Source organism: Haemaphysalis longicornis, unplaced genomic scaffold, assembly GCF_048455015.1.
Source record: "Haemaphysalis longicornis isolate Haplotype H1 unplaced genomic scaffold, Haemaphysalis longicornis Haplotype H1 scaffold_7, whole genome shotgun sequence".
NCBI classification, from domain to species: domain Eukaryota; kingdom Metazoa; phylum Arthropoda; class Arachnida; order Ixodida; family Ixodidae; genus Haemaphysalis; species Haemaphysalis longicornis.
Genome location: NW_027526422.1, coordinates 134,452,395 through 134,524,221, shown reverse-complemented (window position 1 = coordinate 134,524,221; position 71,827 = coordinate 134,452,395). Strand labels below are relative to the sequence as shown.

The 71,827-nt window shown below is 48.6% G+C and overlaps 1 protein-coding gene across 10 annotated transcripts; it reads right to left on the bottom strand.

The window, feature by feature from the left end:
• Window positions 1-34,480: 34,480 nt before the first annotated feature.
• LOC144147019 (uncharacterized) lies at window positions 34,481-61,880 on the bottom strand. Of its 10 annotated transcripts, none has more exons than XM_077679035.1 (7): window positions 61,538-61,880; window positions 60,532-60,672; window positions 50,100-50,282; window positions 46,918-46,965; window positions 46,715-46,826; window positions 38,016-38,186; window positions 34,481-35,432 (listed from the first exon to the last, which is right to left on the bottom strand). In XM_077679035.1, exons 3-7 carry the CDS (start codon window positions 50,168-50,170, stop codon window positions 35,376-35,378), a joined length of 459 nt encoding a protein of 152 aa, XP_077535161.1. In that variant the 5' UTR covers window positions 50,171-50,282; window positions 60,532-60,672; window positions 61,538-61,880; the 3' UTR covers window positions 34,481-35,375. The 10 variants fall into 10 exon arrangements, 4 of the variants coding, with proteins under 4 accessions (XP_077535161.1, XP_077535163.1, XP_077535164.1 ...); XM_077679037.1 differs by having other exon boundaries at window positions 34,481-35,278; window positions 60,596-60,672; XM_077679038.1 differs by having other exon boundaries at window positions 34,481-35,278; window positions 46,715-46,823; window positions 60,596-60,672.
• Window positions 61,881-71,827: the final 9,947 nt, after the last annotated feature.

Genomic DNA, 71,827 nt, shown 5'->3' with positions numbered 1-71,827 from the left:
GGCCTAAAGTGTCAATATACAGGTCATGCGAGGGAGTCCGGTGAGAACTGGCATTGCTTCTCTATTTGAAGTTTCAAAGCGATCCCAGGAACACAAGGTAAGGTGTAGAAACTAGGGTTGGCAAACGAGTCGAGGCTGGAAGATAGCACACAGTAGCGTACGCATGACTCGAGAGCAGGCACGTCTGACTTCTGGCCGATTCGGCGGAACAAGTGTGTCTTACTGGAGACCTTTTTCGAGTGGAGTGGACCCCTGAGGATGCCGACCCAGCTGCACTGATTTCCATCCCCAGTATAGGCATACCATTAATGGCAACGAGGGGTTCAGCATTCAAAAACAGGAACATCGGTGTCTGGGACAGCCGTTATTGCGCTTTACGATTTGCGATGTGCATGTAAGTTCTTTTTTGGTGGAGACAGCTTCAGGCCAACAAGTGAACACCACTGTGAGGGAATGTCCAGGGCAGCCTGTAGACGTCCTTGTTGATTAGACAGTTTGTCGTGCACTTACCACACACTGATACGGGCCGCATAGACGAGGAAGAACGTGTCCGGTATGCTATTCAGGTGCCACGCCAAGGGTAATAGGGCCACGTTAAACAGTACAGGAGACAATACGCAGCCCAAACAAAGTGCCCACGGGTTCCTTGCCTAGGCGTATAGGGAACGAGCGGTTGTGAAAGAAGGGCTTCACAAAGTGGCATACTGCTGATGGAAGGAGGAGAGAGAGACAGAAACTTTAATGAAGACCAGCGAGGTTTGCCGAGCCGTTGCGCTGGCTTGCTACAAGAAATGATAGAAAGAAAGCAAAGAGAAAGAGAAAAAGAAAAAAGTAAGAAAAAAATATAGGTAAAGAAAACAAAAATTAAAAAAATCTATCAAAATGAAAAGATGTCATTTGATGTGGTCAAAAGTTTCTATCACAAAACTCTATCCAGTTCTGTGCTCCGAAGTAGCTCCAAGAGAGCTTTGCTTGCACGTGCAGCCTAACCGAGTGCCCGACCAAGGTCCCAATACAGCCCTCAGTTCAAGTCCCGCACCAAGCTGCCTGCACAAAGGTAATATTAGTTTCTGTCTGTGCACGATGTACTTTGGGCAAACGCATTAAATATGGCGAATGTCTTCTCATGAGCCACATGTGGAACAAAAAGGGGAAGATGCCAGCTGGATATTGTACATGTAACGTCTCGTGTAGGCCACATTCAAGCGCAGCCTATGCAGAATAGCTTCCTCTCAATTTTGAGCCCAGGTGGCATTCTGAAGGTGCACTTAGGATCGATCGGTGAAGGGGAGCGTATTGCTGCCTTGCCTCAGTCTAGATAGACATCTGTGCTTTCCATGCGGTTGATGAGGTGAGGATTGCTGCATCCTTTCTCGTGGATTGGTTAGGCAGAGCTTGAGTGCAGAGACTGTAGGTAGATAAGGCGGCTTTGTCAGCTGCGTCGTTGCCCGCAATTCCGCAGCGGGCAGGAAGCCACTGCTGATCTACGCTGTGTCCCCTTTGTGTAGCTTGGAAGTGCAAAAGTTTGATTTCCCAGGCCAGCTGTTCTGTTGAAAGCACTTTTAAGCTCTCTAGTGCTGACCTGGAGTCTGTAAAAACAGCCCATTGATTCCGGCTGGGGAAGAAAATACTGAAAATTAACCCGCAATCCAGCCAGCTCAGTAGCTGTCGTAGAGGACTTGTGGGTAAGTATGTCGCAGATGGTAGTGAGAGATGAAAGAATCGAGGCCTACCGCTGACGATGTAACCATTACTGAGCCATCAGTGTACACTTGAGTGTGGCTTCTGTATTTGTTGTTAATGGGCTCCAAGGCGAAGAACTTTAGAGCTGGGGCTAGTATATCCGCCTTACGCTTAAATCCATATATTGTGGTGACAATTTTAATTGGAGGAAAGAGCCACGGGGGGTGAGGAGAAGAGGCTGATGGCCGATACTTGGAAGGTAGATAGTGCTCTACTTCAGAGACCCAGGCGGCAGCAACAGGATGCCCGTGTTGCCTTGCCACAATGCGCATGCGTGTCGGAATTTGTTCCATTACCTGCAAAGCAGTGGGCGGAACCGCCTGATCTTTCATGATTCCCACTGTGGAGGTAGTCTTTGGGAAACCAAGACATATCCTCAGTATCTGGGCCTGCAAACCCTCTAATATTTTAAAATTCCATTTGGAGAGACAAGTCAGGGTGGAGAGGCTATAACGAAGTAACTCTTCACAGGGGGTGTCGTATAGGCTTAAAACAGAGCTGATGCTGCATCTATCATTGCTGTTGGAAGGCCTACCGAAAATGTGCATGAATGACGGTAAATACTCTTTCAGGCTTTGGATGATCGGCGTCTATGTCGGATCGCGGTCGAAGGTAAAGCCCAAAAACCAGTGATAGGTAAAATAAGGAATCGGTATGCCTGCGACGGTTAACTGGTAGTTTGATACGCCCCGCTTTGAGAAGGTGATGGCGGCGCACTTGGCCGATATGTATATATCAAGGCCATGTGTGGCGAGAAATTTTTCAATCGCGCTGACTGCACGCTGGAGGCTCGAGTGCAGCTCACGCCTGTTGTAGCCCGAGCACCGGATACAAATGTCACCAGCATACAAGGAGATTTCAACCGAGTTCGGCAGACATCTCTCAGGCCAATCATCAAAATATTAAACAGATGTCCGCTAAAGACATATAATAAGATATCCAGTCGTACATTTGTCCCGCGATGCCAACATACCTCATTGCTGTCCGGAGAGATTCATGGATAACACAGTCATACGCTGATTTGATGTCAATAACGACTGCAATGGTAATGTTCCGTCGTATCTTAGCATGCTTCACATGTGTTGCAAGGGTGATGACGTTGTCAGTGCTGCTCTGTTTCTTGCGGAAGCCCGACATCTGTGACGGATATACACTTTTGTTAGTCAGATCCCCGTCTAAGCGTAGCAGTACCCTCTTCTCCATGAGCTTACCGATGCACTGTATAACCACAATGGTCCGATACGAAAAAATATTCTAGGGGTCTTTGGAAGGTTTCAGAACTGGCACGGTGCAAGCGTGCTTCCACCAAGGCTGAAGACGGCGGACTGCCAGGAGCGGTAGAATATTGTCACGAAGCCAAAGAGGACGCATTTGTCTTCAAGGAAAACAAGTTTAGTGGAGTGAACTTGTGCTCCACTAATAACTCAAAGAATACAAAGGCGGCAAAGCAGCAGTCAACAAAGTGATGTGCGCTAGCGAGCGTCAGCGATCCCAATACCGCGGCGTCTGCTTTGCACGCTTTTATCATTCACCACCAGTGTTTCTCGAATCGTCGATTTACATCCAGAAAATCGTAGATCAACGAAGATCATTATAGGCTGTTGACGTTAGTTGGAAACGCTCTCCCTATAAAAAGAGAAAGGGGTAACACGTGCGGCATACAAATAAGGAATGGAACACGCGCTTCCTTTGGGACACAGATAACAGAGACCAGCGCAGCCTGGCAGTAAAAGCAAAACATAAATGAACAAACCCTGTGCATGGTTTAAAAGTGCATCGACCCTTTAAAGTGCATCGACCCCTTTAAAGTACATCCACCCGATGCTATAATAAAGGGCAGTCTGAAGAAACAACACAAATATCCCTCGATCATCTTGCATGGTAAAGTTTCAGGCGAACCACGTGGACGACTTCGGGCTGCCTGCGTCGTCGGGATGTTGCGGAATCACCGTCGGGGATCATCGCGTAGGTAAGTTGGCCAAGCCGTCGTAGAATCCGGCAGGTTCCGAAATGCCGTCGCAGAAGATTTTCATGGAGTGCGGGTCGTCGAATGGGAGTCGAAACTCAAACACGATCCCCTAGGTGGTACTCGGCGTCTCGGCGTCGGCGATTGTAGCGTCCGGTATCCACTAGCTGCTGGATCATTGTGCGAACTCGAGCGAGCTGGCGGGCCTCCTCCGCACGCTGAAGGTATCTTTGGACGTCGGCGTTGAGGTCATCGTCTTTTACTCGCGGCAGCATGGCGTCAAGCATTGTAGTAGGCCGTCTTCCGTAGACAAACTTTAATGGTGTCTGCGTGGTTTCTTCCATAGCCGTGTTGTACGCAAACGTGACATACGGGAGAACTTCATACCAGGTGTGATGTTCAACGTCGACGTACGTGGACAGCATATCCGCAATCGTGTTGTTCAAACGTTGCGTTAGTCCGTTCATGTGGGGGTGGTACGCCATCGTTCTTCGGTTGTTCGTGTGTCTGTAGCGTAAGATTCCTTGCATCAGCTCCGCAGTACAGGGCGTTCCGCGGTCCGTGATTAGGACTTCAGGTGCTCCATGTCGCAGCACAACATGGCTTATGAAGAACGTTGTGACTTCTTGTGCATAGGTGATTACCTTTTCGGAACCGCTTTGCTTTTCGACGAGGACGGCACACAAGCGTCAGTGTGCATTTCTGTTTCGGCGTTTTCGTCGAAATTAGCGAGCACAGGTGGGCTTTGCAGGCATTGTTGTAGCTCGCAGAATGCTTCCTTTTGGGTGCTTTCCCAGCTGAAAGCAGGGCTATCTTTCGTCAAGCGCATGAGTGTCTCTGCAATGCGTGCGAAATTTGCGACGTAGCGCCATAGTACGCGCATAATCCGAGGAATATTCGCACGCCCTTCTTGTCTTTCAGTCTTGGGAATTTCGCTATCGCTGAAGTTTTCGCCTGGTCAGGCCGGACTCCCGCGGCGTTGACGACGGGGCCCAAAAACTTGAATTCCTCGTACGCGAAGCGGCACTTTTCAGGCTTCAGCTTTAACCCCAACGTAAGAATTGCCTCGAGTACAGACTCCAACCTTGGAAGGTGTTCGTCGAAATTCCGGGAGAATGCCACAACGTCGTCGTGGTATACGAGGCAGGTGTGCCACTTCAGGCCAGGTAGCACAGTGTCCATGACTTTTTGAAACGTTGCTGGTGCCGTGAACAGCCCAAAAGGCATCACCTTGAACTCGTACAGACCATCCGGGGTTATGAATCAGTCTTCTCTCGGTATTTCTCGTCCACTTCAATTTGATAGTAGCCCGTCTTCAAATCCATCAAAGACAAGTACTTTGCGTCGCATAGGTGGTCGAGGGCATCGTCGATTCGTGGCAGGAGGTGCAAGTCCTTTTTGGTGGCTTTTTTGAGTCGCCGGTAGTCAACGCAGAACCTTAATGTGTCGTCTTTTTTGTTTACGAGTACGACCGGCGCAGCCCAGGGGCTTTTCGATGGCTGTATAATGTCGTCGCTGAGCATCTCGTCGACTTGAGTCCGGATGGCTTCCCCCTCGTGTGAAGAGACGCGGTGCGGTGACTGTCGGTTCGGTCGGGCTCCATCTTCGGTTATAATTGGGTGCTTCGCCAGGTGTGTATGACGTAAGTTTGAACTTGACGAAAAACACTCGCTGTAGCTACGCAGCAAATCCAATAATTTGTCCTGGTTTTCTTGCGGCAGCGCCCTATTTACGTCAAAAGGATGCGGCAGCTTGAAAGCATCTGCGTGTGCGCGTTCAAAGTTGACGACCGCGATGACTTGACGTCTTTCGTGCGTTTCTTCGAGGAACGCAATTGCAGCTCCCTTGTTTAGATGCTAGTACTGCTCGGTGAAATTAGTGACCAAATCGTGGTATTTGCATTGCTTAAATCGAGCAATGCCTCTTGCGCCACAGACACCGCGGTCCAGTAGCAAACTTTGGTCACTCTCTACGATAGCGTCGATGTCAGGAGCGGCATCCTCACAGCAGACGGTGATCATCAAACTTGAGCGGGGTAGCACATTGATGGGATCGTCGGCGATCCTTACAGCAACACGGTGTTCGGAGTTCGGTACCGGCGTCGTGGAGTGATCAGAGGCGAAAGTTATCGACCTTGTCTGCAGATCAATTATTACACCGTTGTCCGTCCAAAAGTCACTTCAAAGAATTACATCGCGAGAGCAGCTAGGCAAAATGATGAACGCATCAGAGAACGCATCAGAGTACCTATGGTGACGCGCGATGTGCCTGTTCCACTTGGGGTCACGAGATGGCCTCCTGCTGTGCGTATGTGCCAACCGTCCCATCTTGTCGTAACTTTGTTAAGCTTTGACGCCAATGGATCGCTCATTACTTAATAGTCGGCTCCCGTGACGATGAGGGCGACTCTTCAAAGCCATCGATGAACAACTGGACGTCGGACGCCGCTTTCCTCGAGTTTCGGGTGGGTCAGCGCGTCGTATCTCGGTTTGTGCGTGTTGGCGATCCCGCACATTTCGTTACCATTGTCGTCGTCCTCTCAGCGGCAGGCTCTGTCATTTCGGGTATGCGTCGCGTCGTGTCGTTGTCGTGTTCGGTGGTCACGTCCGGGGTGGATAGGGTCGTCGGGCTGAGGGCATGTCGGGAATGACGGTCTTGGGCGAGTTGTTGCGTCGTTGGAGAGTTTTCATTTTTCCGACATCGTGCAACTTTACCTCCAGAAGTTGCTGCCTTTAGTTGCCCCTACGTCGGCTTGGGGATCTCCCCATGCGTGAAGTATGCGTTGCTTCGAGATTGAGGGGATCGGTATGGGTAGGGTGACGGCGAACGGTTGAAGCGCGCTGGACCTGGGTTGGTGTTAGACAGCTAATCTTCGATTTCAGAAGGGCGCTTGCCGGGTCGGGGGCGTGGAGCGTCGAAGGAGAACCCTCGCAAACCGAGCTTCTTGTAGGGCAGCGACGGTAGATGTGCTCGACCTCTCCGCAATCTTAGCGGAGCGGACGATTATCAGGAGTTCGCTACACGTCGGTCTTCCTCGGCGTTTGGTTTTCGGCTGCAGGGGGTCGGGCGGGCGACAGTGGATGGCGGTACGGTGGGATTTCATGACGGCGGGTTGAAGCAGGGCGAGGTAGAGGAACAACCGCGGAGTAGGTCACCGCTTGGTGCTCATCGGGTTCCTCGAATGGTGTAGAAGTCCCGAAAGCGTGTTGAACTTCTTCGCGGATCACGTCGGTCTCCCCATTTTCCAGCGACACCACAACTTGAGGTTGTTGCGTCGCTGGAAAACGTTTTCGAAGCTTCTCCCTTACCACTGCAAGGATGGTCTCACGTAGTGTGTCGGAGCTAATAGCCCCGGTACCAACAGTTTGTGAAACGAGAGCACTGATTGCGGGGCCGTATTGCCTTGTTCGTATTTCAAGCGTCTTTTCCAGCGCGGCCGCTTGAGACGCGAATTTGGCCACAGCCTTCGGAGGGTTGCGGACAAGGCATGCGAAGAGCTCTTGCTTTACCCCTCGCATCAGAAACCTTAGTTTCGTTTGTTCGTTCATTTCTGGGTCCGCGCGGCGAAAAAGTCGCTTCAACTCCTCAACGAACACAACCACGCTTTCATTACGACGCTGCGTGCGTATCTGCAGCAGCTGCGTGCGTATCTGCAGTATCTGCAGTACCAGAGTCGTAAACGTTTTCGAAGGTTTGGTGTTGAATAATCCGGTCGTCAGTGTACGTTCGGGGTTCTCGAACCAAATGCTTGCGGAGTCTTCAAGGTAGAAAAACACCAGTCCGAGTGTTTCGTCATCATCCCATCGGTTAAACGTTCGGACCCTCTCGAGATGCTCCAGACATTCTTCAGGATCTTTCGTAGGTGACCCGTGAAATTATGGTGGCTCCCGGAGTTGCTGCAGAACTACAGGAGAGCTAGCTGCATTGGTCATCGTGGATGCGTTGTTCATGGCCCCAGTTGTCACGTCTTCCGCCTTTAATTTATCCGGCAATAGTCCAAACTCCGGCTTTAGGCCTTGCTGTCGGCGGCTGGCACGAGTTGGGCTTGGGTGAAGACTTGAAGAGGGTTTACGGTGCACGTACCCAGCACCTCTACCAGATGTCACGTAGTCAAGGACGACGCAGTCGTATTCACGGAAAGCAAGTTTACTTGAGCAAATTGTGCTCCCCTAACAACTCAAAGAATACAGAGGCGGTGAAGCAGCACTCAACAAAGTGACGTGCGCTACCGAGCGTCGGCGATCCGAACACCGCGGCGTCTGATCGGCACGCTTTTATCATTCGAGGCGCCAGTCTTTCTCGAACCATCAATTTACATCCAGAACATCGTACATCAAAGATTATTCTAGACTGTTGTCGTTAGTTGGAAATGCTCTCCCTATCAAAAGAAAAAGAGGTAACACGTGTGGCATACAAATAAAGTATTGAGCACGCGCTTCCCTTGGTACACAGATAACACAGACCGGCGCAGGCGGGCGGTAAAAGCAAAACGCAAATAAACAAACCCAATGCATGGTTCTCGGTAATATTGACAAGACCCACCGCTTTGCATTGTTTCCGAGACGACAGAAAACTGTGTAACTTCTCCTAAAAGGGCCCGGAGAAAAGCCCTTCTTAAGCGAGCACAGAGCAGCTTCAAGGTCTGCCACTGAGAATGGTTCGTCAAGGTAGGCTTTGTTCGGTGATGGGTTTGTTGCCGTAGAAATGGTAGTTGGTAAAGACCCAGATGCGGCAGTAGTTTTAGAACAAAATGCTTCAGCGACCTCTAAACCACTTACCTTCATTGTCAAAGAAATGGGGTTAAAAGGATACAGCTGAGCTCGCGGTGCAAGGGGACCGCGTACTAATCTTTATATCCTTGCGAGCGGCTTCCTAGGATCTAGCTTTGAACAAAAGGACACTCATTCACGTTTGTCAACCGTCTTAAGACGTCTCTGAATGAGCTTTTGCGTGCGTCTGGCTGCTCGAATGTTTTTGACTGCGGAAGTCTTTATATTGCGCCTTTTCGCCCTTCTTCAGATCGCCCTGAGATTTTCACACTCAACGTCAGTCAGTGTATACTCCTTGGGCAGTGTCGCGGTTTTGCTGCACAACCTCCGGGTCTTTGTGATGCTGTTAATAGCATCGTCGTATGACGAGAAATCAGCAGCGCTCGTTTCGACTGCTGAATTGAAGTTACCCCAGTTGGCAAACTGAACGGAAGATTTACGGTGACCACCAGGCAAACCGTCGACAATAATATAAGTTGGTACATGGTCGTTTTCATGACACTGAATGTCTGCATACCAGCTTGTGGTCGTTGATAATGTCTTAGGAAACCAACGTGGCATCAATGGCACTTGACATCCGTTCACGATAATATGTTGGTTGACCAGTGTTAATAACACGGACTTAAGCCGTCTGCGAAAACGACGACAACTAATTGAAGTGGTGCTCGGCCCGCTCTGCGCTTTCTGAATTATTTTGTGTGAATGCAAGTCTTTACACCGACAATGTGGTTAGAACAGTGTTGTCCAACGTTCGCGATGCTCCCCGCGGGCTCCGCGGAGCCTCCGGGGCTTCCCTATCCACCCGCTAGACATCTTGACTCGATGGCTGCAGCTGCCACTGTGGCGCTAGGCCTACCGTCCATTTCTGATGCTCCGCAGAGTGTGCCTCTCCAACCTCGTGCACCTTTGATCTCTACGGGGATTGCACCACAGGATGCGATTATGGCCACACACGCTGATATCACCACTGAAGGTATGGATCACGACATAAGGTCAATCTCTTCTGAGTCATCGACCACCATGACCTATGTACGCTAAAGACGGCACACTCCCCTCCAACGAGAAGTTTCAACTTGTTGTGCCTCCCAAATGATGTTGGGGATCTAAAAGATCTCTGTGAGTCGCGGCATGCAACGCAGATCCAAGTGCCCCAAAGCATGGGCTCACTGTGATCTTAAAGCCGCCGGATTCAAAACAGTGATTACTCGCTTCAGTCCACTGCCGCTGAAAGAAAGCCTGGAAGGCAAGGCACCGGACGGGGTGCTGCAGCTGCGACCAAATTACAGGCTCAACCTCATGGCTGGAGACACAAGGAATGCCGATGCTACTGAACGCCTCCTGCAAATAACAGCGATCGGGGAGATTCCCGTGCGTGCCTATGAACCTCGCCCAGCAAGCTGCGCTGTTGGAGTTATCAGGGGAGTACCTCCGGGCACCCCTGACAATGAAATACTTGAAAGCGGGCGACAGAGAACACCAGCACGATCGGCGTTACGCATGGGAACGTCAGAGGTGATACAGATTATTTTTACTACTGACACGAGACCTGAACATCTCATCCTGGGATACTCTCGACACCAGGTGTACGACTATGAAGAAAAGCCGGTGCAGTGTACGCGATGTCAGCGTTTCGGTCATATCGCTGGAACGTGTAAGCGCAAGTTGCGCTGCCTCCGCTGTGGATACGACCATGACCTGATGGCCTGTACATCAAAGAAGTGCTGTCCAAACTGGCAGGACTCATGAGGCTGACTAACTTTTGTCCGACGTTTCGACACGATAGAAGCATCTATAAGTACAAGAGCCAAAACAAAGTGGACTACACGGCAGCGATGGCGGCGGTCTCATTGAAGAAACGCTCCACATGTCGCGACACCAAAAGAACAACAGAAGATAGGCAGATTTAGAACGCCAATTTTGACTTCTCTGAGTTCTAGCCGCTACCACCGCAGACGCCCGATTAAGTTCCACAAGCTCCAACCCCTCCCACCGCTCCTGCTGCCCAACGACAGCACGCCTGGACACGTGCCAGCCAAGACCGCAACAGACGGCAGAGCGTGAACCATCTACGAACTCTGGCTCATCAATACTCTTCCTCCTTGACGACGTACGGTCAGTTCTAGCACCTTTCACGTCTTCTGTGACTCGTGCAATTCTTACTTTACTTGACACCACAACCCCCTTCCTTCGAAACTGGCTGAGCTTCTATTGGGAGTGCTATGACGGTGCAATGCAAACTCTTCGGAATCAGGCAACAGTGTTGCAGTGCAATGCCTGCGGACTATCACCTTGTTTGTCTGACTTTACGCAACTAATCAAGAAGCACAGGTTCCCAGTCGTCGCCATTTCAGAATCTAGACTGCGTCGGGATGTCCGTCTTTCAGGGTACTGTCTGTATCGGTCTTTGAGGAGCTCAAAAAACAACAGAGTGCTCCTTGCAATTCGTGATGACTTAACTTTTCTAGTGCCTAATGTTGAGCTAGATGACTCGACTGAGGATGTCGCAGCAACGGCGAAGCACAATCAGGTGGCTTTTACTGTAATAACAGGATACATTGCACCTAAGGCAAAGTTCAACGTTAAGAACCTGCAAACCTTCTCGGACACTACACCGCCGCCGCACTTGCTTACGGGGGATTTCAACGCGCACCATCCAGCTGGGCAGTGTTAATACGACACCAAGGGGAAATTGTCTACTCGATGTGGCCAGCCAAGCAGGGCTAGCAGTGCTCAAGAGTGGTTGGCCCACATTCTTTCGCGGCAGGGCTTCAAGCGTATTGGATGTGACCTCGGTGTCCACTTTTCTGCTGCCTGTCGCGTCCTGGTATCCAGACATTGAAAGCTTCTGCAGCGACCACATCGAACGTAAACGATGATTGATGGAGTTCACGGCGGTACCATCAAACGGCCACTGTCGACTGTAAACTGGACGACCTTCCGAGGCAACGTAGAGGATACTGCTGACGCATTGTCTAAGAACGAAGAGCTGGTGGAGGCTATTGCCATGGCCGAGTCAGAGTCAACACGGCCGGTGGAGCTTCGTGCCAAAGGCGTGGGCATCAGTGGACAGAGAGTATGAATGCCTTCCGCGATTCGCAGGAGAGCAGAGCGCAGTGCCAGAAACACGCTGTCACCAGACGACATTCGAGCTTCAAGATATGCCCAGAAGCACATCCAGAAGCACTTGAATAAGTTTGCAAGACAGCGTTGGGGAGAATTTTGTTCAAAGCTTGATCCCCGCAAACCGTAGACTCGCATTTGGCAAGTTTTCCACATCCTGAGCGCAACACCGAGTCAAGCTCATCCGTTTTCATCAAGTGCTTTCCAGCGTTGCGTCAGTGAACTGGACATGTCTCACGACTTTTGCGCCAAGGTTACAGCTCCCTGGTCTAATACGAATGCTGCGCTCATGGACGAATGCTACGCTCACTGTGCACAAGCTAATCACAGTGTTAGCGTCCGTTAACCTGCCTTCTTCGCCAGGCGCCGATGGCGTTACATACTCAGCTATGCGACATCTCGGTGGTAACGTCCTCCTATGACTGCTTACCTCCTACAACAAGTCGTGGGAGACACGCCGCGTGGAAGCAAGCTGGAAAGTTGGTCGCCTAGTAGCGGTCCTTAATTAAGCCAGGAAAACCGCCAACCGACATAAACTCTTACCGCCCTATTGCTTTACTAAGCTGCATAGTGAAGGTACTAAAGAAAATGGTGCTGGAGCGACTCGTCTAGGATCTCTAGGACAGAGATGTGTATCTTCCAGAGATGTCAGCGTTCAGAGAAGGAAGAGGCAGCATACACAACGTCATTGCTTTGGTGAGGGACATTCATCGCAAAAGGCTGCAAAAAAGATCACAGTAGCCATGTTCCTAGACATCAAGGCTGCTTTCGGTAGCGTTTCGCATGAAGCTATTCGAAGGGAATTGACGTTTGTAGGGCTACGAGGGGGGATGCACACTTGACTCTGTAACTACTTGCATAATCGCTATGTCTATATGACCACCAATAGAGGTGACACAAGTCGGCGTGAGATTACACAGGGCGCCCCTCAAGGAGGAGTCCTAAGTCCTGCGCTTTAGCATCTGTATCATGCGGATCACAGAAAGTTCTTCCCCAAGGTGTCAACATATTTCTCTATGCTGATGACATTTGTGTCTGGACTTCCGGGAAAAACCACAGAAGTATACGATCAAAACTGCAGAAAACTATTCGTGCAATTCAAAAGTACCCTAGTACCTGCGGCTTGCTAATTTCGCCCGAAAAGTTGGCCGCGATTGCCTTCACGCGGCGGGATGTATTCCACTATCCTATGGTCATCAATGACCAACTATCAATTTCTCAGAGATACATTATATCGCTCACTATCTTGGGCCCCAATATCCGTAGCCTTAGAGAACACCTGCACTCATTTTTACCCATTTTTCGGATGCTGACAGAAAAAAAATGAGGATGTTTATTACCTTCACTATTGTAGCTTTATAAGGCACTATTTCTTTGACTCCTGCGGTACAGCCTCCCTCCGCTGATTGATTTGTCTAAGACAAACTTCAGAGTGCTAGAGTGTGCACAGGCTCAAGTTCTGCGCATCTGCCTAGGCCTTCTAAGGTGCAGATGCACGAGTGGAACTCTCTGCGAAGCAAGGTGTACGTCCACCCAGACGCTCCAAGCTCAAGACTTCCTTCGCACCAGCCTCCGTCACGTAACCCGGTGTGCTGACCATCCTCTAGTACAGGTGTCCTCCCCTCACGTACAGAGCCTCCTACCGGCTAAAATCGAACGCCAAAGCAAGCCTGCCTTTCCGCCACGGAAAGGTGCACCATGGGGTATATGACTCACCATACCAGGTAGTATAGACTAGAAATTATCTCTGCCTGAGCCAGCCTTGCGATACTACATGCTGGAGCATATCAGTTCGCGTTATCTGGGCCACGTTGCAATATATACAGACGGATACGTGAAGTGTGACTCGTCAGCCATTGGAGTGTGGATCCCGTCGGTGGGACGAACTGTGAAAGAGAAACTCAGTCAGATGACGTCGTCCACCTTCACTGAGTTAACAGCTATTAGGGCAACACTCCTTCAAATCGCCAGTAGTCCCGCTCGACAATGGGTGACTTTTAACGACTCGCGGCCCGCTTCGAAAGCCCTGATGAAGCTATCCCACCGCTGCAGCCAACTTGTGCGTGAGCTACACGCATTGCACTCACTAGGGCTACGAGACGGGCACCGCATCTTGCTTGAATGGCTGACAGGTCATTCCGCCATCCAAGATATTGTTGTCTCTGACGTAGCAGCGAACGATGCGCACCATCTGCTTGTGTCTATTGGAATCGCGTATTCCAGACAAGACGGAAGTACGGCCGTGAATGCGCTGTGATTGAAACTGCAGTTATCAGCTTGGCAGGACCCTCTTAGGATACCCTTGCCTCTGCACGCGATTGACCGTCAGTGCAATTTTCAGTTTCCGCGAGATCTACAAAAGCAAACTGGATGTGTCCTTCACCGACCACGCCTGAACGTTGTCTTTACTCGTAGTTTTCTTTTTAAGATAGGCTGGGTGGACTCGCCATTGTACTCTGTGTGCTCTGTGAGAGACGACATACGGCTTGTCTTGTGTTACTGCCCGCAGCACGCTACTCAACGCGAAACAGCTAAAAGAACTCTAGTGCGACTGCTACGCGGAAACTCTTTAGAGCTGCATCACTTTCTTGGTCGATGGGAAAATCACGCTGACGCGGTGCGAGGGACAAAGGCTCTCTTCACCTTTCTATCTGACACGGGATTAATTGATGTTCTTTAACCTTGGGATCCTCAGATTTTTCTTCTTCTAGTGCTGTAAATGCTTTCTACGTTCCGAACTGATTTCACTTTTTTTTCTCTGTTATTCATTGTTTCTGCGCACGTCTTCCCCTTTTTGCTTTTCTTTTTTCAGCTCACTATGTTCACCCCCATTAAAGTAGCAAGCCCCGCCGTTTGTGGGGATAGCCTCTTCAGTATTCCATAAAGTTATCTCTCTCTAAGCGGTCTGAAATGTCCAACAGGCGATGAACTTTGGCTGTCATCGTCTTGCTTCCCCATGACAGATGATGAGTATTAAAGTCTCCAGTCAGAATGTGCGTAGGTGGTGCACGAAAATTATGTACTCCAGGCGCTGGGTGTTAAGTGATGCGTGGGACAGAATATACGCAGCGATGACAGTAAAGGCAATGCCTGCGTATTGCACGGTAATAGCTACGAATTCGTTCAACGCGTTAGGCGGTAGGCTGTGTTGCACAACGGTGACGTCGTTTGTCACACATAGTAAGACTGTCGTCTTTGCAACACCAGCTGATGAACGCAGGACTGCGTACCCCGATAGCCGTATATCTCTGGAAAGTCAGGACTCCGAGAGGGCAACAACAGGGCACTGGTGTTTTTGCACAAATCTGCGGAAGTCTGGAAGCCGCTGACCAAATCCACAGGCGTTCCTTTGGAAAAGTGTTTCTTTTTCCCAAATTTGCTGGACAGTGGGGGAACGTGTGGTTGTGGTTTCCGCTACCGCCATTGTAACAGGAGGGGCGAGACGAAGTCAATGAGTGTCACGTCACAACGGCTTTGGCAGTGGAGATAAAAGGGAGCGGAGGAAGAGGCGCACCGCTTCCACGATGGAGTTGATTGTAGAACTGAGGCCTGCCGAGTTACGTTCTGCATGCGACTCGCGTTGTCCTTCGAGGGAGGCAGGAAAAGGAGCTCTAGAGGACCGAGCAGCAGGGGTGGGTATGAAAACTGGTGTTGACGCCGGCGCCCCCGTACTCAAGGAAATTGCTGCTGCTGTCGGAGCTGGTGAAGAGTCCTCCAATGAAGCCAGAGGACGTGTAGTCACAGGAACAGGTGCCACCGTGGCAGCTGCAGTAACAGCTTTTGACCATGCTGTATGTTGCCGGGATGGTAAGGCAGGAAAGTCTTTATCCAGGTCTGTAGGGATGGGCGTGTCTCCTGTCTCTGCTCGCCTTCTTAAAGATTTCTTGTGTTCAGTAGCACGCTGCTCTTGTACAGCTTCTTTCGCAGACTTGTTGTCAGCCTTGTGGAAGGAGGAGCCTCTGTAGTATATTGATTATAGCAGATTGGCTCCTGACATCATACGCCCTCTCACCTAGAATCACCATAGATGACAGGTTGTCCAGGCCATCTTCTGTTCCTAGGTGTGGACGAAGCCCAATCTGAGATGGGTGATACCCTCGGCATCGTTCCAGCCACCAGGGAAGGCGTGTAGCGGACTTTCATTCCAATAGCTTGCAAAGTGTGGATGTCAGCGCGATATGATGGAGGTTACTCAACCGGTGGGGGCCTCCCCAGGTTTGGTATAGGTACCATGTAATGGGAGAGTGCGTTGCCCTGCAGTGGGCATAGATCGGCTGGTGATGATGGCGATGATGATGACGATGATGAACACTTCGGCGTTTTTCAAAATGAGTGTAATGTCTCCAGCACCCCGATAGTGTTGAACGGGTCGATGAACTACTGCAGCCCGGGACTGTCTATGTTCTTAAACCCTTCAAATACACCGTCTGGGCGCAGTGCTGTGCGCAGTTTAGCCTTGCCAATAGCGGCAAGGAACTCAGCGATGGTAAAATAGGCCTGTATCCCGTCAAGGTCTTCCTGGCTAGGGGGCAACACAGCCTCTGGTGGAAGAGTAGGTGAGGTGACAAATGCTGGAGGAGCTTGGTCGTACTTGGGGTAGAACTGCTTGGTCAATTCTGAAGCAAACGGGCTCGACGTACGTCCAGAGGCAAGTCATGCAGTGGCTGCCGGATATTGGGGGCAGCCAGCACGCTCCATACAAAGAAACGTGCGCCAGACGGTCGCGATGGTAGAAGATGGGCCTGGTGAGGCTCGCCAGTCGAACCACCGTTGACGGGATAACGATTTTTTATGACTGTATGCGGCTCCAGTGAGGTGGTGCAACGAAGCCCGTCAATCAGAATTGCTGGCTGTTTACTGGCTGTTACAGTTCTGCGCTGCGTCGGGCTGCCCACAGGTTCAGAATATGTAGGTCTGGGGCAGGCTTGTTCTCTTCTGCCCATGAAGTACGCGTGGCATCCCGACGGGAAGCAGATAGCACACGCCGTGGATCCGAGGTTTCTTCACAGGCGGACGTATTCACGCCCGCACGAAACAAGTCCCAGTCTGTGACAAAGCACTGGCGTCTGTTTGGGCGCTTTATATTCGGAGCTAAACCGAGAAGAATGGGATAGGGGTCACTTCCCCAGCAGTCCGGTTCCCAGTCCCAAGACACATCCCGCGCTCCAACCCACCGCGAAAGGTCGGGTGAGTATGAAGGGCTGCAGGGATGCTCCTGTCGATGGTTTGGGGTGTCCAAAAGATTGAGGAAAGCGAAATGCGCTTCGGCGAACTTGTTCAACGGTATCGCTCCCCGGGCGCTAGAGCAGGGATATCCCCATGTCGCATGCGGTGCATTGAAATCTCTGCCTACAAGCACAGTGCACGGTGGATGCTCACGTAGGAGATGCTGAATCGAACCTAGCCGCAACGCAGAACTCGCGCTGTGGGGTCGCACGTAGCAGGAAACTAGTATTACCTTAGTGTGAGGCAGGCCCACTAACACGGCCACTACTTCCTGCAGTCGTTGCACCATAGTTCTAGGTTAACCTGAGTCTTGGGGTAACAGTTGGCGACCTATACTGCGGCCTTGCCGGGTGGCTCAGGTACAGCACTACACCGACGATCGGAATACAAGGTGAGGCATAGGCATTCAATCTAGGCAGATTCGGAAGAGAATTAGTTCTTTGAAAGAGCAAGGCCCAAGCGGGGACCCTTTCGATAAGGATACAGTAGCGAAGCTCCCCCACCTGACTTGCCAGTCCTCCGCAGTTCCACTGAATCACACACTTGTAGTACCTCGGAATCATTGAATCAATGGAAGGTGTACCAGCAAAACTGATGACACATGCTGCATTTGCTGCGACACAAAACTGAGGACTTAGATCTGGGATAGCCTGTGAGATGGAGGCGGTGCAAGTCACGCAGCCTTATCAGGAGCAGAAGAGTGATTATCAGCGGTCGCTGACTGTTGACATGAGCGGGTGAGCAAAGTTCTTCATTGGCGAAGATGTCGGACTTCTTTCTCAAGCGTATTGAGACGCTTTTCGACTTCTTCCAGCTTCCCAGAAGCTTGAAGTGCTGGCTAATGCCGCTATTCCTTACAATTCCGGCATTTCTTACCCCCTGAAGTACTTCCTTATACATTAGGGTATCTTTGGGCTCAGTCTGCAGGCTTAATGAAGGAAAGGTGTCCTCACCGGTGGGTGTCAAAACCGCGTATCGCTTATACGTCGTAACCCCACCATCGGACACGTTTTGCTGTTTGTATTTGCGGTCGCGGGTATTCGGCGACGAGCTTTATTGGCCTTGCACTTAACGGGGCACTCTTTGGACGAACATCGTGGTCGGCCTTTTTCCGTATGCCACATTTATATTTAAGAGCTTCTTGCGAGTTTTTCGGGTCTTGTTCAGGCTGCAGGCGTGAAGAACGCATATGGCCGGGCCGAAAACACCGGCAGCAGTAGGCCACGCCTGATTTGTAATGGCGAAATCGCAGGATACCTTCGTAATATGTGATGCGAGGTGGAGCAGATGCCGGGGCCTGAAGGTGACTAAACATGTTCGGCCGCGACCTATGTATTGGGCTTGGAATATCTTGTGTGACGAGCATGTGAGCGTAGCCGCGTGGGTTTCTGGCGACTCTCCGGGTCGACGCCAGAGAGTACATACCTGCGAAGGTCGGAGCCCGAAATCAGGTACGCTTGAACCCCCACTGCAGTACGGGCAGGCAGGGGGATCTTCTTCAAGCCGCAAAGACGGTCCACACCCGCTAGCGAACGCACCCACACGGACATGGTGTTGTTGGATGGTCAATGGCGAAACCTTGAAATCCATTGAATTGGTGGCAGGAATCCAGAGTCGCTTGAAGAACCTTTTTGGATAGAGTCGTGACGTTGAAGCACTCCCGTGATTTAATTGCCATATTGTACAGCAGCAATAACCCGGGCGCCACCACACGCACTGCAGATGCACTGTCACGTTTACGCACAAATGTGTCCTGAGTCGACGTAGCAGGCACTCCCAATTGTTGTGCACATGCTGGCCTTTTAGAGCCACCCGGACTACCATTATCCTTTACGGTGGTTCGTCATTTCTCCAGTGGATCCAGCGCATCGACATGTCGTACGGGAGTCGTTTCAGTATCATGCAGTCACGTTGCAGCGTCGCGTCAATGCACAGCGAGCGTAACCCTGGTGTTGACATAGCAACCGCGGCGCGCCTAGCTCTGGGGCGGGCGGTGCCGGCGGACGCTAGGCCGACTCGGCGACGATGATGCAACGATGGCCGGAGGGCTGCATGAGCGCCTCGGGTGTCGTTACTGACCGGTTGATGAGGTGCCAGGGGTCTCTGGAGAGGATCACAGCAAGCTGGGTCGCAGTTACAAATCTGATACTTGGGAAAACCACCAAAATTGAAGGAGCGAAGAATGACTATGTGTCGCACCCTTGGGTTGGATTGGCTTGGTTTAGCCTTAAGTACATGGGAAATGTTTTGCGCGAGTCTATTACCGATGCCCGGGTTTCGAGGCATTTTCCCATGCCTTTATATCTTATCCCGTACCATTAGTGTTCATACCAGGACGTCCTTAATAAAGTGTGTAAAATGTGTGTTCCGGTATGTGTTCACATTTTTTCTTAAATAACACACTAGTACGCTCCCTGTGAAAACTTGAATGAAATACAGGTGTCTGTTTATAGCTTGGTCGACAGACTGCCGCCTCTGTTGTAGACCAGACACAATTGATCTCTGCTTTGTACATTGCAGAGATATATTTTTATGGGGCATTTCGCAGCGAACACTAAAACCAGATATAGAATACCCCCTTTCTCAATTCGATGCTTCTATTCAGCTATCCCTACAACATGTTGTTTTTATTATTTTGCAATGTTTGTAATGCTTATACCAATTGGATATTGATATTTCCACGCTGTCGACTCGTTCGCTACTAACGCATTTTCTTTCTATGCACTTATCTCGGAATAGGTAATGCACTGTCTGGTTTGTTGAAGTTTTGTTGTACTTTTTCTTGTTATATATTCTTCCTTTGCCTCTCCAATTTTTATTCAATGAAACCTGTGGAGTGCTTATACATTATGTGCGTACATTCCCATGATTTACTTTCTAACTTATATGCTGACGTAAGTATTTGAGCTGTGTTAAACATACTTTTCTCGTTTATTATATTTTGTAATTATGCATATGTATGTGTATATGCATGTATAGATGCGGATATGTATACGTATGCATGTTTGTATTGCATTGCCCATAGTTTCTTCGAAAATCTCCTATTTACCATTTGTTTTACTTCATATTCATCAAAAACTTCTACTTTTTTTATCCTATTTGAAGTTGGAAAATACTTGCTTCTGTAAAATTGTGTGTACTCGTGACGCTACGTGATAACTCTTAGATATTAAAAAATCGTACCGGACAAAATAAAAGGGGGGGTCCTGGGCTCCGGCAAGCTGCATATGTGCAGCTTTTTCCCTATTCCTTCCTCTCTTTATGAAGAGAAAAATGAAGATTAGATTAGATTTCATTTGATTTGATATCGCCTATCTGATAGGTATGCTGAGCCACCTAGATCAACAAAGTCGCAATTCCGCTAAAGTGTAGCATTTGCACATACATATGACTCATTCCCTGTTTTGAATGCTTGTGTGTGTTTGTCTGTTTTTTGAAGGATTTGCGCTTGTCCAAACTTTAGTGCAGTCTCTTGTCTGCTTGACTATGTACTGTCCTCGTACTGCCATGTTTGAGCGTTTTCTGTCATGGAATAAAGAAACAAAAGTGTGCATAGCGTAGTGGTTGCATCACCGGGCTTCTACTGTGAAGGCCGGGGTTCCACTTTCTTCTCATCACGCGTAATTTTTCTTCACCTTTAACACTGGCGGCCATGCAATAATAACGACGACGATGTTTTCCGCATTACACGGCGCATAAGGCTTTCGCCTTATTAAATCCAAACGTCCTCATGGGCATCAGAACGCATTATCCTCAAAAAAGGTGTTTGGTTCATGGCGCGGCTAGTGAAATGCCCGCCGTTTTATCGCCTAAGAGTAAGGGCGGGGGAAAGTTCGCTGGCTGCCGCAGGCGACCGCTGCGCCAGGCAAAGTCACAAGAGAGAGAGAGAGAGAGAGAGAGAGAGAGGAATTTTATTGAAATGACAAAAAAACACAGAAAGGTCGGCCTGATGGTAGTATATCTGGCCAGCTATTCTGTGTATGGGAAGGGAAAGGGGAGGAAATAGCGGGGATAGAGGACGAGAGAGATGAAGATGACGGAGAAATGAGTAAATGAGTATGTACAGAAGATGCCTATACTTACACTGTGCATGTATTAAAGTTCGGCCGGATGGTCCTCAACTACAAACTCGCTGAGAGGCCGCTGCTGCGCAAAAATATCAGCACAGCTTTAAATGGCTTGTGAGAACGTTGCGCGTCTGGCCAAGGTCCCAGCAGTATTTACTATGACACCACACGACAGTTCAAAAGGGCCAATGTTCTCGCTAATTGTTTTCGAGGATGCGTGCAGCGTGGAAAGTGGAAGAGATCATGCGAAATAGTCTCTGGTACACGGAATGTCTTACAATCGGGTGACTCGTAACGCCGATGAGGTGCTTGTAGCGACGGGTAAAGGCTACACCAAGCAGTGGTAGGTGAGACAGCGTGGCGTGGTTTTGCTGAATACCAGGAGGTAACTGAAACTTGCATTCAGGGTCCAGAAGGTGTAGTCTTTTGCGACGATTGTCAGGGCGGGACCAGTGACTCGCCGAGGCGAGGCGGAGAATGGTAGACAGAAGGGCGGTGGTCTTCGTCCTTGAGAAAGGCAGACGTACAACATCTGCATTTGCAGAAACATTCTTTGCCTCCTCGTCAGTCCAATCGCTTCCAGCTAGCCCGCAATGGCCTTGTACCCACTGAATGGTGAGGACATGTCGTTGGTGCAGTGCTAAGGAGCATAATGCGAGTACTTCTGCAGCAAGGGCATAAAAAGGTCATTGCGTCATAACTCGGTTGAGGACTTGGAGTGCTGTCTTTGAGTCACAAAAAAGGGTCCAAGCTTGAGGTGATTCACGGGAGACTAAACGAATCGCCTCCCCTATGGAAACCAACTCAGTAGCAGTAGAAGTTGTCATGTGGTCTAGTGTGAATCGTCGGGTAATGCATAGGCTTGGAATTACCACAGCCACGGTAGACCTGGAGGCGAAGTCACAAGGTCCCAGGTTTTTGGCCTAAAACAATACGAAAAATTGGCGCCGCTTGCACTAGTTGTACAAGGCTGGAGAAAGAGAAAAGTTCGCGGCCCCTCTCCCTTCGTCGGAGACCCGGCTGTTGCACCTCAAAAGGGTTTCCAAACTTGCCGCTGGAAAATCACCATGACTGCAGGCCGGGATCATTTTGCACGCAGGCTGTTACATCTCTCCCAAAGTGGACCGTGTTAGCACGCGCTAGAACTCGCGGGAACCGGCTTCGCGAACTCGGCGCCTGCAGAGCAGCTATGGTGCGCTTCTCTTTTGAGGCACGAACGCACGTGAACTGGCGAGTAGAAGAGCACGCGAAATAAATCACCATGAACGCTGGGAAGAGTTTTCTCGAAAGTCGAGATGGCCGATGCCGGGTGCTTCTCGTGGGGCACAGGCTCTCGTGTGCTCAGTATGTATTTTTCTCTGCATTTTTTGCAAACTCATCACTCGGCGGAAGCCCACGCGCAAGCCTGGACGACGCCGGGTGAACATCAGTTCTGCAGCGTGATCCCGAATTCTTCAACTTTCCGTCTTATAGTTAGCTGACTGATCGGCCTCATTCGTACTAGCTTGTTACGGTTGCTCCTCAAATCTAGCCTAATTCAAGATCTTACCACACGGTCGTCAGAACAGCTCACCTTTCCGAGCACTTACACACCCTGCACGACGCCAGAGTTATCGCTCAGTACAAAGTCTAATTAATTTTTCCCCTCCATTCGGGCTCCTTCACGTTCACTTCCGGCTCTCGCGTTTGCAGAATAAGGTATTCACGATACGTATATTAATTCCGCTGTGCTAACTCGCCTAATAAGTACCCTCTTTTATTTCTGCAACCCAGAACACAGTTCCCAACTGCCTTGTCTCCAGCCTGTTTTTTGCCTACTTCCCCATTCAAGTCTCCCATAAGTACCGTATACTGTGTTTCTACTTTAGCCATTGCCGATTCCACATCTTTATAGAAGCGTTCAACTAGCTGGTCGTCGTGGCTGGGTGTGAGTGCGTAGCCCTGTACCATCTTGAGCTTGTATCTCTTACTAAGCCGAATTACAAGTCCAGCTGCCCTTTCGTTAATGCTCTAGCATTCGTCTAGGTTACCAGCTATGCTTCTATTGACTGTAAATCCCATTCACAGTTCTCTTTTGTGCACTACGCCACGGGAACATGGGATGTGCCCATTTTCAGCACTTTAAAAGCTTCACCTACCCTTCTAACCTCGCTAAGCCCTTTGACATCCCATTTAATGCCCTATAATTCCTTGCACAACATCTCCAGTCCAGTATCGCGTGATAAAGTTCTCGAGCTAATTCCAATGGCGGCCTGTCCGGATCCAGGGATTCTTAGCACCCTCAGTAAGAAAGGCTGCTTGAGTTTCGCCAGCTTCACTCTAAATTTACTAATAGCTCTTTCATGCACAGTGCCCTGTGCTCCTCCTTAGAACAGAAGGACAGGTGAAGCTTATTTGTGATAAATCCTCGATGACGCCAGAATCTAGCGTAGCCAAGCGATGTTTCTGAACTCCGCTTAGTAGTGACGTGGGCATGACTTGACTCTTGTAAGGGTTTCCCGCTGAGAGCCTATGCTACGGATCGAAAGACGTCATTACATTTGTCCATGTTGAGAAGCGAAATTTATTCATGGTGTTTTTCATGTTTGTTCCTTTAGTGTGTCTGCCATGTTTGTTCCTTTAGTGTGTTTTCCAGGATTGTTTAGGATGGTGAGAGGGGAAGGAGGGAGAGTAGTGAAGTGTTCCCAAAATCTCCGCTACATCTATTATTCTTGAAAGGCACCAGAAGATTCATTTTATACCTGGTGTAGTTTATTCAAGATGCAAAGTGTGGCACGTGCCGACATACACTGCCATATGGCGTCAAAATACAGTACGTAAGAGTTTCTTGTATTTAACATTTTTCAGGCGGACGCAAAAAAGCGCGAACCAAAATAAACGCCATGAATTACCATGAAAAGCACTGCAAGTACTTTTCAACCAAGAATATTCATGTTTGTGTAGAACCTTCACATATAGGTTTAGCCATAAAAAGACGGCGTTAGTTTTGACGGCTTGTTGTCCATCGCAGAAATTTGGGCTAGTTGGTGATACGACTTCGACATGGTAAAAAGCGCACTAGACGGGGACACAAGAAAAAGACATAATAAAATTGCGGTCACTGACCAAGTCAAAAGAATAAAAATTGACGTTTCGGATCCCCTATGGAATCCTTGTTCACAATGAGGCGAGGCAAGACGTCGTCGCGGTTTTCATGCTGTCAAGATGCGTCGTAATGATCGTGCGTAGATACCGGGCATATTCCCGTCTGTCCGGTTGATGGTATCTGCCGTCGTTTGAATAAAAAGGGATTCAACGAGGAGCCTGGTTGTTGAGTTTCTTTCTTTGGCGATTATTGTGGCACTGTCCCAGTCAATTTGGTGATTTTGGGTTCCGCGTGTTCTGCGAGAGCATTCGCAGTGACGTTCTTTTTGTTTACGTCACGCTGGTGTTCTTTGAGGCGTCTCGGGAACTTGCCTGTTTCACCAACGTATACGCAGTCGCAGTCACCACACGGGATCTTGTAAATGACACCAGGGTACTTTTCTTTCGGGAGCTTGTCCTTCACGTTCACTAGCTTTCCACGAAGTTTTGCGCAGGGCACGTGTGGGATCCGAAACGTCAATTTTATTCTTTTGACTTAGTCAGTGACCGCAATTTTATTATGAACTTACCACCTTACCAGACGGAATTCCGTCGAACCCTGGACTAAGAAAAAGACAGTGACACGGGGCAGCGCTAATCCCGTTAGCGCTGTCCCGTGTCACTGTCTTTTTCTTGTGTCCCCATCTAGTGCGCTTTTTACCATGTCGATGTTGTCCATCTGCGGTTGATTATTCTCATGAAACTGCACAAAGGGAGAGAAGTTGGAAATGTTGGCAGCGCCAGTGCAGCTTTGTTCTGAAGACGAATTCAAATACTTTAAATGCGGCTTTACACAACCTAATTATAGCAAGTGTGAAGTGGTAGTAGTAATGTTGGCATGTTAGTTTGTGCATTTAGAGCCCTTTCAGAAACAGTGTCAGCTCATTTTCGCTTTCCGGCTTTGGCCCAAGGTTAGGCCTAACACTGTGCTTTGAGGTGAAATGTGAACGTTTTGATATCCCCAACTTCATGTAATATCAGTTTGACATTGGTGGGCGTGGAGATTACGGTAACCTCAGCGCTAAGCTCACCAAATCTTAAGGCTGAGCGTGGCCTAACTACCAGGTTGTCTGGCCATTGGTGATGGTAGTTCCCTTCAAATGCTCAGGGCGAATTCACCAATGCTATCACCCTTGGAGGATTTCTAGGTTGACCCGAGCGCAGTGACGAAGCTCCTGCTTACGGCGAAGGAAGCATTGGCCATAGCGTTCGAAGAAAACACCCATGACTAAGGTTTTTTAGAAAAATAAAGCCAATTTTCTTCCTTCGTTCTATTGTGGTACAAACTCCGCATACCCATGTCTACAGAGCGGGGATAGGACTCTGACAACAGCAGTTGCTGTCAGAAGCCGACAGCGTATTCATTACTTCTGCTTTGGCCGTGACAGGAAGATGTGCCCTCGCAATTCTCATATTCTAACTAAGCGGGGTTGCCAGTGGGGTTAACGGTGGCCGCACGGGGTTGATGGATGATTCGACAATACGTATTAGCTGCTGTGTCAACAAGCCCCCCTCCCACAATTCCTACATACCCGGCCGTAATTGCCCAGTAAAGGTATCGTATGTAAAACGTAAAAAAGTCTTAAACGTCTTAAGTCGTGAAACTTTTTTGAATGGCCGCAGATTTCGAAGGTCGAAAAATTTGCTCTTTTACTTAGCCATTGCAGCGCTGCTCGAAAGACATAATTTCATTCGCCTGGGATGAAGTCGCACACGCGGCATTCATTGAGCTTCAATACCACCTAGTGAGGTAGCTTGTGATAGCCCTTTCGAACAAGCTTGCGTGGAAGAAAATTCATGTGGGCGCAAGGGACGCACGCTCAAAGTGCATTTTGCGCAAAAATAGAAAACGACTACGAAAAAAATTCAACTGAGTTCAACGCCACTGAAATCTGCCGAAATATCGGAGCTGACTTCGGCACGGTGGCAGCCACCTCCCCGCAAAGACGGTGGTCGCTCATGAAAGCCACTTTCCACGTAATACATACTCGAAGCTGATAAAAAAAATGGCGCCAATCCACTCGGTGAATGTGGTTGGAAAGCAAAGCTGTAAACGGCACCCAGAATGATTACCCATGCGACATCACATAAATTCACTCACGTCGCTCTACAAATCGTGAAACCAGAGAGAAGTGAAATGTACTTAACAACACCCTGTATTACTTCAGAGATATTCTTACTCATGTTAAATTATTGCATGAGGCATGAACGGTGGTTGGTTGACTTGTATTGGTGTAGCACATGAGTGGAAACTTTTTTTATAAAATAAAAGCTCAAACCCGGTGTCAGACGATCTCACTTCTCCGTCTCTGCCGGACGGAGGCGATCATATCGGTGGCAGATACGGTGGAGAAGGAGGCGGAGGAGGCGGCGGAGGAGAAGGAGGAAATACTTCTATTCAGATTTCTCAACGGCCCAGAGTGCGGCCCAGGAGAGTGGTTCCTTCTTCACTGTAGCCCATATTCAGTCCACACCGCCTGTGCATTGTCCACCAGCTGAAGCTGGGTAGGCCGAGAGGGGCTGGACAGCAGCATCTCCCATTGCTCTTGTTAGGTAGTTGACAGAAGGACAGGAGGGTGCTCAGTGCTAAAGTAGCCCACCCCGATTATGTGGGAGAGTGTTCGTACTTATGAGCGAAATTTACATGCAGCGTCGTAGCGATTCGGGTGCATTAAGTGAACACGCGTCCGGTGTGGGAAGGTGCCGGATTGTATGAGCCATAGGGCAGTTTGTTGTTCTATGGAAAGGTCAGTGTAAGGCGAAGGTAGAGTCTGCCTCAGAAGGCGATAATTCTGGGTTATTTCCCTGAACGAGACAAGCGGGTGACCGTCCTCGTGCAGCTCCATAGCACCGGGGGTGAAAGTGCAGGCTTGGTGGGCGTATTCGTTGCCCTCCATGGAAGCGTGAGCGGGTGTCCAGATGAGCTGAATGGAACCATTTTGGGAGTGGCCTTTCAGCACACGCCGTGCTGGTCGGGACACCAAACCCGACGGGTAGTTCCGTATCTTCATCTTGGGGAACAGCGCTGTTCGCGCTGTTCCGTTAGTTCGCGCTCTTTCCCAAGATGCAAGTACACCAACTCGCCCAACTCGCCACCCTGCTACGGGTAGTTCCGGTAGGCTTGTTGGGAATTGGTGACTACTTCACGAACCTTTGGTTGAGAGCCTAGGCGATGGCTGCCTCTTCTGCTGCGATCATGTCTTCGGTCTTGATGGAGGCACAAGCAAGGAGGTTGATTCTGGAGGTAGCCACGATGATGGCGTACTGCTGCCCCGATGTTTGGAGGCGTCTGTGTAGATATCTGCATGATCCCCACCGAGGGTGGTGTTGAGCGCTTGAGCCCGTGCATGACGGCGTCCCTCGTCATCTGAGGAGTTCATATGTCTAAGCAAAGGGAGCATATTTATTTCTTGCCGCCAAAAGCCCAAGCGTTCATCAAGCGGAGTGATATTCTTTGCTGCCCAGCTAATCTGGTGAAAGATTCGGCAACCCGGCGAAGTTCTGGTCATTCGGAGCTTCTGGATAGAACGATGACCCTCTCTAAGCTTTTTAGAGCCCTGTGCTAAGCAGCCTCTCTGGGCGAAACTCAAATGAAGACAAATGGCTTGCTCAACCGCCTTTCTAATCATTATATAAAGCATCTTTATGTCCTCCTAGCCGAGAAGAAGACAGGTGGTGGACGTAAGTGATTCTGGAGAGGGCGAAAGCTTACAATCGAAAGGTGTCGGATTCCTTGAGGCCTCGCTTCTTGGTGGCAACTCGCCTGATCATGTGTATGATTTATTGATGTTGTGTTTGAGGCAGTGCAAGGATACGTTACTCTTGGTGTTTGCCTGAAGATGTAGGCCCATGATTTTGATGCTGGGGCTTGGAGTGGTGGCCTGGCCATCAAGGAGTATTTGAATGTGTTTCTTGAGGTATCGGCTGGCGTGAGGGCAGACGACAAGGAACTGAGACTTTTTTACGCGAACACTGGAAGCCACAGGGCCGTTGGCGCACTAGACGTGAGGTGCCATGGGTTGGTGTGAGCTTCGTTTAATCGCTATCGCGTGGCATTTAGCGAAAACGCAGGGGTTAAACCCGTAGATCTGCTTGGTCAGTGCACCACTTATCTTCCCCGTCTCCGCGTTGGCTCGTAGATAAATTGTTAAGACTACGGGCTCTTGCTTTGTTACTCTGTTAGTTCCAGGTTCGATTCCTGGCGGTGCAGAAAATTCCTTTATTTGTTTGCGGGAGTTTTCTGATGACACCAACGGTCGCGAAAGAACCCTTCGGGGTAGAGGTAAAAAGCTTTGCTTTAAAAAGTTCTGTAGGTCTAGCGGTGCTTATATGCAAGGTTGTAGAGCGGAGCCTGGCCCGACGCGCGATCCGAGATCGTCCATTAGACGGTCGCCACATCCTTTCAGGAGCACTTCTGGACCATCTGTAAAAGTCCGATTGTGGCGGGCCGGCGGTGGGCGCGTACGGCCGTAGGTGTACAGCCCCTCACGACAGTGCACGGAAACCTTTCGTTTGACTACGCCAATGGTGTTTGACGGCCAGCTTGGAGCCACCTCCAACAGAAGCGGAGGACGCTCACAACCCCACTTGCCGCGGTATGTACGTACTACAAGCTCACCCACGCAGGTCTGGTAGTTTATCTGTGCATGCTTAGGGGGTGTACGTGCGCCGTGTGTCCTAGCGTTCACCGGCGCACGAGCCAAGAATCGCGCACTGAATAATGGTCAAGGCAGCGGCAGTCCGAGCGTACTGTTTGCTAGTTCCTCTTTGATTTACCCGCTCGAAGTCGCAGTGGCGCGGGGCAAGCAAAACGTTCCTGCTCTCACTCTTTTTACCTCTCAGCTTCTTCCCGGCGCGACCAGAGGCGCGCATGCGCGACGACGGGATAACGGTCACCGCTGCTGCCGGAGCAACAGCGGTGTGCTAGGCGTGCGTTGTAGCATAGAAGTATTGCGTCAGTGTTCTGAAGACTAGAGAAGAGGGTATGCTTCATCCACAGACAAGAATCGCAGCGAGAATTGATTTCACTTCGTGTTAGCAAAAGGTGCGACACTCGTTCGTGAAGCGTGGAGCCAAGATGACAGCGCTGGTGTCGTGCAAAGAGCCGTACAGCTACGTGTACCGGGCGTGATGTCAACTTTTGCTATGTGGATTCGTGCATCAGTGCTTATCGCCGCACGTGGCGTTTGTGCTCGGTCGCATTTTCGTAACATGATTAAAGTGTTGAAGTGCGATTCCGGCTGCGATCTTACGGTCCGAGCAGCTTATGTCTGAACGGCGGCGCGCCGGCCTCGGCGAGGCCTAGCGGGACCAAAGCGGTAGGGAGAGGAGGAAACAAAAGCATCAACGTTCCCCAACCTTGGTCTGTGCCTCCTCGCAGTATTGTCATGACAGTACGACTCCAAGCTCAAGATGGCGGTGACGTTGCTATGGCAATTACAAGTTCCTTTGGCCCGCCCCGGCTCACCAGGGGAGGATTTGGCACTAGTACTACAATTAGCCGGGACGCTGGATTGAAGGCTGAGGGGCCGCCGACTGGCGGTGGCGCCATCTGTCGGCCCAATGGGGTACGTTCACCTGCGCACACCTTACGGCCATCGAGGCGGTGGCGCGATCTTTCGGCCCACTGGGGTACCTCGTTCGGCGTGACGGACATAATGAACGGATATTGTGAGCAGCTAAACAGCTTTGCTTTTTAAAAAATCCACCGCGAAAGGCGCTGTTTGTCAAAGATATGTCTATTTAGCGTCTACAAAAATAGTCCGGAAAACATATATGAGCCATTTTATATTTTCTATTGTAAGATATAGCAGAAGTACAAGAGGAGAACTGAGGCCCTACCCCCGTATTCGACTGTTGTGATAGAGCGCCTCCCTAATGGTTCTTTTTTCCTTCTCGGGTTATTAAATTCCAACTGCACACAAGATGCCCTAAAACCACATCCCCGTAAAGTCTGCCTAAAACGACTGCGAGATACAAAATATGGCTTCTGAAAAACGCGCGTGCACGGCACAAACGACCAGCCAAAATGGGCGATTTTCAGAACGATATTGAGAATAGCGCTGCCATAACGGTCAGGCTGCAGTGACGTTACAATGAGTGTAGTGTCGTTGCAGACGGCCAGGAGCGGCCGTCCAGCGTCAAACAATGGGCCAGCGGGTGCAAGCCTGCGCGCCACCACACGAAACAGAGGATTTCACGCCACAGTTACAGTGCACTAGCATATGTTTACTCTACCACAGCTTTGCGCACGCGAGAGCCCTCGGAGAATCGCGCAGGAGAAAGCACACGGCCGACCAGCATGTCATTTCCGCTTTCTGGCTATTTTGGCGATCCGCCGGCAGGTGTGGCGTCGTGTGCGTTGGAGCTATTTTAAGCGTTTCTTATTACGGGGCTACCCGCCATACCCTACACTCTTAGCCAAAATGGGAGAAAACGAGACGAACTGCAGCATTTACACCTCGTGAAGGAGATTTAGTCCCCTAAAGACCAAACGCGCAGAGATGAGGGCCGTGTGCAAAATGAAGGGACCAAACGTTGGACCCCCGACGGGAATGGGACCAACCATAGAGTTTCATACTAATATACACTAGAGGGGACACTGGCGCTAGTGTCTATGCGAGCCGTTGATCGTCTGCTTCAACCCCCATGAGGGCGGCCATGCCAGATAGACGTGTGATTTTCGAACTTGGCTTGATTTGCGGCCTGACTTGAAGTGTCTTTCTGAGAGGGAAATTTATACAAAGTACGCATACATTCTCATTTTTTTTTGTATTAATAATTGTGTAATCCCACAAAGACACACTACACTGCGAAATAAGTAATATGTGTGTTTATCTATATTACCTTCCAGCGAGGTGCTCTCGGCGCTCTCGGCCTGGCCGCTGTTTGGCGGTAGATTTAACTTTTTTTTTTTTAAAGAGACGTTTCAATGTTTTGGAAAAGCTGCTTATGTAATGCGCTTGCGTTAAACGTGTAACCAGTAAACTCAATTTCGGTGTTTGAATAACGCTTACGATTGACGCGGCTTGGCGATGAACTTCAGTGTGATCGTCTGCTTTAGTTGGGTGTCGAGCCCATGGGTTTGCGTCGCAAATGCTTTGAAAGTTTTTAATTTTACCGCGAGCATGCTAATAAACATGCATTCATTTTCTGTGTTTGCCACCGTCAGACCACAATTAAAATGTTGGCACAACCTTTATGTTTGCCCACCAACTACAGTATGATCGTCTGCTTTGAAGCTGCGGAGCTTTCGGTTTCGCTTCAGATAAGTTCCCGCGAAGATGTTAATACATTGTCTCTAAATGTACGTCGGTCGCGCTCCACGCTCGCCGTCCTCTCGAAACTCACCTTTGAAAGCGCTCAGCGTTGATTTTCGCCCAGAAGCCCAAACAGCCACCGCTAACAGCCCGAGTCACTGCCACGCCCCCTTGGTTACCCACGGGGAGGGCAGTATGTTTTCGTTATTACCCAAGCGGTCGCACATATTCCACTCACTGACTAGCTCTGGCAGAACCAGTGGTAATGATAAATCACTATTAATAATTACAGAAAACCAAACGTAGCTCTACCGATGGCTACGCCAGGTGTGGTTTCAGTGAGCTGCAGCGGTTTCGCTGGATGGGTAAAAATGGAGACGTACTGCTTTTATCACGAGTTTTGAGGCGAGTGTGAGGTATAGCTAACTATCGATAAATTTTAAGCACGGGTATTACAAAAAATGCACTGTTACAAGAATCGAATTTCGGGAACGTAACGAACGTCCGTACCTACCCTTGTCTTCTGGGATAGGAACACGGTGGACGTACCTTTACCATATTAGTATGTTAGTAAAACGAATATTAGTCCTGATACACATTTCAGTATGAAATTATATGTTTAAACACACGGCAATAAGCATTCGTTAGCTTCGCGTACTCGTTAAACGCAATAAAGTGTTTGCGTATCGTCTACGCTTACCTCGGAACTTATCGTCTGCTACGCGGCCTGTTCCCGCGTTTTAGCTCGAGCGTACGGCGCGCTATAGCTCGCGCTTTTTTCCCACCAAGTTAGTATACAAAATGCCCTGGCGCTGCGTTTACCCTTTCTGCAACAACAAATATGAGCCGGGAAGCACCACTGTGTCGCATCACAGGTAAATAGGTTTTCTTAGTACGAGTTTTCCTTAACTGTGCGGTCCCAGCCGAACAACGTTTTTGGAATTGGATGCAGTTGCACCAGACCGAAGTACCACTGAGCTTAAAGAGCTTAAGTGAAAGTGCAGTTGGATTCAATTGTCCCAATGGTGTTTTGGGCAGGACCATCTTATGGTTCACACATGTGAAAGCGACAGCTGGTGATTTCTGGTCAGTTTCCCTGGTTTTACCAAATTTTTTAACACAGCAGTCTGGAGTGGGGCAGAACCAGGTAGACAAGAGAATGAGACAATGCCATGGCAAGAAGCTTACAAAATTTAGGAACATGCAAGACCAAGTTCACACACTTTGGCAAGTTGGTGACTATCTGCCGAGTTTTACCACATCATGCCACTACATTGAATTATACTAGGAAGATGGCCGGTGCAGCTTTAATGAAACCTGCAGAGCTTTAAATAGCTTTTTGCCGTAAAGTGTAAGGAAAAAAATCGCTCCCATAATAACCAATTTATTATATAAAAATGAAATTTTTACAAGCTTGTTGCAGAAAGCCTTGCAGAAATATTAACAAGACCCCATTCTCATGCAATTTTAAGTCAATTGGCACTTGGGTTTGCCACAGCCATGCATGTAACATGATAACAGTAAATCACCCTTCAAAACGGCTATGTTTCCAGGAATAATGAAATAGCACAATGTTGTACTAATGACAAATGTGAACATTCACATTCTGCAATTAATAATAATAAATACACTGCATGCCATCAGAAGCATGTATTCTTACATATTGGCTGTTCAGGTTTCCACTGGACAACCCAGGCCTTCTGCAGAAATGGCTCAGTGCCATGGCCATTACCGACTATCAGCCAAAGAAGCACCACATGCTCTGCTCAGACCACTTTGAGCCATGTATGTTTCTCGCTGGCATCCAACGTCACCTGCTGTGTGAAGGAGCAGTGCCGTCACGATTCCAACAACCAGGTAGCACCAAAAAGGTAAGATTGTGTCCTTTATTTCCAGTTATAAGAATATGCACAAACAATTTCCAGACAAGCAGAGGTGCGGAAGAGCATACATAGAATTGAATAAAACGGCACATCCACAAAGCAGTTAGGATACACTCTACATTGTGCCACGAGCCAAAGCACATCTGCTGAACTGTAATAGGACTATTCCACTTCATGAACGCAGCATTTCACCCGAGGCGCTTGAGAACATCAGTGTGTGTACAAGAATGTGGATGCACGTAATAGTGCAAGGTTCACAATCCTGATTCATGAGCAGAGTACAAGTTGCAGGAGCTCTGCACACACACTACAACTATGTCACTGAGTCCGAAAAAGCAGAACACAATCACAAAATTGTTATGCACAGATCTACTCAGTCTGAATTGTGATGAAGCAAAATGAAGGTTACTCAGTCGTTTCTCCCCTCAAGTAGCACCTTCCCCCTCCATGGTAACACATGATGCGTACACCCACAAGAAAATTCAATTTCTTCAGCCTAATGTGATGATAGGGGACAAAAGGAAGGTTGAATAGTGAAGAAGAAGTTGCAGGGTATTATTGCTTTATTTCACTCCTTGTCATGGTACTTTATAAATGAATGATTCTCGCACCTTATAACTAGGAGCAAACACAAGACACAGCATTTATAACAATGATGAAAATCTAGCATTGACAGTCGTGTACACGTAGCCATTTTGGAACTGTGGAATCATCAAAGTTGCCTTAATGTTAGTAACGCACACACTGCATTTATTAGAGCCCATAATACTTCTGATGTAGTAACACATGTGCGCACTTCCTGAAGACGTAGCACAAAAAAAAAAGGGAAAGAAAGACAAGAGACGAGGAAAAGGCTAGCGGTCATCCTCGACTTTTGCCCTTTGCCTCTTTTTCCCCTACATCCTTGAGAATGCATCACCAGCAAGCCCAACTTAGTGACATGTGACTTTTGTGATGAGTTACAGAACTTTTGTCCTGTATTGTGAAATCTTGCCACGTTTCGAGCTTCATAATGAACAGCGGATTGACTGAAGACAAAAGTATGCACAAAGAGGACAAGACACTGTGTCTGCGTCGATTTGTAACAGTAATTTCTGAGAAATGTATGCGTAATGGTGCTGCAAGTGCTGCATTTATAAAATGTCCTGTTAGCCTTTCACCACAGATGAGTGAATACAGGTGTGTATGTGTAAATATAAATTCACATTCTTCAGCAAAATCTGCTGACACAGCAAACGTGCATAGGTCTCAGAAAATTAAAAGTGCAAGCTTATCTCTTGAGTGAACCTGTAAATACTGAAAACTTAGAGAAAACAGTTTCCTGTTTTGCCAGCAAAAAATATTTTGTTCACAGTCAAATGTTCATTATATGCTTTGAATGCTTTGTGGCGAAGAAAAATTCTATAAAGGCTGTACGCATGTGTGTAAACATCAGTGATTCCAAAGTAATGTTTAGATGTTATTTTCTTCTGCAGTGAGCTGTATCCCTCAAATTATTCTAGCCTTCAAGCGTAAACGCATGTTAATGAGGTCAAATATGCTTTCCTGATTGCAATGCCCACACTCCTAGCTTTGCATACCAGCATGCCTTACACTGACATTTCTGCACAGCTTAACTGCTGTGCAAGAAACTAAGCCCCCCCCCTTAAAAAAAAAAACCAGAACTGAAGAATGATTGCTGTGGAGTTAGGATGTCGAGATTATTTCATTAAAATTCACTTACTTGCGCCGCCAAAAGTAGGTTGGTTGCGTAAGGGTGTCCTTAGTGATGAGACTCAGAAGCTGGGCGCCCTGTTCAGTGAATTCTCATATTGCTTACTGAGACAAGGTGTTTTTTTTTAATGAAACATCCACATCATGCAGTAGAGTGTGCATGGGTCAAGGCAGAATTAACAGCTCCATGCGCATGGCCCAGTGTGATGTGTGTAGTATTGTACAACGTGGAAATGCGTTTCTCAGGAGCTGTCACAAGGCGACCATGTCTTTGGAGGATGGCTTGAGACTTGGAAGTGGAGAGGTTCTTAACCACGTGGTCCAAAACACCCAGCTCTTGAAGCACTTTCCGGAGATGATTTCTTGTGTTGTTGCAAAGTATATTGGCAACAGTCCCAGAGGGGGATGCCTGATGTATATGGGAACAAGAAGCCATACAAGCAACCTCGTTTTTTGGCAGGGGTGAATCAGAGTCCAGACAATGTTAAGCACCGGCAGGTCAGACTTTAGAGAGAGGATATTTGTAGGACCCGTTGAAATGCACCCAATTTGGTAGTTGCTACCTGAGAGTATGAGATAAGGGGATTGAGAAGAATAATAATTCTACATAGATGAAACTTGATTAAATACAAATCGAGCTTGGAAGTTGCCTGTGAAACAAGAAAGACAACAGAGACAAACAAAATATAGGCATGTACAGGCCTGAGAAAGACAGGAGCCCCGCCAATGGAAACAAATGTTAATTGACCAGATTTAGGGGAAATCCTCAAGGTGGAGTAAGTTTCTGTGAAACTTTCCTTCACAGAAACTTACTCCACTTTGGGGATTTCCCGCAAATCTGGTCGATTAACACCTGTCCTTCACTTCGAGTTGTTGATAAATTCGCTTTCGCGCTACTAATGACTAGCCTCCTGGTTAGCTCAGTTGGTAGAGCGACTGCTCCGGTTAAGCGGTGGTCCCGGGTTCGAATCCTGGACCAGGACGAATTTTTCTTGAACTGCGAAGTTTCCGAGAAAGCTGAATAGCTTTCCTTTGTAGCCGTATGGTTGCATTTAGGTGGATGTCAAAGTTTCCTCCAATGGAAACAAAGGTTACAATTTATTTATTTATTATTTATTTATTGGGATACTGCTAGCCTTGGGGCAAGGCTTTAAGCAGGAGTGGGCGGAACAACGTAAGGTAACAGCACAACAAAGAAAAAAAGCACATCATTCAAGCACAAATCAACATTTCGGTGAGTTTGGGAGCTCATGCATAAATGATAAAACAACCGGGCATTGTACACCATATGCAGGCAACAGGCTCCATTCACGTGCTGTTCGGGGAAAAAAATGAATTTTGGTATGATTTAGTTTTGCATGCGTAATCGCTCTTTTTTCGGGTGGTGCGAGCGTGTCTGCCGACGAATGAACGGGGTGATGTCAATGTACAGGGTGATGGCGCTGGTGTCAATTCGAAATTTGTGGTAATAAAGCAAATACAATCTTTTTAATCTTTCACGGTAGCGTCTAACTGCCAGACTTTCTAAATTCGCGGTATGCAAAAGCGCTGTAGGGGATTTGAGTCTCCTGTAGGAGTTAAAAATAAATCTTGCAGCCTTTCTTTGAACTTTCTCCAGTTTCAAAACGTTGGTTACACTGTGCGGGTCCCATATGACCGAGGCGTACTCCAGTAGAGGCCTGATGTGAGTTTTAAAAGCTAGAAGTTTTATATCATAAGTGGATTTTCCTAGAGTTCTTCTTAAATAACCTAGCTTCTGCATTGCCTTTTTCTGAATATAAGTAAGTAATGTGTTGATTCCATTTGAGATCCGATGTTATCATGATACCTAAGTATTTATAGCATGTAACTGCCGAGACCAGATGGTTGTTCATACTATATGTGAATGACAACCGCGTTTTCTTGCGCGCGACTGTCAAAGCTACCGTTTTCTTTAAGTTAAGAATCATCTGCCACATTGTGCTCCAATTTTGTATATTACCTAGAGCAGTGGTTCTCATATGGGGGTCCGCGGACCCCAGGGGGTCCTCGAGAGCATTTGAGGGGTCCGCGAAGCCTCATCCAAAACTCCCCCCCCCCCCTGCCATTTTTTCCTCCATTTTGCTAGAACTGGCTGGCAGTGCCAAAAGGTGGCTTCGCCACGTGACATGTACGTTTAGTTTGTTCCGCGTAGCACATACTTAACATTGGCTTTTTGCACAACATGCCAGCTCCAGCTATAAGAGAACAAAAAACAGACACAAAAAAGGCAGCATATAGGTGTTAAGACGACTTTTACATTCAATAGCACAATGTTTAACATTGTGACGCGCATCGTCATAGAAGTCAAGCACAAAAGGTGGGCATCAAGCGCGCGCGCGCGTGTGTGTGCGTGTGCGTGCGTGCGCGCGGGAGGGGGGGGGGGTAAGCTACAAGTTCAAATGGTGGGACACTATGACACCGATCGGCATGTATTTCATCGTGGGGTCCCCCATCAATTTTGGAAGCCCGAAAGGGGTCCCCGGTTGAGTCATGGCCGAGAACCACTGACCTAGAGCTTCATGTAGGCAGCCTCTGTATTTATCTGCAGCCTTAAGTGCCATGTGCGAAATTTTTTAAGTTGAAAGCTGTTTGCGTGAAGCCATCATAGAAAAGTGGAATCTTATCAGCGGGGCTGTCAACGAGGTGCCAGGGCTCTCAGTCAGTTCCCTGTGCTAGCAGCCAAATGCCTGGCCATGCAAGTTGTTTTAGGGTCCCAGTAGTGTCCCAGTAGTGAGTGGCTCACTGTGACCTGTGAAGCCTTTTCACCATGCACCGCGATGAACTGCAACATTGCTTTCTTCATTCTATTCTATCCTCATTTGTAACATGCACAAATACATAAGCAAAAAAGCTAAGTGTGCCCTCCAATTCAACGTATTGCTTCGAAGTGGGGGAAAAAAAACTATATTTCTGCACTGTACAGGTGCCACCACAATTTGCAGCTGAGGTCATATTTGTCTTACATACGGGTACTTTGATTTGTCAGCTGTCATGAACTTTTCTTCTGTGCATCTCATTTTTTTTCTCCCTGTATGCTTAACTGCAGGTGTGTGTGTCCACGGTTGTCAGCCCCAGCCCCACACGTGTACAGCACTCACCTCCTGCCCAGCATACGGTTGCCCTACCTGAAGCAGTCGACTCATCCGCCGGGCAAGTCCCACAGGACAGCCAAGTTGGAGACGGGTCAGCGCAAGAAAGTGAAGATCCAGCTTTCTTGGGCACCACAGCAGCTGCAAGCCCTGACAGCAGGCAACCCCCACAGCAGCCAGTAGAACCACGAGCCAGCACGCCTCCAGCTGAAAAAACATCCGCGGCAGCCACAAGCAGCACTGAGCACGCGTACTCCACCCCAGAGACCCCTGAGCAAAGAGTGAAAAGGCTGTCCCAACAGCTCGAAGGTGCTCGGAAAAGAATAAAGGTCCTGCAGGCAAAATCAAATCGTCTTACTAAAAAGAACCTCAGTTTGGTGGACGTCGTCGCCGACCTCAAAGACAAGCACCTTCTGTCAGAAGAGGCCGAGCGGAAGCTCGAGGCATTTGGCAACCTCCCAAAGGACCTCCTGGACAGCTGGTGCACAAATTCAGAACACCAGCCTCATGGAAGGCGATACAGCCTTGAAATGAGGAAATTCGCTTCCACACTTCACTACTATTCCCCTCGAGCGTATGAGTACTTGCGCACACTGCTTCCTATGCCGAGTGTCCGCTCGATCAGGCAGTGGCTCAAAGTTGTGGATGGTTGGCCAGGCTTCACGCGTGAGGTGCTGGACGACCTCAAGGAAAAGCACAAGGACGACACACCGCGTGAACAACTCTGCTCCATCATACTTGATGGCATGAGCATCAAGAAAGCGTGTGAGCTCGATTCTTCAAGTGGCCGTCTGATTGGCTATGTTGACCTAGGGCACAGCCAGGACCCTCAGGACACCGACGATCTGCCATTAGCCACTGAGGCACTCGTTTTCATGGTGGTAGGCCTGGCAGCCCCATGGAAGATGCCTTTTGGCTATTTTTTGAATGCAGGCCTTTCTGGGGAAGTTTTAAAGAACCTAGTGCTGGAAGCTATCCATTGCGTACAAGCCTGTGGCCTACACGTGGTAGCTGTTGTGTGCGACTGCCTGGGGGCTAACATCGTGATGGCCAAGCTGCTCGGCTGCCACGTGCACACACACAGCTTTGAGGACCTCCAGCCATGGTTCCCGAACCCAGAGAATGCCAGCCATCCCATCTTCATGGTGTTCGACGCCTGTCATGGCCTCAAGCTCCTCCGCAACCTCCTTGGAGACAAGGGTGTTCTGCAGAGCCATACGTACGGGGTAAGCAAACAATGCCTTGGTCCTATGAAACCACCTTTGCACTTTTAAAAAGCAAGCCAGAAGCTGCACAAAGCAAAATCATGTTTTCCTAGCTGTTGCACGAATAAAAACTGGTTTAGGGCAGCATAAACAAAGCTAGTCCATGACACTATTGTCACTTTAGAATGAAACATATTAAGGTACAAGGGCCCTACTCTCGACTGCACAAGTTCCTGGGAAATCTGGGAATTTGCCGGAAGTCTTTTCTGATCGGCTTTCAATTTTGGTCACGTACTTCCGGTTGACAAAGCGGTTGTGTGTGCTGTCATCATTTTTGACGTTTCATGCCGTTTACGGGCACCAGTTCTAAAGTTTTCCTTATTTCTCCTTACTGAAAGCACATAATTCTTGGCCGGCATTGAAAAACCAGACTAAACGCACTAGACACGACAACGTAGGCCTGTCTTTGCTATTCAACAACAATAATGCCTGTAATACACGCCCTCTCTGTGATTGGCTGAGAAGGCATGACGTAATTTAAACAGTTGGCAGGAACGACCACGTCATGCATTGTCAACTTCAGCGTGCGTGAAAGTGACGTAATGCTACATAACAGCGTGAAAATGGCGGCTGATTTTGTCGCAAAATAGGGCAAAAAATTGCCCCGGCTTTTGGCGCCGCGAAATGTCCGCGAATTTGCAGCAGGCGCAGTTTCGCATGCACGATGTGTAAAGCATGTTTCCTACTGAAGCAATTATAGTTTTAACTGCTTCAAAGTCAGCGAGCACGGAGCATACAAATAATGTGCCGTAGTTTGCTTTTATGTTTGTAAATAAAATAATAATTATTTGTTTGGCATAACGGCAACATAAGAGGGCAGTACAAGGCTCTTCATGACAAAGAGAACCCAGTGCATGGCATTAGTCCACACTCGTCCTAGTAAGCTGCTGGGTCACATGATCGAACTCAAGAGAAAAATAACAAACAAAAGTGAGTCTTTGGTTTATTACAGCGCTGATTGAAGTTGAGATTGACGGATGAGTGAATCGGCGACATCGGTGTGCTCCGTGGTTATCAGGCGTAGCGCTTCGCTGCTCTTATGTGTCATACAAGCAATGGTTGCGCCCGTCATTTTCTGTGATCACGCCATAAACTTGTTACATAGCAGCAGACGATGGCGTGGCGGCGGTGGCGGCCGGGAAGGTAATAACGCAACAAATCTTGAATTGAAACAGAGAGCCCAGCTATGTTACTAAAAGCGATTGAAAGAAATAAATAGATACGGTAAAAAAATTCTGTGATGTTCTTTATCTCGACATCCGCCTTTCGCTCGCTTTGGGATCAATGTTACTCGATCGCCTTGTGGTGCTGCCGCCAATTTTGACCGGCAGAAATGTGTTTTTCTTGCCAGTCTGAGCTACCGTCACAATTTGCATAGTACATGCCAAGTTTTTTTGTATCTGTTATGCACAAGCATCAAATTACACTGCATGTCATCAGAGCTATAGGTGCAGCACGTCACTTATTGCTTACGTCGTGCTTACACAAAAAACATGGCGAATTTCAAAGGAATTTGTGCAGCCGAGAATAGGGCCCCACGTTGCTAATTGAGATAAATAAAAGAAGTTATGATGTTAAGGACCTGTACCTTAGAATTTGCACCATCAAATGCCATTAATGAAACCGCAAGATTTCAGAAATTTTCCATACCATAGAATGAAAACTGAACACGAATAGTTGAGAATAAGAAGTTTTCATAAAAACAACATAACATGGATCAAAAACTTGGCTTTAACTCTGAAGCAATTTGTTTTGGTTTTTAAGTGGGGAATCTCCAGGTATCCTGCTCATGTGAGTGGCAACACTGGACTTGGCGATCCACAGCCTAACATGAGATGCCCAAGGGGAGAGTGATTGCAGAGTATATGGCATGGACAATGGACAGACAGCACGAAACAATAGGAAGACAATTTAAAAGTGTGCACACTAAAAAAGTTACGTGTTGAATGACTGCTCTGAAAACAACACGGGGACTGGGGCTACAAAAGAGACATATATGTACAAGTGCTGTTGAACAACTTGTGAATAATTAGAAATGCCCATAAATACAAAAAAACAATCTATCACGTGGCGGTAGTGCAATAACATAGAAAATACTCCAGATAAACAAAAAAAGACCCACAGCAGTGACAGAACATAAAAAAAAAATCACGGCTATTATGTAGAAGGAAGGCAAGTTTAAACTGCCCAGATACACAATTTCCTACTGAAGAGTGCACGCGCAGACCAACCCACGCAGTTGTTTCCCCGGATACCAGTAACTGATGCCTTGCTTGCTTGTTTTCCAACAGTAGTATTAAATATTAAGTTAGCCCTATAATATTGTGTTTATAGCCAGGTATAAGTCGTCTTGTGTCCATCATATGTGCAGCTCATGCTCCAAAAAAGTGTGGTTTACTATCACACATTTGAAAGAGCAAGGCCTTAATGTTTGCTGTTCATGCTCTGTTACCTTGGCTTATACTTTAAAATCCCCAAGTTGCCAGTCCTGCTTTTCACCATTGCAGTGCAGCCGACTGTACGTCAATGAATGCAACTGAACACGCTGCATTGATGACCCTGCCCGACTTTCATACAGAAAAACAATGTATAATCAACCGCAACATGGAATATTCGTCTAAATATAATGCACAAAAATATTTTTCCCAACATTACAATTCAACTGTAACAGTCACGCAGAATTATCTGTCCTCACGGATCTGAGAAAAGAAAGGCATGGACAAAAATGATTAAATCCGATTACATGAACAAGTAGTTAGTGAGACAAAAGCAACAAGGGCTTCCCTCAACACCTAAACAAATCAATGCCAACAGATTAATGTGACGCTCACCATGATAAAGGCAATGAACCACTAGATGTGAAACAAGCTCAAATTATATTGTTTCATTTAAAAACAACCTTTCACCTCAAAAACTGGCAGACAAAACCTCCACAATTTCTTTGTTTCAGGCTGTCAAGTGGAACTTCATTGTTCTGCTTCAGAAACTCCAAGAGGAAGAAGGCCTCCGTGCAGCCAACAGGCTTTCCCGGGCTCATATTCAGTACTGGCGGCAGGTAAAGAGCTCTTAAAACAGTTCACAATTTATTTCGAAACAAAAGTCTTGGGTGTGCACATTCAATTTTTTGCTAACAGTGTAATTCAGTCTTGTTCTGAACTGTTGTCGGTTCATAACAAAATTGCCAGCTGTTCATCACTTTGTGTTATCGGTTATTTGTACGTATGGTTCAAACAGACCACAGTTAGGTTTGCATGTAATTTGGACTTCGTTTTACACTTTTCTGTACAGTTTTAGCATTATTTGTGTTCACAATCCTGCGATTAACTTGAGTACATTTTAAACAGCAAACTGCACACTATGAAAGGTGGGAGGAGGAGGAAGCTGCAATTTTGCAATAGAGGCCAAGAAAGGTGTTGTCTTCCCGTATGGGGAAGATAGGCACCTAGCAGACTCCAGGCTACCCTGCTTGCAAATGCAACAAATTGAAAAGACCGTTGAAAAAGATATGCTAGAAGACTAATAGCGAAACTAGTCGTAGAACAATTCAGGGGTTTACATGATGAAGCTGAAATGAAAGGGCATCACGTTAGCATCTTAAATTGCAATGATTTTCCTGGTAGGGTCCTAGACCATTTGAAAGCAGACATTTTAGGTATTCCTGCCTCACGCACGCTGCTAGCGGAGAAAGGTATTTAAAAACTTGTCCCCAGTTGGACCTGTAATGTGGAATTTGTGGGTTTTTAATCACGCATTGAAATGGGTGGAATTGTTTGTATACACACAAAAGTGTCATGCTAAGACACTACATGGCCCCATCTTTCAGATTTCAAAAAGTTGAGAGTGGAACTAAAACTTTTTCCATCATTTTGTTTAGAAATTCTTCCTGGTTACCCCACAATACATAACCCCGGCTTCCGTATGAGATAGAGAACAAGGACTCCACAAATGTAGTTGTCTTTCTTTTCAAACACTATGCAGTTTAATTCAATGTGCTTCAATGTCTTCAGTAGCACGAACAAAAAGGTGCAACGACAACACTGGCAGTACGACGATACCTAGTGGGACACAAACTTTTTCAGAGAATGAGAATTTTGTGCTCAGTGTCACGAAATATGCCCACAAAAATTTTAAATTAACCCCTTGTCGTGCATCATTTTTACTCCAGTATTTCCTTTTGTGACATGGCATCGCGTAATTTTCTTTGATGGAAATGATATTCAATACAACAGTGTTTTTATCGCTGCCAGACAACTCCCCTTATTTCTTAATGAAGTGCTCACCGAAAGTTGATTTGCAAAAGTTGTTATGGTTAGCAACATAAAGATGTCAAGATGCTTTACTGCGATTGTGGGTGTCAAATGTGGCGTGTTAGCAATTGTAGACTGATATTACTGCCCCTATTATGAAATGCTGGGAACGAACATGGCTAAACCGCACCGAAATGTCACATTACCTTCTTTTTAGGTTATTTCGGATTTTTAGTGCTTCCCTACAAAACAGCAAAAACGGAATCAGTTAGTGAGATACTGCACCGCTAAGCATGAGGTTTTATCTGATTAGGTACAAGTTTTGAAATGTCCATGTGCAATGATTCTGGCACCGGTCAAAAATAAAAACAAGCCGGCAGAGGCCACAAAAACACGCCATAAACAGTACATCCTAATGCATAGCCTCCCCCAACGACAAGCCTAGCTTCAATGTGCGAAGACCCAATTTGAACTTGCATTTGTGGTATTTCATATCTAACAAGCACATTAATTTCACTTCACAGATCATGAAGGTGAAACTGGCAGCACAGACTTTCAGCGCCTCCGTGAGCAAGGCACTGGAGTTCGTGTCACAACTGGGGCTACCCCAGTTTCGCGGCTGTGATGGCACAGCCAAATTCGTCAGCATGGTTGATCGGTATGCATCCGCGTTCCTCATTTTACTGCACAATACTTCAAAACTAATGAAGTGTTTTCGGCTGATCATGAAGTGGTAACTACAGCAAGAGAAATGTCTGAAAATGATGGTGCTAACAAGTTTACTTGCACAGCATTGTGCACAAAGCACAGAGGCTGTGGGAAAGTTCAATCCCACACTGAGGTCTTCATACACACGATTCTATTACCACTCCTGACAACTTGCTGGAGGGGATGGCCATTTCATGGAAGCCAAGAACAGAAAATCAACACTTGTAACCCTTTATTTTTTAAGGGTGGAAGAAACTGCACATGAGAGACAAGACAATGAGAAAGGGACAGGACTAGCTTCTTAAATTTAACCCATATCCTGCTGCCACTGAACTACAGGAGAACATGGATGCCCTCTTTATGCATGGGCGAAGAAGAAAAAAATAACTGCAAACTGGATAACTATTTTCAACGAACAAATGTTGCCCTTCCATGGGCATATATTTGTCTCTGGTACACATGAAATGCAGGCAAATTACCGTAAAATTACTTTCCTTGAGGCGATTTCTAAATAATGTGCTTACCGTTTACACAAACTCATGCACTCACTAACTAAACTGAGCCAGTTGAACACATATTTGAAATAACTTTGCAATTTTTTTAAAATTGAGGGTTTCTTGCACAGATGCAGTGCAGAATGTGCGAGGGCTCTGCACCTACTATTTTTATCTCACAGTTACAGAGGCCTTGGAGGCAAAAATACAGGTTTGTTTTATGAAAAGTAGGAGGTCTTCTAAGGAACCTGCAGCATTTGTGCGGCATCAAACGATGTATTCTTCACTGAGAAATTGAGCAATTAAAGCTAATATTCTCCTTTGCTTGGTGCATGGTATGTTATGCGACGCCAGCACTGCCGTATCACAGGCAGGTGCCTGTAATGAAAGGCAGTGTGCTGGCTAAGGCTGCTGCTGTTGGTTACCTGCACCTTGCCCCTCATGCCCATTGTGGCAGTAGCTGCTGGTTACAGGCATGCCGTATTGCGCCCAATATCGTTTGAGGGGCCCGCAACAAAAGCAAACAGCTATGCCTCATTGAACGGGTTAGACATGTTACAGCTTACTGCATCATTGCTTGAAGAACAATGGCTCCAGCAATGCTGAGAAATTTGCAGGTGAAGGGGTGGATTTCACATCCCCTGCATCCTTCACCACAATGTATGATGTAAGTAGAACAGCTGAGAAAAATTGACAGTTGTGCTTACCCCTTTTCAGAATACAGCTAACGCCTTCCTATAAAACCAGAAATGAGGCTATTTTGGATAGAGTAAACTCAGGCACACAATGCCTTTGTAAGAGCATGGCCATTAGTGCTGTAACTGTGCCTGATGATGACGCTATTTGCGATGGGAAATTTTAGGGTTATAAGGTGGTGCTTACAGTTCAGTTAGAAGCTAACAGTCAGGAACTTCTCAATTGTCATTCCTGGATTCACTATTGCTTGTCCATGGGTGCATCGGGTTTCTTGATAGAGTATCAGTGTAATGTGCTGATGTTACACGGGTGATTAGGCCCGCTGTAGCGGTGAACGCCATATTAATTTTGCCCGCCTGGGGAGCATTAACACGCACCAAAATCTCAAACGCGCGTTTTCGCTTTTCACCCCCATCAGAAAAGCGGCTGCCGCGCCTGGGAATCGAACCCTTGTCCTTGGGCTCAGCAGCAAAACGCCTTAGCCACTGCGGTGGGTTGCGTAGGGTTTTTCCTTGCCATTACATGTAAGGAAAAAAAGATGCTAGATAGCTTTGCGGACTAAAAAAAGATGAAAGAAATACCCGACTGCTTCTTTCACAGGCGATGGCGAGTACAGGAATCGCAAAAAATCTAGTGTCTCTGACAAGATGTGCCAATTTGCCTATCACAGTGTAGTTGTGTGACACTGGATGTTGTGATTTTTAATATGTACAGTCTCCATTGTGTTCACGCTAAATCGTGTGAAAAGACACTGCTAGAGCCCCATAGAGATGGTGGCTAGTACCTGACTTATCTAGTTGCAGAACAGCCACCTTTACTGTGGGAAAGGAAGCTTTACACAATGGGTTTCCACAAAAGGATGTTTTCACATGCACAACGGTTCCTTTGTGGTAGACAAATGCACTTTAGCAGCATATGGTGGAGATGATGATGATGATGATGAAAGCATTCTTTAACAGGCGCACAAAGAGCACGCTGATCACGCCACACACCTAACCAATGAGGCGCCCAAATCACCAATGCTGAGCTGACCAAATCAGCGCCTACAGATAACCCAATTGCAAAGTGATAAAAACAGCATCCTAATGTTGCATTAAGTTACCTCAGTGTTTTCATAGCTTGAGGCTGGCTGATTGGACTGTAGACTGCATTTGTAGTGAAAAAAGCTTCGTATGAAATTCATCTTTCTTTCACGGAAGGGCAGTATATTTCTGAACTAAATATTGACTGACAAGAAAGTAAACATGGCAGGCACAGAAAATGAACCATTTTGCTAGAATAACATCTTGCAGTCAGTACGGAAATTAAAACATTAAAAAACTTGCCGTTTTTGCAGGGCATTTGATCTGCTCAACTCCAGCAACCCGGTTGCCAGCGGCTACAAGGCTCCTTTGCGTCCATCGACGTTTCAAAGCCAAAGGAACGTCATGGAGGCTGCTGCAAGAGAGCTGATGAGCCTCACGCTGGAATCGGGAAAGCCAGTCGTTGAGGACGGCAGGCGCATGTCTGTGATTTCCCTGGCCTTCACCTTGAAGAGTGTGTCCCTGCTCGCCGAGACGGTTTTCGACGCCGAGCTCTGCAGGTGAACATAAGCACAACACTTCATTGAGACACGGCAAAATTGTAATACACATAAAATCCGATAAAATACCTTCTATCTATCGCTCACAGTAATTAATGAATTTCAAAGGATCAGCTTAGCAGTGGCCTTGGAAGCTGGAGTAAACAAGTGTTCAGAGCACTCTGTCAATATATGGACATGGACTCGTTTCAGCAGAGCCATCTCTGTAGCCACCACATGGAGTGTGGACTGTAAAGAGAAAGAAACAGCTAGTCTGTATAAATGAAGTACAGTGCTGGGAATACCTATGCACGTCTCAGCAGAAGTTTAATTATGCTGAAAACTGCAAATGTCTGAAAACAGTGCCACCACAAGATATGTATTTTCACCCTAACCTCTGAAATTTCACACTTTCAGAAATGTAAAAGTGAATTGCCAAAGCTTGTCATTTCCGGAAAAAGAAAGAAAAACCTATGGGACCACCATTAAGTCTTGTCTCGTGATGCGAAAAATGCATGGAAATGACTTCTCGGCTTGTTGTGAGAGAATATCTGCAGGTTGGTTTTTGACATCACTGCCAATGGAAATTGAGGATGCCATAGGAGTGTCATGGCTGCTGCCATCACTACTGTCAAATCCCCTCTTGTGGTACATCGTTAATTTTATTGTGCGCATGATGCTCGCAAACTAAACCTATACGACAAAGTCGTGCACATTCACTGCCAGTGCACATATAAACCTGAAGTTTATTACTTTTTTTTTTGCCATTAAGTAGGCACAGGGGGACCTTTTTTGAGCTCTGGGACACTTGTGCACAGCATAAATTATTGCTTACAACACCTTGTCTAATTCAACTCTGCAGGCATGTGCCACAGTGTGAGTACGCAACTACATTGTGCTAGGCTTCACAGCAACTGCATTCATTTAATGTCACCAATTCCCTTATACATGCACACTAATTCTTAAATTGACTGCTTCAACCTGCTCACCAACTAAAATGATGGAGTTTAATAGCCATTTTTATAGAGTGTTAACCAACTCACCAATGTGAGTATGTGCAGCGCTGTTGTCACTATTGCCTTGCAACACAGCACGTGCTCCTCTCAAATAGCACGTAAGGATTTCAGATAGCACACGCAAGTTTCATGTAGTTATAAAAAAGCCATAAAAACAAAACACAGGTTTGGTTCATTCAAAAGATTGTCTCGATAGACTCATAGTGACACCACTTTTAACGTAAACTTCGCTCAAACAAGCTACATAATTAGGAAAAAAGGGAATGGACACGCGGCCCACTAGCTCATTTCACGCAAAAGAACCTATGATGGCATACCAGCCTGCTCTGTGATTGGTGGAGGGCGGCAAGAGCAAATGCTAATAAGGCAGAGCGTATAAGCTGGCCGAACGAGCGATTTGCGCGTAAATGTAGGGTACATTCGCGTTAAAGCCCTAGGGATGGTGGGACAAACAGTGGAAGTTACGAAAGTACACGTAAACATAGAATTCCCGATGCGTACTGCTGTTGGTGCTGCGTGCACTATGCTTGGTTTAGCTGCACAGCACTACGGGGCTTTGGGGTTGTCTCACACGATACTGGCCGATTGACACGCAAGCAACAGTATCTTGCGTGAACATATTTATCGAGCGAGCACTGTGTTTCACAAAACGATTATTTTCTCCTTGAACAAAAACAAGCCAAGTTTAAGTACGGTCAAAAACAAACCAAAGGCAGAAAACGGCTTGCCACAGTATGGTGGCGCCATCTTGGTTCACTGGCGGTAAACAAGGCTTTGCAATCGGCTAGAGAGCGGTTGGTTTCTGAGATGTCATTGTAGACCACGGAAACACACGGTTTTGCAGGAAAATCAAAATGCTAACTTAAATTAATTAATTTCTCAGTTAATGCGGCATCGTTTGCATTAGGACAAGTGCTGGGGACCGTATAAAACACAAAATCTTTCGAATAACACCAACTTGTATTTTGCCTTCATGGCTCCTTTAAACCACCTAGTGGTTGTGCGATAACAACAAATGTAATTGCTCTCTGTTATTGAATGTATCACCCCTAAAAATAGGCTGCAGCTTGTTCACACTACAGTAAAACCTTGTTACAAGAGACAATGCAAGAGAAAAGTGGCTACAAGCAACATTCGAAGGCAAACAGTTCCGTTGGTTTTCCAATGATCACCATGTAAGCAACTTCGCATACAGAAACCTTGTTTAGAAAAGAAATGTATCCTGTCTCCCATGAGTGCCTCTTGTAATGAGGTTTTACTGTGATGAATAGCTGCCTTGTTGAAACCCCACAGGTTTTCGCATACTGTTCAATCTTCAAGCTCTGTCACTTGTTTTGCCTTGCTGTACAAGTACAGCCTAAATAATTTCTTTTCACACATGCAAATGCACGAGCTGCAGGATATCGAGACAGTAAGCAATGACAAATGCAGGAATATTAGTTTGAGTGGCTAGGTAGTTAAGCAGGACGCTAGCTTTTCTATTGGCTGCACTGGCCATCTCTCATCTCTGCAGTTCTCTGCTGTTTGCTGGATGGCATTCTTGGAAAACTACTATCGCAAGCTTACAGCATAACTTGACTAAAGCTTGGGATTGGGCTAGTTGGTTTGACATCTCAGGGGGGACAAAAACAGCGCAGAGACAGGGACTAACGGACGAAAAGACAGTACAACCGCTGTACAGCATAACCCTGCTTACCATGTCTACACACCTATAACATACTTTGCAATGGCACAGTACTTTTTCAAAAAATACTGGCTCTTGCCTGAAACAGTGTCGTAAAAAAATTGCCCGAATTTTTATTTTCCTTGCTGGTTACACAGTATAACCACTTTTTGAAATGCTTTCCTCCAGCATTCTGTGCCATTTTAATTTAAACAAAAGGAACTTTGCTTACACCGACAAATAAAAAAACCTACACTCTGAACCAGGCCTAGTTTGAGGGCACATTCAGGAATCTGTATGAATGTGCCAATTTGAACCTCAATGTTGTCCACAGTGAAACTGTTTTTTAATGCAGGTACATCTGCACGAGCAACATCATCCAGGACCCTCTGGAAATGTATTTCAGCTGGGTCAGGCAACGTGGCGGGTGGAATAACAACCCATCTGCAGCTCAGTTCCGCCATGCCTACCGACAGACGCTTGTCCACGCCGTCGTCGTCGGATCGAAGAATGCCAACGTTGCCACACAGCTGGAAGGCATCTCTTTGTTGAAGAGTCAGGCACAGACAAGCCCAAACTCCGGTCTGGAACCCCACGATGAAGACACCCCAGCAGCACTGGTACCAGCTTCCCTCGACCACGACTACTTTGCCCTGAGTGAATATAGTGCGGAAGTAGTGAAGTACATTGGCGGATTCATTGTGCGGTCCATCACTAAGTGCCTTCACTGTACAGAATGTGCAGATCTGCTGGTGTCAGAAAGCGTCACAAGCATCCTCACGTTCATTAAGAACAACGGTGGCCTTATTGAACCGTCCCCTTTCGTACACGCTGCACTTCACACTGCTGAGCAAGTAATTCGCACCAGCCCACCACAGCACACCAAAGTCCAGGCACTGACCATGCGAGTTTTTCAGGAGTTCGCCCACCAACACGACCATTTGCTTCTGGCCATGCGACACTACAAGGAAGAGCCTCAGCACGTCCTCCACCTCACAAAAGTTGTTGTGAGGAAATACCTCGTGCTGCGGCTACGAGCAATCGCTCGACAAATCACTGAAAAATCCAGAGGTACGTACGTGAGGCATGTGCTCACAAAACAGGTACTGTTTGCTCACCAGTAGTTGTTGTGACGAGCAAGAGGTTCTCCTGCTTCTGCGATATCTCCAGACATGGAGAGGGCTGTTTTGTGGGGCTGGGTGACAAGTGCAGCTTGAGACGGCTGCTGCTACCGTGTAGGGACAAACTGTGATGCACTGTACTGCTTTTCTGGTATCTCCAGACATGGAGAGGGCTGTTTTGTGGGGCTGGGTGACAAGTGCAGCTTGAGACGGCTGCTGCTACTGTGTACGGACAAACTGTGATGCACTGTACTGCTTTTCTGGTATCTCCACAGACATGGAGAGAGGTGTTTTGTGGGGCTGGGTGACAAGTGCAGCTTGAGACGGCTGCTGCTACCGTGTACGGACAAACTGTGATGCACTGTACTGCTTTTCTGGTATCTCCAGACATGGAGAGAGGTGTTTTGTGGGGCTGGGTGACAAGTGCAGCTTGAGACGGCTGCTCCTACCGTGTACGGACAAACTGTGATGCACTGTACTGCTTTTCTGGTATCTCCACAGACATGGAGAGAGGTGTTTTGTGGGGCTGGGTGACAAGTGCAGCTTGAGACGGCTGCTGCTAACGTGTACGGACAAACTGTGATGCACTGTACTGCTTTTCTGGTATCTCCAGACATGGAGAGAGGTGTTTTGTGGGGCTGGGTGACAAGTGCAGCTTGAGACGGCTGCTGCTACCGTGTACGGACAAACTGTGATGAACTGTACTGCTTTTCTGGTATCTCCAGACATGGAGAGAGGTGTTTTGTGGGGCTGGGTGACAAGTGCAGCTTGAGACGGCTGCTGCTACCGTGTACGGACAAACTGTGATGCACTGTACTGCTTTTCTGGTATCTCCAGACATGGAGAGGGCTGTTTTGTGGGGCTGGGTGACAAGTGCAGCTTGAGACGGCTGCTGCCACCGTGTACGGACAAACTGTGATGCACTGTACTGCTTTTCTGGTATCTCCAGACATGGAGAGGGCTGTTTTGTGGGGCTGGGTGACAAGTGCAGCTTGAGACGGCTGCTGCTACCGTGTACGGACAAACTGTGATGCACTGTACTGCTTTTCTGGTATCTCCAGACATGGAGAGGGCTGTTTTGTGGGGCTGGGTGACAAGTGCAGCTTGAGACGGCTGCTGCTACCGTATACGGACAAACTGTGATGCACTGTACTGCTTTTCTGGTATCTCCAGACATGGAGAGAGGTGTTTTGTGGGGCTGGGTGACAAGTGCAGCTTGAGACGGCTGCTGCTACCGTGTACGGACAAACTGTGATGCACTGTACTGCTTTTCTGGTATCTCCAGACATGGAGAGGGCTGTTTTGTGGGGCTGGGTGACAAGTGCAGCTTGAGACGGCTGCTGCTACCGTGTACGGACAAACTGTGATGCACTGTACTGCTTTTCTGGTATCTCCACAGACATGGAGAGGGCTGTTTTGTGGGGCTGGGTGACAAGTGCAGCTTCAGACGGCTGCTGCTACCGTGTACGGACAAACTGTGATGCACTGTACTGCTTTTCTGGTATCTCCAGACATGGAGAGAGGTGTTTTGTGGGGCTGGGTGACAAGTGCAGCTTGAGACGGCTGCTGCTACCGTGTACGGACAAACTGTGATGCACTGTACTGCTTTTCTGGTATCTCCAGACATGGAGAGAGGTGTTTTGTGGGGCTGGGTGACAAGTGCAGCTTGAGACGGCTGCTGCTACCGTGTACGGACAAACTGTGATGCACTGTACTGCTTTTCTGGTATCTCCAGACATGGAGAGGGCTGTTTTGTGGGGCTGGGTGACAAGTGCAGCTTGAGACGGCTGCTGCTACCGTGTACGGACAAACTGTGATGCACTGTACTGCTTTTCTGGTATCTCCAGACATGGAGAGGGCTGTTTTGTGGGGCTGGGTGACAAGTGCAGCTTGAGACGGCTGCTGCTACCGTGTGCGGACAAACTGTGATGCACTGTACTGCTTTTCTGGTATCTCCACAGACATGGAGAGGGCTGTTTTGTGGGGCTGGGTGACAAGTGCAGCTTGAGACGGCTGCTGCTACCGTGTACGGACAAACTGTGATGCACTGTACTGCTTTTCTGGTATCTCCAGACATGGAGAGAGGTGTTTTGTGGGGCTGGGTGACAAGTGCAGCTTGAGACGGCTGCTGCTACCGTGTACGGACAAACTGTGATGCACTGTACTGCTTTTCTGGTATCTCCACAGACATGGAGAGGGCTGTTTTGTGGGGCTGGGTGACAAGTGCAGCTTGAGACGGCTGCTGCTACCGTGTACGGACAAACTGTGATGCACTGTACTGCTTTTCTGGTATCTCCAGACATGGAGAGAGGTGTTTTGTGGGGCTGGGTGACAAGTGCAGCTTGAGACGGCTGCTGCTACCGTGTACGGACAAACTGTGATGCACTGTACTGCTTTTCTGGTATCTCCAGACATGGAGAGGGCTGTTTTGTGGGGCTGGGTGACAAGTGCAGCTTGAGACGGCTGCTGCTACCGTGTACGGACAAACTGTGATGCACTGTACTGCTTTTCTGGTATCTCCAGACATGGAGAGAGGTGTTTTGTGGGGCTGGGTGACAAGTGCAGCTTGAGACGGCTGCTGCTACCGTGTACGGACAAACTGTGATGCACTGTACTGCTTTTCTGGTATCTCCAGACATGGAGAGAGGTGTTTTGTGGGGCTGGGTGACAAGTGCAGCTTGAGACGGCTGCTGCTACCGTGTACGGACAAACTGTGATGCACTGTACGGCTTTTCTGGTATCTCCAGACATGTAGAGAGGTGTTTTGTGGGGCTGGGTGACAAGTGCAGCTTGAGACGGCTGCTGCTACCGTGTACGGACAAACTGTGATGCACTGTACTGCTTTTCTGGTATCTCCAGACATGGAGAGGGCTGTTTTGTGGGGCTGGGTGACAAGTGCAGCTTGAGACGGCTGCTGCTACCGTGTACGGACAAACTGTGATGCACTGTACTGCTTTTCTGGTATCTCCAGACATGGAGAGAGGTGTTTTGTGGGGCTGGGTGACAAGTGCAGCTTGAGACGGCTGCTGCTACCGTGTACGGACAAACTGTGATGCACTGTACTGCTTTTCTGGTATCTCCACAGACATGGAGAGAGGTGTTTTGTGGGGCTGGGTGACAAGTGCAGCTTGAGACGGCTGCTGCTACCGTGTACGGACAAACTGTGATGCACTGTACTGCTTTTCTGGTATCTCCAGACATGGAGAGGGCTGTTTTTCTGGGGCTGGGTGACAAGTGCAGCTTGAGACGGCTGCTGCTACCGTGTACGGACAAACTGTGATGCACTGTACTGCTTTTCTGGTATCTCCAGACATGGAGAGGGCTGTTTTGTGGGGCTGGGTGACAAGTGCAGCTTGAGACGGCTGCTGCTACCGTGTACGGACAAACTGTGATGCACTGTACTGCTTTTCTGGTATCTCCAGACATGGAGAGGGCTGTTTTGTGGGGCTGGGTGACAAGTGCAGCTTGAGACGGCTGCTGCTACCGTATACGGACAAACTGTGATGCACTGTACTGCTTTTCTGGTATCTCCAGACATGGAGAGAGGTGTTTTGTGGGGCTGGGTGACAAGTGCAGCTTGAGACGGCTGCTGCTACCGTGTACGGACAAACTGTGATGCACTGTACTGCTTTTCTGGTATCTTCACAGACATGGAGAGGGCTGTTTTGTGGGGCTGGGTGACAAGTGCAGCTTCAGACGGCTGCTGCTACCGTGTACGGACAAACTGTGATGCACTGTACTGCTTTTCTGGTATCTCCAGACATGGAGAGAGGTGTTTTGTGGGGCTGGGTGACAAGTGCAGCTTGAGACGGCTGCTGCTACCGTGTACGGACAAACTGTGATGCACTGTACTGCTTTTCTGGTATCTCCAGACATGGAGAGAGGTGTTTTGTGGGGCTGGGTGACAAGTGCAGCTTGAGACGGCTGCTGCTACCGTGTACGGACAAACTGTGATGCACTGTACTGCTTTTCTGGTATCTCCAGACATGGAGAGGGCTGTTTTGTGGGGCTGGGTGACAAGTGCAGCTTGAGACGGCTGCTGCTACCGTGTACGGACAAACTGTGATGCACTGTACTGCTTTTCTGGTATCTCCAGACATGGAGAGGGCTGTTTTGTGGGGCTGGGTGACAAGTGCAGCTTGAGACGGCTGCTGCTACCGTGTGCGGACAAACTGTGATGCACTGTACTGCTTTTCTGGTATCTCCACAGACATGGAGAGGGCTGTTTTGTGGGGCTGGGTGACAAGTGCAGCTTGAGACGGCTGCTGCTACCGTGTACGGACAAACTGTGATGCACTGTACTGCTTTTCTGGTATCTCCAGACATGGAGAGAGGTGTTTTGTGGGGCTGGGTGACAAGTGCAGCTTGAGACGGCTGCTGCTACCGTGTACGGACAAACTGTGATGCACTGTACTGCTTTTCTGGTATCTCCACAGACATGGAGAGGGCTGTTTTGTGGGGCTGGGTGACAAGTGCAGCTTGAGACGGCTGCTGCTACCGTGTACGGACAAACTGTGATGCACTGTACTGCTTTTCTGGTATCTCCAGACATGGAGAGAGGTGTTTTGTGGGGCTGGGTGACAAGTGCAGCTTGAGACGGCTGCTGCTACCGTGTACGGACAAACTGTGATGCACTGTACTGCTTTTCTGGTATCTCCAGACATGGAGAGGGCTGTTTTGTGGGGCTGGGTGACAAGTGCAGCTTGAGACGGCTGCTGCTACCGTGTACGGACAAACTGTGATGCACTGTACTGCTTTTCTGGTATCTCCAGACATGGAGAGAGGTGTTTTGTGGGGCTGGGTGACAAGTGCAGCTTGAGACGGCTGCTGCTACCGTGTACGGACAAACTGTGATGCACTGTACTGCTTTTCTGGTATCTCCAGACATGGAGAGAGGTGTTTTGTGGGGCTGGGTGACAAGTGCAGCTTGAGACGGCTGCTGCTACCGTGTACGGACAAACTGTGATGCACTGTACGGCTTTTCTGGTATCTCCAGACATGGAGAGAGGTGTTTTGTGGGGCTGGGTGACAAGTGCAGCTTGAGACGGCTGCTGCTACCGTGTACGGACAAACTGTGATGCACTGTACTGCTTTTCTGGTATCTCCAGACATGGAGAGGGCTGTTTTGTGGGGCTGGGTGACAAGTGCAGCTTGAGACGGCTGCTGCTACCGTGTACGGACAAACTGTGATGCACTGTACTGCTTTTCTGGTATCTCCAGACATGGAGAGAGGTGTTTTGTGGGGCTGGGTGACAAGTGCAGCTTGAGACGGCTGCTGCTACCGTGTACGGACAAACTGTGATGCACTGTACTGCTTTTCTGGTATCTCCAGACATGGAGAGAGGTGTTTTGTGGGGCTGGGTGACAAGTGCAGCTTGAGACGGCTGCTGCTACCGTGTACGGACAAACTGTGATGCACTGTACTGCTTTTATGGTATCTCCAGACATGGAGAGAGGTGTTTTGTGGGGCTGGGTGACAAGTGCAGCTTGAGACGGCTGCTGCTACCGTGTACGGACAAACTGTGATGCACTGTACTGCTTTTCTGGTATCTCCAGACATGGAGAGAGGTGTTTTGTGGGGCTGGGTGACAAGTGCAGCTTGAGACGGCTGCTGCTACCGTGTACGGACAAACTGTGATGCACTGTACTGCTTTTCTGGTATCTCCAGACATGGAGAGAGGTGTTTTGTGGGGCTGGGTGACAAGTGCAGCTTGAGACGGCTGCTGCTACCGTGTACGGACAAACTGTGATGCACTGTACTGCTTTTCTGGTATCTCCAGACATGGAGAGGGCTGTTTTGTGGGGCTGGGTGACAAGTGCAGCTTGAGACGGCTGCTGCTACCCTGTGCGGACAAACTGTGATGCACTGTACTGCTTTTCTGGTATCTCCACAGACATGGAGAGGGCTGTTTTGTGGGGCTGGGTGACAAGTGCAGCTTGAGACGGCTGCTGCTACCGTGTACGGACAAACTGTGATGCACTGTACTGCTTTTCTGGTATCTCCAGACATGGAGAGGGCTGTTTTGTGGGGCTGGGTGACAAGTGCAGCTTGAGACGGCTGCTGCTACCGTGTACGGACAAACTGTGATGCACTGTACTGCTTTTCTGGTATCTCCAGACATGGAGAGGGCTGTTTTGTGGGGCTGGGTGACAAGTGCAGCTTGAAACGGCTGCTGCTACCGTGTACGGACAAACTGTGATGCACTGTACTGCTTTTCTGGTATCTCCAGACATGGAGAGGGCTGTTTTGTGGGGCTGGGTGACAAGTGCAGCTTGAGACGGCTGCTGCTACCGTGTACGGACAAACTGTAATGCACTGTACTGCTTTTCTGGTATCTCCACAGACATGGAGAGGGCTGTTTTGTGGGGCTGGGTGACAAGTGCAGCTTGACACGGCTGCTGCTACCGTGTACGGACAAACTGTGATGCACTGTACTGCTTTTCTGGTATCTCCAGACATGGAGAGGGCTGTTTTGTGGGGCTGGGTGACAAGTGCAGCTTGAGACGGCTGCTGCTACCGTGTACGGACAAACTATGATGCACTGTACTGCTTTTCTGGTATCTCCAGACATGGAGAGAGGTGTTTTGTGGGGCTGGGTGACAAGTGCAGCTTGAGACGGCTGCTGCTACCGTGTACGGACAAACTGTGATGCACTGTACTGCTTTTCTGGTATCTCCAGACATGGAGAGGGCTGTTTTGTGGGGCTGGGTGACAAGTGCAGCTTGAGACGGCTGCTGCTACCGTGTACGGACAAACTGTGATGCACTGTACTGCTTTTCTGGTATCTCCACAGACATGGAGAGAGGTGTTTTGTGGGGCTGGGTGACAAGTGCAGCTTGAGACGGCTGCTGCTACCGTGTACGGACAAACTGTGATGCACTGTACTGCTTTTCTGGTATCTCCACAGACATGGAGAGAGGTGTTTTGTGGGGCTGGGTGACAAGTGCAGCTTGAGACGGCTGCTGCTACCGTGTACGGACAAACTGTGATGCACTGTACTGCTTTTCTGGTATCTCCAGACATGGAGAGGGCTGTTTTGTGGGGCTGGGTGACAAGTGCAGCTTGAGACGGCTGCTGCTACCGTGTACGGACAAACTGTGATGCACTGTACTGCTTTTCTGGTATCTCCAGACATGGAGAGGGCTGTTTTGTGGGGCTGGGTGAAAAGTGCAGCTTGAGACGGCTGCTGCTACCGTGTACGGACAAACTGTGATGCACTGTACTGCTTTTCTGGTATCTCCAGACATGGAGAGGGCTGTTTTGGGGGCTGGGTGACAAGTGCAGCTTGAGACGGCTGCTGCTACCGTGTACGAAACAAACTGTGATGTGCTGTACTGCTTTTCTGGTATCTCCAGACATAGAGAGGGCTGTTTTGTGGGGCTGGGTGACAAGTGCAGCTTGAGACGGCTGCTGCTACCGTGTACGGACAAACTGTGATGCACTGTACTGCTTTTCTGGTATCTCCAGACATGGAGAGGGCTGTTTTGTGGTGCTGGATGACAAGTGCAGCTTGAGACGGCTGCTGCTACCGTGTACGGACTAACTGTGATGCACTGTACTGCTTTTCTGGTATCTCCACAGACATGGGGAGAGGTGTTTTGTGGGGCTGGGTGACACGTGCAGCTTGAGACGGCTGCTGCTACCGTGTACGGACAAACTGTGATGCACTGTACTGCTTTTCTGGTATCTCCAGACATGGAGGGGGCTGTTTTGTGGGGCTGGGTGACAAGTGCAGCTTGAGACGGCTGCTGCTACCGTGTACGGACAAACTGTGATGCACTGTACTGCTTTTCTGGTATCTCCAGACATGGAGAGGGCTGTTTTGTGGGGCTGGGTGACAAGTGCAGCTTGAGACGGCTGCTGCTACCGTGTACGGACAAACTGTGATGCACTGTACTGCTTTTCTGGTATCTCCAGACATGGAGAGGGCTGTTTTGTGGGGCTGGGTGACAAGTGCAGCTTGAGACGGCTGCTGCTACCGTGTACGGACAAACTGTGATGCACTGTACTGCTTTTCTGGTATCTCCAGACATGGAGAGGGCTGTTTTGTGGGGCTGGGTGACAAGTGCAGCTTGAGACGGCTGCTGCTACCGTGTACGGACAAACTGTGATGTACTGTACTGCTTTTCTGGTATCTCCAGACATGGAGAGGGCTGTTTTGTGGGGCTGGGTGACAAGTGCAGCTTGAGACGGCTGCTGCTACCGTGTACGGACAAACTGTGATGCACTGTACTGCTTTTCTGGTATCTCCAGACATGGAGAGAGGTGTTTTGTGGGGCTGGGTGACAAGTGCAGCTTGAGACGGCTGCTGCTACCGTGTACGGACAAACTGTGATGCACTGTACTGCTTTTCTGGTATCTCCAGACATGGAGAGGGCTGTTTTGTGGGGCTGGGTGACAAGTGCAGCTTGAGACGGCTGCTGCTACTGTGTACGGACAAACTGTGATGCACTGTACTGCTTTTCTGGTATCTCCAGACATGGAGAGGGCTGTTTTGTGGGGCTGGGTGACAAGTGCAGCTTGAGACGGCTGCTGCTACCGTGTACGGACAAACTGTGATGCACTGTACTGCTTTTCTGGTATCTCCAGACATGGAGAGAGGTGTTTTGTGGGGCTGGGTGACAAGTGCAGCTTGAGACGGCTGCTGCTACCGTGTACGGACAAACTGTGATGCACTGTACTGCTTTTCTGGTATCTCCAGACATGGAGAGAGGTGTTTTGTGGGGCTGGGTGACAAGTGCAGCTTGAGACGGCTGCTGCTACCGTGTACGGACAAACTGTGATGCACTGTACTGCTTTTCTGGTATCTCCAGACATGGAGAGGTGTTTTGTGGGGCTGGGTGACAAGTGCAGCTTGAGACGGCTGCTGCTACCGTGTACGGACAAACTGTGATGCACTGTACTGCTTTTCTGGTATCTCCAGACATGGAGAGAGGTGTTTTGTGGGCTGGGTGACAAGTGCAGCTTGAGACGGCTGCTGCTACCGTGTACGGACAAACTGTGATGCACTGTACTGCTTTTCTAGTATCTCCAGACATGGAGAGGGCTGTTTTGTGGGGCTGGGTGACAAGTGCAGCTTGACACGGCTGCTGACACTATGTACGGGAAAAGTGTTATGGGTTGTTCACCGTCCTTGTATTTTCGTTGCGCTTGAAATCATGGGTGCTGAAGCTTATGCGGCCAAACTGTGATGGGTTCTGCTGGTTCTGTTACATGTCCTGGCACGAAGAGGAGCACTGTTGTTGTGCACTGTAAGCTTTCGTCATGCACATAAAAGCAAGTTCTGTTGAATAGCTGTTATTGGATTTTTTTTTCATTTTGAACTTACACCACAGGATCTATGAATCCACAATGCTCACAAGATAGATTTTACTTGAAAGTTAGCGTCATTATTGTCGGTTGCACCATCTTCATTTGCGGGCCAATTTAGTTTTCTTTACTGATATTCCTCGTCTTAATGTGCTTTGAAGTGATGAGGTCATTTTTGCCACGTTTTTGCATTAAACTCCAAGACAAAAAGAAGATGCACAGTGTTTGAGACCGCAAACTACTCGAGTAGAAACATGCATCTTGCTTTGAAGAAATGTAGCTATAAAAACTACACACTTTGTGTGCCTTGCAAAGCTTGTGCAGGTTGAAATGGCAATAGGAACATTAAAAATAGGCTGAATCTGAAGCTGAGACTGCACTGATGTGAACATGGGTAGATAGGTCGCTCTGTGAAACAACTGATTCAGTGAAAAAGGTCACTGCAGTTTATCCACAATGCAGCTGAAGCACCTCATCTTATGACACGTTCAGGTGCACTCCTGTGGTGCTTGTTCTGAGCAGCGCCGAGCCAAACCTGCACGGGTGAACGCAGCAACTGCAGCAACATGACACACTGACTTGAGGTGTGATGCGATGTACAGGTGATGCACACTGAAAACAGCAAACCGAGAACAAATCAATTTGAACCGATAATTGTCCACTCAGGAATGAGCATTGCAATGGCACGCACTGATAGGGGGGTATTATTGTGCCCACTTATACATGGCGCCACAACTGCAATGAGGCAGCTTTTCATCAAATGATTAAAAAATTTAATGTAAGCATCGACAGCTACAGTTTATCCAGAACTAAGTACTCTGAAGTGATGTAGCATGGCATTGCGCTTAGAAGCGACACAAAGAGAGAACACGAGGCGACAGTGCGTATCGTCGTCTCGTTGTCTTTTTTGTGGTGTCACACACTTTCTTTAGTACTGCGAAGCATGCATCAACTAGCCGCACTTTAAGCTTTATTGCCAGCGTGAATGTTGGAATAATCCCGTAACATTCACGTTGACGCCGCTGAACAAGAAAACGCCACTATCTACAAGCGTTTGCTGTTCCACGACGCCACATGGAACTCATTTATCAATTCATCAACAAAAATCAACTTTGACTGCCTCACTGCGCGTTTTCTATTTTTTAAATGTGCCTTTTGGAGCACGATCGCATCAAAACTTGCTCAGCCCTGCCCTGTCGCGAGGTACCTCGCATTCAAACAGATTTTGCACGCCTCATTTTTTTTGCCGGATTTTACTGCTGCTGTAGCATTCATCATTGCCAATCATTCGTTCACGCCCAAACTCCGCACGATGATAGCATTTCATAGTCTACTTAGCTCAATACCGACAACACTAAAGTGTCGCTAATTACGTTTCGCATTCAAAATCTGGACCGATGCGACCACAGCAGTGCAATGTGGTTCAGTACTGCGCCAACGTGCATATCACAGATTTCTCACCTTGAACGTTTCTTACCTTGAATGCGTACGGCGCTATGGGTTTCCCAGAGCTTTCAAGCCTGCAGGGCCATGTGTAACATGCATAACTTTCCAAAAAGGAGTCAGATCGCCAAGTCACCGATAAAATCAAGCAGCAGCGTGCACACTTGCTTTCGATAATGCGAACATGAAATTAGGCCTTCGCCGCTACCGCCTTCCTGAATAGAACTATTTTCGACGGAGCGTCCACTGCGGGAAACTCCACCAGCTTCCCAGAGCTACATCATAGAGAAAATAGCTAGACCGCCGACCGCCGACGTTATTTTGCACCGAACGACAAGACAAAGCCATGCTGCCATTGCCCTGCTCGTCCTGCGTAGCTGGCATGGAAACTCCATGGTAGCTGGCACCACGGAGCATGGCTGGCACAAATATCGGCGAAAACGAAACTGCCTGACATAAAATATCCGACTTTGAGACAAATTTTATGCATCGAGTTCACAGTCAAGCCAAGTTCGAAAATCACGAGTGTACGTCACAAAAACGTCATGAATCTGGTTCCATGGTGGTTGAACGATTGCAGCGCCAGTGTCCCCTCTAGTGTATATTAGTATGAAACTAGTATGAAACTCTATGGGACCAACGGATAGACAAACAGCACCCTTTGCTCCCGCAACGTTGCTGTTGCTCCCCCTGGCGGGGGCCCTCCAACTTCTTTCTACTTGTTCGGCGGCCAGCGGGGACGGACGTGCGAAAGGTGAGCTGCGGCGGCGGCGGCTTTTCCCCATTCGCCCTTTTTTTCAAGTTCGTGAGCTTGCATGTTGGCGTCAGAGTGTCAGTTCTTTTTTAAAACCAACGCCAGTCGATTCGCTTGGCGTTACTGCCGACGATGACCTAATTTTTATTTGTTTCGGTCAATATTTACCTAACTATTTACTTAACCCTAAAATAGTAAAAACGCATTTTTTCTTCAAACCAGCCGCCCAACCGCATAAATAACCACCCCAGAAGAAGCAGCGTACAAAAAGGAACCTAACCGCTAACATTTTGTTCTTTTGAAATTCCAGCTTTAATAAATTTGTAGCCAGATATGTCAAAACGTGGTTAACACGTGGTCGAGAGTCTTGAAGCGCTCCAACTTTTTAGGCGAACATACGAACACTAAAATAACAATGTGGCGCTGTTAGGATACAAGAATTACTCTCAGACATATGAAATTTTAAATGAAAACGGGATATTTTAAGCAGAAAAATTACAAAACGTCGGGCAAAACGCCAGATCTCCAAGGGACGCGATAAACTCTGAGGCTGAGTAGGGCAAAAATAGGTGCACCCTCGTAACCGCAACTACGTCCAGAATAAAACTAGAGAAAAACGGTTAAAATCTGGTGTAAATTAGCTGAATACGGCATTTTTCTTCATATTTTGCGGAACCCAAACTTGTAATCTGCCGGACCACAGCAGAACGTCAATATGAAGTTTTCCTTGAAGGCGCGGTCTGACCGCCGTAATAAAAGCCCTCTAACAGAACCGTAGTATCCTTTTGTACCTCACTGCGAGTTTTTTTTTTTTTCAGAATGGTGTTTTCTGATGGCCCCTTTTTCAGTACCGGCCCTTCTTGTGGCCGCCACGGCGAACCTAAACTTGCAGTAAGGCGCACCCCCCCCCCCCCCCCCCCCTTGCAAGAAAAAAAATTGTTTGGCTTTGGGGGAACTCGTGCACGAAACATTCTCGTCCTGCAGTCCTTCCCGCACCCACCTGTCAACTCCACCTTTCACATGAATCTCACTGTAGCAGGCGCACGCTCGCGTGACTAATCTGCAGTGGAAAGCTTCCTTCACTTTTTTTTTTAATTTTTGTTGCTCCCTCACTGGCAGCCAAGCGCTCGCAGCGTGGTCAGCCTCAAATATTTTTGCCCCTTTCCTTTGAAAGCCTTTTTTGTGTGCACATCCGAACTCACTGTGAACTGTCCGCAGAGACAAAATAAAAACGTGCAGCCATAGCCACTCCCCATGCAGCAAGCTGAGGGGACGCCCTTTTGTTTGTTTCGCCCGAGGCTATTAGTTACACATTATTAAATTTGTTAAATGTGTGGAAAATTTGTTCTTATTACATTTTAAATGCAGAGCATTGCAGTAACTCACGATGTCACCCGCGTTGACGTCCGTAGTCCGCACCGCACCCCTCCCTACTATATAAAAAAAATACCGTCCGGGGCCCGATTTCGATCCCTCGACCCTTGCGGGTGGAACGCAATGTACATGATGCTCTACCCACTTCGCCACAAAGCCGACACAGAAGGCGACGCTACGAACGCGCCTTATATCGTTGACTCATTCAAATTACTGCTGACGAGCGCTCTCTTGTCAGCAGTTGCCACAAGTGCAACAACATTAACGTAACGCAAACTACTTAACGTCGTACGCCCCCGGAAATGCTCTGCATTTGATCGTGCCCCTCGCGAGGGGGATGTTTCACTGCGTCTTCTCTTGGTCGCGGGACCCGTGGCGCCATCTGGCGGACGCGCGGCACAACTCGTAGCACTTTCTTAGAAAAAGCGCCTCGAAAGCGCGGCAAATATGAAGTAGGGATGACCGAACCCCAGTTTTGAAATAGAAGCGCATTGTTCGACACCACACCCAGAAATCAATAATGACCTTGTTCTACAAACGCATTATAAGCGCAGGAAAGCAGGTTTTCTTCCAATAATTGATTTTTTTTTGTTTTTTTTTTATTTTTGATTGCAGTCAAACCATTTTGACTTAGAGCTGGTGCTGACAGGTCTCTTTCCTTACATGCCTCGTGAAAGGGAGGGAAGAGGCCCTTGTTTCGTGCTACATAAGCCTCTGAGCATGATAGCGAACCTGCATGCGAATAATGAGCAATCTTTATATTTTCTGTTGCTCTGATTCAGTGGTTCAACGCGTTGAGCTAGGGAACAAGAGTTCCCAGGTTGTATTGCTTGTTTTAGCGCCGTCTTTTCTGCTGGAGTCGGAAAAACAACACTGTCTGAGTTTCCCATGTTAACGACCGTGGCCATGGTCTTAATTAATCCGTAGTCTTGTACTCAGTGCACTTCACGGGCCACGTTTCGCGTTGATTTTGCTTCTGTCTTTTTGCTTTTTGGGGTATTTTTACGGATGCTTGTTAAGGCTGCTGAAAACTGTGTTTTTCTAAGTTTTGCGTCCTACCACGAATGTTATCCTACCACGAATAACACTTGTTTTGTTGCCCTATTTCTTTCCTGCAGGAGCGTGACGACTTTCGCCCATTGGCGCCAGCTTCACGGAGGATGGTTGTGTCCTCTCAACGGACACATACCTCGTGCAAGTGGAGCGCGCATGCGCCAAGGACAGCAGCCATGAACACCCGGAATAGCCCAATACTGGGCGCATCGCCTTGACAAGGTGTGCCAAACAGGCCTTCGAAATAGAGACTCCAGCATTAAGAGTAGAGTACGGTTTACTGGGGTTGTGTATGTTGCTTACACGGTGTTGCAATAAAAGCTTGAAAGTGACATTTTCTTTGTCGTGAATATTTCAAGTGGCCAAGAAATACTGTTTCTGGTCTCTTGTGTTTACTCGTGCCTTCTGAATTGCCTGCCTAATGGAACGAGTCACTCATGGAGTATTTGCACGAGCCAACACAACACATCATCTTTTAGTATGCACGGTTAATCCAAAGGGGAGCATTTGCAGGGATGAACATTTAGTCTTGAAAGCATCAATTGGTCTAGGGGGAGTAATGGGAAATAATAACGATTGATACTCAGAAGACCAACGGTTGGTCTCCAGTGAACTATAACAGAGGAGACTAACAGTTGATCTGCAAGCGACCAACAGTTGAACCATCAAGGGACTAAGTGTAGAGGGACTAACAGTTGGTACCCTTTCCGTTAGTCCCAAAAAGGACAAATACTAGTGGCAACGCATTTAGTCCCCAAAAGGACTAACGCTGATGCCCCGTTAGTCCTTTTTGGCTAAGAGTGTAGTTGGTTTGTTTCGAAATCAATTTGGCCTAGGTGACGTTTGAGTGCAGTTTGCCGTTAACGCGAAAGGTTTAAGTTAAAACAGGCAATTAAAGCAAATAAGCGTTAGAAATTTCACCTCGGTACTTGAACACTAGTTTTGTCCACTTGACCCTGTAATGGCATCCTTGTACTGTTATGCTGCCTAGAAAAAAAGTCGGACGTTGTGCAGGAGGCTCCTGTTCAACCCGCATTACGTCGACTCCTGTTTGGAATCTTACACTTAAACTCACCTAATTTACTTTGATTCTGTTTGCCGCGTCGGCCACTGTTGCAGTCATTTCTTAGTTACGCCTACGCTGACGGCAGGATCTGTGCTTAACTGGAAATTTAGTTTTTCGTATGATTAATAACAACGCAGCACTGTAGTCATGGCTGCTGCACTAGACGTAATTACGTGCTGGATTCGCCTACAACATCCACACAATACCCTATAACACCCGACAGAAAGAAAGTATAAATACTCAAATTTTTGAGCGCGGTTGTTCCTACGGTAGGCGGTGACAGTAAGGGAGGCTGTTCTTGCACAGAGTGTCTGTGTGTTGTTTCGACCAGCTATGCAGCAGCAGAAACGCGAATCGCGAATCCATCAGAATCCAGCAAAGTGGCTCGTTATCGCATTTGCCTCAAGTCAGTTATCAGTAATTTTCGTTTTATTTTGCGCCTCCCCTGTCATCTTGGGCGCAATTTTTTTTTGTGGCACTTGCTTCTGCGTGACGACAAAAATGTTTGTTTTAGCTATCAGACACATCTGGAGCACCACTACGAATAAAAGGAGTAAAGAACATTATTGATCGAAGACAACGGAGCGCAACACTCGCCGCATAAAGCTGCCGCTTGACGCATAACAGTCAGCAACGACCTCGTTCTGTGGGCCAGGGCATCAGGCCACTCCACAGGGCAGAAATGGGACGCCGGCACCGAGAGATGGAAAATAATCTGGTCAATACCGCAAACATGCACAAGTAATGTAGTCACGGTGAAAAGAAAATTTAGTAAGCTTGGGTCTACATCGGAATTGAACGCAAGACCTGCGGAATGCGAGAGAGAACTCATATCCGCTCCACGCCGGCTCTACAGCCCTAATTAAGTCACGGTGGGGCTAGAGAACACGTTGTGGCATCGAACTAAGAAACGTTGTAAGGGACATGTACTGAGGCCCACGTGGGTAATTGTAGCGTGCTAATTATTATCGATCGTAGCGATTACTTCAGTACCAAAGTACGCTTCGGCGAAATGTCTTCTTTGCTGAATGATGCAAACTCGGGCATGTTCCCGTCCGTAATTACGCTTAATGTCATGCTTTTGCTGTAATCCCGCAAATCAACGCTGATATTGTCACGGTATAAACAAAACTACTAGCGGGATGGTTTATTTATACAGGCGAACTTGTGCCCTCAAGCAAGCTGCGGACGTCTAGCCTTGGCCGCACTCTCGAGCTCCTCGTCCTTCTCTTCTTCTCCGGGTCCCTTTCTTCGTCGTCGTCGTCTCCACAAGTTATCAGCGGCTATCCCCCAAGTTGGGTATGTGGAGAAACAAGAGCGGTTGGTGAATGCCTGCCCAGGGCATGGCGTCAAAGTTCAAACTCATTACCAGCCGTGGCATTGCCCCCCCTCCTGGATGGCATCGACCCGATGCCACTCGTTCAAAACAAGAGGATAATCATAACCACTGGGTTACAACGTCAGCATGCGGCGGGGATGCCAACGCGCACGAACAGTCATCACCTTGTCATCGGGCGTGATACGGTTTCAGGCGTACGACATGTACAACGTCTGGGCAAGGTTGTCGCCTTGGAGAGGAAAACGCGTTTCCTTCTGGAACCACGACGTAGGTAACGTCCGATAGACGCGACAGAACCTTATAAGGCCCGAAGTAACGCCGCAGTAGCTTCTCTGAAAGGCCGCGACGGCGAACGGGTGTCCATACCCATACGAGATCGCCGGGTCGGTACTCCACATCGCGACGTCCGGTATTGTACCGTCGGGTATCAGTTTCTTGCTGTGTGCGGATTCGAAAGCGGGCCAGCTGGCGAGCCTCTTCAGCTCTCTGCGTCAGGTTTTCGATATTGTCGTTGGTTATTGCACCGTTGTCAACAGGCAGCATTGCGTCTAGCGTCGTAGTGACCTCGCGACCGTACACAAGTTCAAACGGAGTGAAGCGAGTAGTTTCCTGCACAGCCGTATTGTAAGCGAAGGTGGCGTAGGGAAGAATTTCGTCCCAGGTCTTGTGGTGAAGATCAATGTACATAGACAGCATATCTGCCAATGTTCGGTTTAGTCGCTCCGTCAAACCGTTTGTTTGGGGATGGTATGCGGTACTTTTCCGATGAGCGCTGTGCGTCAACCGGAGGACGTCCTGCACTAAGTCTGCGGTGAATGCTGTGCCGCGGTCTGTTATAATAACAGCAGGCGCGCCATGTCGGAGAACGATGTTGTAGAGAAAAAATTTGGCCACCTCTGCAGCAGTTGCACGTGGAAGCGCTGCCGTCTCAGCGTACCGCGTCAAATAATCCGTAGCAACAATAATCCACTTGTTCCCCGATGACGACCTCGGGAATGGGCCAAGTAGATCCATCCCAATTTGGCGAAATGGTGCGTCCGGCGGATCCAGCGGATGTAGTAGTCCTGCGGGTTTGACGGTTGGTGCCTTGCGTCGCTGGCAGTCACGGCAGGTCTTCACATACTGCTGCACTGAGGTTAGTAGTTTGGGCCAGTAGTATTTCTGATGGATTCTTGCAAACGTGCGGCTGACTCCTAGGTGCCCAGCGGTTGGTTCATCATGGCAGGCCTGTAAAATTTCAGTTCGTAAAGCTGACGGAATGACGAGGAGAAACTTCTCCTTGCTATGGTCGTAATTCTTTTTGTACAGTACGTCGTCTAGTAGGCAGTAAGAATTTAGTCCCCGAAGAAAGGCGCGTGGAGCCGTGGTAACGTTTCCGCGAAGGTATTCAATGAGTGGTCGCAATTCTGCGTCGGCCAATTGATGTGCTGCCATATCCGCTGTATGAACGACTCCGATGAACGGATATTCCTCGTCGGCGTCGGACGATCCGGCCGGGAGCGGTGCTCGGGACAAGCAGTCAGCGTCACAGTGTTTCTTACCCGATTTGTATACGACCGTGATGTCGTATTCTTGTAGCCGTAAGCTCCATCGAGCAAGCCGTCCGGACGGGTCTTTGAGGTTTGCGAGCCAGCAGAGGGAATGGTGGTCGCTAACAGCACGGAACGGCCTACCGTACAAGTACGGGCGGAACTTGCTGATAGCCCACACTACTGCTAGGCATTCTTTTTCTGTCGCGGAATAGTTACTTTCCGCTTTGGAAAGAGCGCGGCTAGCGTATGCTATCACTTTTTCTACACCGTTCTGCCACTGTACGAGGATGGCACTGATGCCAACGTTGCTGGCGTCAGTACGAATTTCAGTGTCCGAAGCGTCGTCGAAGTGAGCCAGCAACGAGGAAACGAGGCTACAGCAGTCGTTTTTTCGGGGTCTGGTCGAACGCCATTAGCACTCACAACATGGCCCAGAAATTTAAGCTCTTGAAAACCAAGGTGACATTTCTCCGGCTTGATAGTTAACTGCGCTGCACGAATGGCTTCCAGGACACTTTTCAGGCGGGACAAATGCTCTGCGAACGTGCGAGAAAACACAACCACGTCATCCAAATACACGAGGCACGTCTGCCATTTGAGTCCAGCCAGAACAGTGTCCATCATGCGCTGGAACGTAGCCGGCGCAGAGCATAGGCCGAAGGGAAGGACCTTGAATTCGTACAGGCCGTCCGGTGTCACGAACGCCGTCTTCTCGCGATCTCGCTCGTCAACTTCGATCTGCCAATAGCCAGATTTCAGGTCCAATGAAGAAAAGAATTTAGCATCACGCAGGCGGTCTAATGTGTCATCAATTCTGGGCAGGGGATAGACGTCTCGCTTTGTAACGCTGTTCAATCTGCGGTAATCAACGCAGAAACGGAGGGTGTTGTCCTTTTTCCTTACTAGCACGACAGGTGAGGCCCATGCGCTTCTCGACGGTTGGATAACATCATCTGCCAGCATCTCTTCCACTTGCGTCTTGATTGCCTCCCGCTCCTTAGGCGACACTCTGTACGGGTGCTGCCGCACAGGCCTGGCGGACTCGTCCGTAATTATTCGGTGCTTCGCGACCGGCGTACGGCGCACTTTAGATGTCGTGGCAAAGCAATCGGAGAATTCGCGCACAAGGCGTATTAAAGCATCCTTCTCTGTGGTCGAGAGTTTCTGGTCGATTTCCACGGGTATGTGTATGTCAGCTGTCGGCGACTCATCCGAAGGTGTCCCCAATGTGGTTAAATTGGTCACTTCGGCGACTTCCTCGATGAATGCAACGGTGGTACCTTTCGCGAGGTGGCGACGCTCATTTGTGAAGTTGGTAAGCAAGACGGGTGTGCACCCATTCTGAAGGTGTACAAACCCTCTTGCGATACAGATACCCTTGTCCAGTAGCAACCGGATATTCCGTTCGGCTATACCTTCGTAGTCGGCGAATGCGTCACTTCTAACGTCGACTAGTACGCTTGTGCGGGCGGGAAGCGTTACGTTGTCGTCGACAATGCGAAGGGCCGTGTCATGTCGGTCGGTGATGCTTCCGGCTATAGCTTTCTTTGTGGAGAAGGTGATTGTGGACTTCGGTAAGTCAATAACGGCCCAATACGAGTTGAGAAAGTCCATGCCCAGTATCAAATCCCTCGAACAATCGGGAAGTACTACGAAGGTGCCGATGTACGTGAAGCAGCGGATCTCGACCCGCGCAGTGCATATACCGGCAGGTGTAAGTAGATGACCCCCAGCTGTGCGAATTTGTAGGCCTGTCCAAGGGGTGATAACTTTCTTAAGTGAAATCGCTAGAGCCTTGCTAATAACGGAGTAATCTGCACCCGTGTCGGCCAACGCAGTCGTCGGAAAGTCGTCGATTCGTACAAGTAGGTCGCAGGAAGCCGGTTGGGTGGTGCAGATTTTGTTGTCACTGGGCGTCTCGTCGTTGGTATCCGGTCGCTCCCGTCGTCGTCGTCGCAATGGAGGATCTTCGAGCGATTCGTCATCAGCGGCCTCACCTCCAGGGGTCGCTGACTTCAGTTTCCCCGGCTTTCGGGGCTGCGCGATAGGCGGTTGGTGGAGTTGGGCGCGAAGCGAGGACTGAAGGAGCGGCGTCGGTTCGGGGACGGTGAACGGGACTCAGAGCGTCGGTGGGGGAACATGTCGTGACGTTCGGCGAGGTATCTTGCTATCTCAGGCGGACGTTCTCCGTTTCGTGGACGCGGTGCATTGAGTGCGAACCCACGCAAACCGGCCTGGCGGTATGGGCACGCGCGATACACGTGACCAGCCTCCCCGCTGTGGAAGCAAAGGGGTGTGCGGTCAGGGGTGCGCCAGATATCACTTTTCCGGGAGTTTCTCTCTTCTGAGTACAGCACGGCTGGACGTGGCGCGGCGGGACGCGGCATGAAGCTTACGGCGGTTGGTTGCGGTTCAACGGTGGCGATAGTAGGCAGAGGATAGTAGTGGGACTGACGCAGGGTCTCTGCATACGTAGATCTGGGCAGCGCTGGCCGTGCACACTCGTCAGCTGGTTCGGGAAGCTGCACAGCCCTCCTGATTTCGTCCCTAACGAGCTCAGTAACTGACAGAGTGGGACGGCGCACCTCACCATGAAGCACTGCCTGCAGCTCCTCCCGGACTATCCTCCTGACCAGTTCACAAAGGCCGTCGACGTTGCCTTCCAGCGCTGTCAGAACGTTCGTACCAGAGACGGCAGTTTCCCGGCGGCTATACTGCCGTGCCCTTTGTTGAAGCGCCCTCTCTATCGCGGTGGCCTCTTCAACAAATTCGGGGACTGTTTTTGGAGGACCCCTCATCAGTCCGGCGAAGATCTCTTGCTTCACGCCGCGCATCAAATGCCGCAACTTCTTGTCCTCGGGCATGGATGGATCTGCGCGCCGAAATAAGCTAACCATGTCTTCGACGTACATGGCAACGCTCTCATTCGGACGTTGGTTCCTCGCCTGCAGCGCAATCTCAGCCTTTTCTTTGCGGTCCATGCTCACATAGGTAGCGAGTAGCCGCTGGCGAAAAGCCTCCCAGGAGGTCATTGCAGCTTCGTTGTTCTCAAACCAGGTACGCGCGGATTCTTCCAGAGCATAGTAGGCATTGTGAAGCTTACGCTGCTCATTCCAACCGTTGAATCTGGCGACACGTTCAAACTGGTCGAGCCAGTCCTCCGCATCTTCGAAAGGTTCGCCATAAAAGGACTTCGGCACCCGTTG

Bases quoted from the DNA above. Each gene is read 5' to 3' on its own strand.
- LOC144147019 (XM_077679035.1), bottom strand. From the start codon at position 50,170: ATGCCTTCCAGCTGTGTGGCAACGTTGGCATTCTTCGATCCGACGACG. The intron at 46,966-50,099 runs GTAGGCATGGCG...GTTCACCTGCAG, and splicing joins GCGTGGACAAGCGTCTGTCG to AGCTCGGCGTCGAAAACCGT. The intron at 38,187-46,714 runs GCAAGTTTTTTA...ATGTTTTTTCAG, and splicing joins TCAAATGCCCTGCAAAAACG to CTGGAGGCGTGCTGGCTCGT.